Source organism: Peromyscus eremicus, chromosome 3, assembly GCF_949786415.1.
Source record: "Peromyscus eremicus chromosome 3, PerEre_H2_v1, whole genome shotgun sequence".
In the NCBI taxonomy this organism is placed as follows: domain Eukaryota; kingdom Metazoa; phylum Chordata; class Mammalia; order Rodentia; family Cricetidae; genus Peromyscus; species Peromyscus eremicus.
This window is the reverse complement of record NC_081418.1, coordinates 26,656,747-26,720,930: the sequence shown is the minus strand read 5'-3', so window position 1 is coordinate 26,720,930 and position 64,184 is coordinate 26,656,747. Positions and strand designations below refer to the sequence as shown.

The 64,184-nt window shown below is 38.3% G+C and overlaps 2 protein-coding genes and 1 long non-coding RNA gene across 3 annotated transcripts; 2 read left to right on the top strand and 1 right to left on the bottom strand.

The window, feature by feature from the left end:
• Nucleotides 1-11,200: 11,200 nt before the first annotated feature.
• Nucleotides 11,201-26,818, bottom strand: LOC131906683 (uncharacterized). Its single transcript, XR_009378177.1, has 3 exons — nucleotides 26,658-26,818; nucleotides 22,464-22,551; nucleotides 11,201-12,789 (listed from the first exon to the last, which is right to left on the bottom strand). It is a non-coding gene; the product is annotated as an uncharacterized LOC131906683 (long non-coding RNA).
• Nucleotides 26,819-27,780: 962 nt separating this feature from the next.
• Smim30 (small integral membrane protein 30) lies at nucleotides 27,781-28,908 on the top strand. Its single transcript, XM_059256519.1, has one exon. The coding sequence runs from the start codon at nucleotides 27,838-27,840 to the stop codon at nucleotides 28,015-28,017; it is 180 nt and encodes a 59-aa protein (XP_059112502.1). The 5' UTR covers nucleotides 27,781-27,837; the 3' UTR covers nucleotides 28,018-28,908.
• Nucleotides 28,909-55,506: 26,598 nt separating this feature from the next.
• Nucleotides 55,507-59,659, top strand: Gpr85 (G protein-coupled receptor 85). Its single transcript, XM_059256518.1, has 2 exons — nucleotides 55,507-55,609; nucleotides 57,047-59,659. Exon 2 carries the CDS (start codon nucleotides 57,217-57,219, stop codon nucleotides 58,327-58,329), a length of 1,113 nt encoding a protein of 370 aa, XP_059112501.1. The 5' UTR covers nucleotides 55,507-55,609; nucleotides 57,047-57,216; the 3' UTR covers nucleotides 58,330-59,659.
• The last annotated feature ends 4,525 nt before the right edge of the window (nucleotides 59,660-64,184 follow it).

Genomic DNA, 64,184 nt, shown 5'->3' with positions numbered 1-64,184 from the left:
CTGTTTCTGGGTGACGGAAGAATATGCACATCTGCTTACAAGAATAATGGGATTTCAATCCGGGTTTTGTGGCTTGGAGGGGCCTAAAGAAACTAATTTGCATTTTTAAAACAATAATGCTTAGGAAAAGGGAGAAGCATTCTGTATCTCTACGTACAGCACCTCTTTCATGGAAGAGATCAGATGGCAAAAGACCCAACAGGAAAGGTAGTGTGTTAACCTTTTGTGAAGGTTTGCAAGCCCTGTGGCCTTACCCTGTTTACAATGCTGAATTGCATATACACAGACACACATGATGGAAACAAAGAACATGTAACCTCTGGAGACTGCACGCACATGTGTGCTTAAAGAAGATCCTGTTCCAGTCAACAAGCCCCATTAGCTTCTCAGCACCCACTTAGGGTGGCACACAACCACCTGTGACTCCAACTCCACAGGATGCTATGTCCATATTTGGCCTTTGAGGCTGCCTTCACACTTGGCATAAACATGCAGAAACATGTACACACAAATAAAAAATAAAATTGAAATAAATCTTTAAAAGAAAGTGAAAAGCATTGATAGGAGTATTACAACTACCCCAAAACTTGCCCACTGTAAATGAAGGATGGCTGGATAACAAGAAGAATGAAGGTCTATTTGATTTAACATTAGGCTTCCTTGGTCTCTGTAATATTGACATTTAGGCCAGATAATTATTTGATGAGGAGGCTCCCATGAATCCTCAAATATTTAGTAACACCCCTAGCCTCTACTCATAGAAGAAACAACTTAACCATAGCCCTCTCATTCCTTATTCAGGCAAGCAAGATTGTCTTCAGACACTGTCATGTGTTCTAAATCGGGAAGGGCCCAAGTATATTGTACATAGCAAAGGACCTCAAAATTGTAGAAATGTAATATATTTAGTTGGCCATGAATCCTGACCAATGCTTCAGAAGTCAAGTGATATCCCAGATAGAACCAGATACTTAGAAATATTTCACTATGTGGTTTCCCATGCCTTTCGCAATTAATTCCAACTCAGCATCCAAATGGTGAGAACTAAAAAAAAATTTTTTTAAAGAATTTTCAGCTCTTGTTCAGCAGCAATAAAATGATTTCTGAATTTTACATACATGAAAATCAGACTTAACTTACTATGTATTCCACTGAACTCATAAGTTATTGTACATTATTGCTCATCCAGCTACTGGTGACCTACAGAGCCTTACCATACCTCAGCATCCCAGAACTGAGTTTCCTGTACTGGGTTGAACTTTTAAGTACTTGATCTCAAATTATTGTGCCAAGACCTATGTCTCTTTTTATTCTGATTTTACACAAACCTTGCTTGGCTCCCTTAGAGAGTTGTCTTGTTTTGTTTTGTTTTGTTTTTTGAGACAGAATTTCTCTGTGTAACAGCCTTGGCTGTCCTAGTGCTCTCTCTGTAGACCAGGCTGGCCTGGAAAGCACAGAGATCTACCTGCCTCTGCCTCTTCAGTGCTAGGATTAAATCTATGCATCACCACACCCAGCTTTAGAGAGATGACAACAGTTACTATAATCTTTTCCAGATCCCACTATGGAGTCCCACCACATGGTACACAATTCCCAGTGGACCATATCTACCTGGTGAGATCTCCCTGAGCTATCCATTGCCATTATCTTTTCCCTCTTATTCCTATGTGCAGAAGATCTTGAGTTCTAATTATCTCTGTCCTGTAGGGTATCCCTGTTGAATTTTTGTCCTACATCAATCATTTGAAATAGTAATCACAGGAGAGTGGGCATATCCTGCTGTGTGCTTACTTCAAAGGTATCCCTCCTTGAAAGCTTCTTAGTATAAAATGACAACTAAAATTCTGAAAAGAAATAAGTTATTCTGCTATGTATTTTTTCTCAGTTGTCACACATTCAGGGAAAGTTTACTGATATATGAGAGTAACTAGGAAATTTTCATTTAAATTCAGTAGTGACATGAGGTTAGGAAGAAAGTCTATTTGTTTGGCTTGTGTTCCATTCAATGAGCACCAGTGAAAAACACATGAATATATGCACCTCAACTATTGTACCATTAGCTATGAGACATGTGGGAACTCGAAAGGCTGGCAGAGGAAAGAGCGTGAGCTCTTTTAGATGTGGTCTAGAGTATTTGGGTTGTGCAGAAACAGAAGAATCTCACCTAGCTGAAGTAGAGTCCACGAGAAGCTGACTGTCATGAAAATCTTGAAGATAAAGTTACCTAAGCCCACTCTCAAGCTGCAGCTGCTTTTACTGGGATACACAGGTAGGAAACAGCCAATATCAGGAACAATGTTAATGCCATAGTTCAAGCATGGTCTCTTCGACTAGAAGTACATCCCTAGTCAACAGCTCAAGGAGTAAAGACAGGAAAAGGTGGGAGGTTGGCAAAATCTAAAATGATTTTCAGACACCAGTCAGATGTACTATACTAGATTTTAGATCTTCTCTGGTCTTAAATGAGAACATAAGGGGGAAAAAATCAAGAAAGATTGTAAGCATGGAACGTCAGTTTCTGAAATCTATTCACGGTAAAGAAGTTTGAACATTTCAAAGCCTCGCTTACTGATTCATTCATTTTCTTACCCAAGCCTTTTTGCACTAAACTCACACTAATCACTACTTGGCAGTATGAAATATTATTTCTGGCCTTGTAGATTCATTGGAAAAAATAAACATGGTCCCTGCTCCTATGAAGTGCCTTGTTGGAACTGCTTTGTGATCAAGTAGTATCCAGTATATAGGTCAAACAGCTTGGTCAGGACAGAGTTTATAAACAGGGGCAGCACTAGCAAGGCTCAGCAGTCCATTCATCTGAAAATTTGGCTAAAACCCACATGCAGCCAGACTGATAGCAAGGAAAGACAAATGGATGTAGACTCTATCCACATCCATAATGAAAAATGTGATTCTACACCTTACATGCAATTACTAAATAATACAGAGGCCACCCATGATGCCAATCATGATGAAGACTACAGGTAGGAAAGTTTCTATAGTTGTCTTAGAATCCAGACAAAAGACAAAAATAAAACTGATTAAATAGAACCACAGTTATGTGAATGTTTTTTAATTCAGTAAAATTCATTAATTGGGAACTAAAAAGACAAATACTAAACCATCACAGAGGTAACCTGCAGACACAGCTAACTAGGCTAGAGGAGGAGGCAGCCCAGAGTCTGTGTCTGCAACCTCTGAAGAAGAGATGCCAGCACCCTGTGCTGACACTGCCCAAGTGGGGGAAATAACCAAACTGGACGGCAGAGTATCAGAATAAACTGCTACAGGATGAAAGGGGCATCATTAGAGTGAGTCTCGTCAGAAACAGCAAGATAGATAGACAGACAGACAAGTAGTAACAAAGGCAGAAACAGCAGCAAAACCTAAGGAGCCTGTTCAGTTTCCCTCCCCTTGCTCACCACCCACCCCCCCCCCTAGTTTCTATGACTGGTGGTTTAATCTACTGAGTAAGTAGAATTCTAGCTTGCAGATGCCCAGCCTCAGGATCAAAAAGCAAAAGACAGTAAACGGCATTGCTGGAGAAAGACGGTTTAATGATCAACCCAGTAACCTATGGCAAGGTATTCCTGAGAAACTAAAATAAAGACAACAGTGCCTATCAGAAAGACATGTTTGGAGACTTACATAAAATATGCATGAAGCACCTATTCAGTGCTTGAAGAACAAAATGCAGGATTTCACATTTAGTGAATTCTTCTCCTGATTCATCCTTCTAAGTACATCTACCACCCCTACTGTCTTCTTCCTGAAACAACTGTATGAAAGATCTCCAAGTGCGCCTTAATTTACCAGATGCTGTCTTAACAGCAGAAGGTTATTTATACGGCTTCAGACAACACAAAGCTCTTTTAGGTTGGGGGCCATATTGGAAACATATTTCTGTCTCTATATGCCTTTGTCATCCTAACATAAAGAAAAATATCACCCAGATCTCTTTGCCCACGCAATTATCACCTCAATAAGTCAGGTCTCCTGGTTCATGAAGACATCCAAGGGCCTGCAAGATTGCTATGGAAGTACAGGTGTTTTCTTCCAAGCCTGAGTTTGATCCTCAGAACCTACATAGTAAAAGAAGAAAACTCACACCCACGAGTTGTCCTCTGGCCTCCACATACATGCCATGGCATACTCCCACCATGGACACATACACATGCATTTGTGCACATGCACACACATACACACACATCTGTACAGACACACAAATAAATGTTTTAAAACATGTTTTTAAAGACACCCAAGTTTCTTATATCCTCCTCATGAGCTATTTTAGCAAGGCTCAAACTTAATTCAACACCCTTCAACCTAGCATACAGGGGAGTATGACACTTTGTGATGTGTTCAAAAATGTGAATGCAGGAACTCAGTGTCACTTTTCTGGTGCTTGCAGTCTCACGGCTGTGTTTTCTTAGCATCATCCCAAACAGCAGGGATCTTAATACAAGAAAGAGATTAAAAGCGGAGGAGTATCAAGCACCATATGGAACCCCTTAGAGACAAGAGCCATTCTGTGCAGTCTAGTTGCTACTCAGCTGCTGGGATAAAATACTGACCAGAACCAACTTGTGGAGGGAAGAGTGTATTTCATCTTACAAGGTAAATAAAGTCCATCCTCAAAAGAGGCCAAGGCAAGAACTCAAGGCAGGAACCTAAAGGCAGAAACTGAAGCAGAGGCCATGGAGGAACATGACTTACTGGTTTTTCTCCCTCCCTCCCTCCCTTCCTCTTTCCCTTCCTTCCTTCCTTCCTTCCTCCCTCCTTCTCCTCCTTCCTAACTTCCTTCCTTCCCATCTTTCTTTTTTATTATCTCGGGTTTTTTTATTCAAGTAAATTTTTATACAGTATATTTTGATTATGGCTTTCCCTCCTTCGTGTCCTCTGAGATCTTCTCCATCTCCCCACCCATCCAACTCCTCTGCACCTTCTCTTAATTTCTCTTTAGAAACAAACAGCAGTTTTCTTAGAAAAGGGTCAGTGGGGGAGAAAGCATGAGAAACATTCACATAAACACAAAACCCATAAAAACACAATATTGGAACCATAATATGCAGGCAAAAGACCAGTAAGGTTTTTAAAAAATAAAATTAAAATAAACAGAAAACAATAAATAAAGCATTATGAGACAAAAGGCTCCAGAAATACCAGTGAGTTTGTTTTGTGTTGTTCCTCTACTACTGGGCTCTGGGTCCTGCTCTTAAGGGTGGTTCGTATACCCAGGGAAACTCCATTGAAGCAAGCTAGTTTTTCTTTTACAAGCCGTTGCTAACTGGAGATAACTTCTGGGCTAGGGATGGGAGCTCTTGTCCACGTCCCCCAGTACTGGGATGCTGTCTGGCTTGGACCTGTGCAGGCCTGGGCATCATAGCTTTCTTATACACCCTAATATATTCATTCTATCAATTCTATTCCATTAGTGAACCCTGATTAATACAGTCCATAAAAACAAACTCCTGCAAAAGTGGAAAATTTAATCTTCCACCATCTTGCCTGATGTTATTATAATTTTCTATTATCTCATTCCCTTGTTAATCCTGTTTTCCTTATTGTATATTGATTATAAGGCCTTGTGACATTGGAGAAATGGTTTGGTGACTAAGGATGCCCACTGCTTTCTAGAGAATGTTGGTTTTGTTCTCAGAACCCATATCAAATGTTTCATAATCACCAGTAACACCCGATCTGAGAAATCTGACACCTTCCTCTGGTCTTCATGTGTACCCACACATACCTGTGGACACACACACACATGCACAATAAAATAAATCTTATTTTTTTAAAGACCCTGGGAAATTTTAACTTCTACACCTCTGAAGTCTTTTTTAAATGACATACCAATACTCTCCTCTAAGTAGTTTAGATAAAGGATTGCTTTCATGGTGGAAGACCAAGGGGATTTCCTGTTTAATGTGTATAGAGTTTCAGTTTCAGGCGATGAGAAAGTGCCAAGCCTCTGTTATATAACAATATGAATGTTGAAAGTACTGACCACAGAACTGAGTCAAAGTGGTTAGGATAAATATTTTATGTTTTGTGTTTTCTATCTTAATAAAAACCAGCGTTTTGTTCCAAGAATGAAAGTCATCATAGACATGCATATGCGTAAATATACAGAACACACACATTGCTCATCACAATGGCTGACACATCAAAGCCTTCAAACATCTGTGGAGTTATGTCTTTGATCACATTTGAGTTTTGCAACAACTTCCTCACTTCAACCTCACCTATGAGAATTGCTAGTTTCTCTTCTTCAGAACACAGTGGGAACTTAATCACATTCTGTCCAGTTCTGCCCCTTAGCAGTTCAATGTGGGTGTGCTTTATCTTGCCAAATAGATTGTCGGTTCCTGTTGAGAAGTAGCCAAATCTTACATTTCTTTTATGCCCCCCTTCATGCTCAGTGCAATTTTGTCGTTATCTAATGGCTGGGATTCTACATCAAATGAGATGGGTCCTCCCAGAGCCAACACTTTCCAGTTGCCACCGAGTGCTCTTGGGCACAGCTCATCAACAATCAACATTTACGTATTGATCTGTTGCTTTATGGAGGAGTCTCATTTTGGAAGGGAAGCAACGAATGTGAGAGATAAAAGGAAAGTAAAAAGATAAATAATACATGATTAGTCTCAAAATGTACATGATTGTACATGCAAGGTAAGCACAAAAAAGTCAGTAAAACTATAAGGAAAAATGGTACTCTATCCCATGTTTGTTACAGTCAAAATATGATTTTAGGAATTCATATGTAACATAATGGAAATCCAACAAGAGATTAGCTTTAGAAAAACAGGAGCACTGCAGAACAGTTTTAATTGAAATGTTTTTCACAGGAAAACTGCACCTGTTCATTAACGCTTAACTTTGATCTAATACTATTATATAGTTTTCAAGATAATAATAATCACATTTCATGCACTGGAATCAATGCTAGAGCTTATGTGTAAAGGGAATTATCTCTATTCATTGGTACATAAACAGCCTCAGAGAAATTACTTACCTGTGAATACAAAATTAGCAAACATTCAATCTGAACATACCTATCTGGTCACAAAGCATAGATTCTTCCCACTATACAAGTCACTGATTCATCAGACATTTATTGAATGTTTACTATGAGCAAGTGTTGGGGAGAAGATATGAAGCTAAATAAAACATTATTTTTTCTTCATGGGGTTCTTATTCCCGTGAGGAAGCAGTTCTACACAAAAAATGAATTTTACAAAATGCAGAGAATCGAAGAATCAAGTCTGCAGTAGAAATAATGGTGCATGTAATAAGGAAACTTTACTTACACAAAAAAAAATTCTGAAAAGTATCTTAAAGTATATAATCAACAGTGGCTTCCATATACATACTTGCTAGGCAGATACCCTTTAGTTGTCTTGATTTACAGATGAGAACATTGAGGCCAAACACCACAAACAGTTTGTAAGTGGGAGAACCCAGCTATGAGCAAGTCTTCTCTCCATGGTATGCTGCATATGTATAGAAGTTTTTTTATCATAAAAAAGTAGACTGAAAAGAGACATTTTCTCACTGGAAAATTCAGAACACGGAACAAAATGAGTAATAATACCATATGAGACTGCAAGTCAAGTGTTTCTGGAGCAGGAAATAATAGATAATAAAACTGGACAATAGGGAACCATATTATTAAAATTCCATGTCATGCTAAGGACCTTGGAATTTATCCTTCATAGATTAGGGAGGAGAAGTGTTTTCTTACTTGTACACTAACAGATAATTATGCCAGCTATCTGGAGGGGAAGGGACTTCATCAGAAGAACTAAAAAACTTCAGAGAAAGCTATGGAGAGGTTGGAAATAACACATGTATAGATGAAAAAATGGGTAGAACTTGGTGATAAATTGAATATGACTACCTCTGCCCATCAACATTTCCTGCTTCAAATAACTTGTTCAGGAAAAGCGGAAGCATAAATATGATAAATATGTGAACTTGTCATTTTGGAAGTGACTAGGCATGGTGCCAGGCAGAGAAGCAATAAAGATAAATAAATCAGGGGCTGGAAAGATGGCTCAGCAGTTAAAAGCACTTGTTGCTTTTTCAGAAGATGGGAGTTCATTTCCAAGTACCCACATTGAGTGGCTCACAATCACCTGTAACTCTATCTTCAAGAGGCCTGATGACCTCTTCTGTTCTCAGGCACCCACATGTACATTTTCCATATATCCATATATAAATGATAAAATAGGAAATTAAAACATTTTAAAAGAAAAAATAAAAAGAGGGGACAGGAAATGTGGCTCAGTTAATAGAACACATGCCTAGCATGCAGAGAGTACTGAGTTCAATACCCAGCACCACACAAGCAGACATGGGACCATCACCTACCTGTAATCTCCAGCACTAGGAAGGTGAGGGCGGCAGGATCAGAAGTCCCAGTCCAGCCTGGAATACATAAGACCCTGTCGTAGTTAGCTTACCCTGTAAACTTGATACAGCCTAGTTACCTGAAAGGGAACTATCAGTTAAAGGACTATACTGACTAAAAGGGCTTTGTGAGGATGTATGTGGAGGATTTCTTCATCCTTAATTGATGTAGGAGGGCCTGGCCCACTGTGAGTGGCATCATCCCCTGAGAAGGCAGTGGATGGGCTACATAAGCAAGCTAGTTAAGCATGAGCCCATGAAGAAGCTAGAGTCTGCAAGAGGCATTCCTCTGTAGTTTATTTCAAGTTTCTGCTTGAATTCCTGTCTTGACTTTCCTTGATGATGGACTGTAACCTGTAAGAAGAAATGGACCATTTCCTCCTCTAAGTTGCTTTTGGTCATGGTATTTGTCACAGCAGCAGAGAATGACAGCAAAACAGCTTGTCTCAAAAACACTTTTTTCTTGTTTTGTTGAGGCAGGGTTTCTCTGTGTAGCCTTGACTGTCCTGGAACTAGGTCGGTAGACCAGGCTGGCTGGCCTCAAACTCACAGAGGTCCATCTGCCTCTGCCTTCCTACTACTGGGATTAAAGGTGTGCCCCACAACTGCTGGGGGGAAAATATAAAGTGTAAATAAAACCCAGTTTCTATCCTAGAAGCTTCTCTTGCCTGGAGTGACCTGAGCAAGCATAACAAGGTATTTTGTGATTAGAAAAGATGTAAGACACAAATACCAGGAGTCCAAGGCAAGGACAGTTTTCCCTAACTAAGGAGACCAGAGATGAGTTTAGAAAGGAGATCTTCCCATCTAAATGTGAAGAAATAAGCAGCCTGTCTCCAGTGGATCCTCCATTACTTGGTCTGAGTGCTTCTCCAGTGCAGAGTGGCAGGAATAGAGAACAGATAGCTTTGATGTGTTATGCAGAAGAGGAGGATCAAAAAGCATATACGGAATTTTTTAGATGCTACTTTCCCTATTAAAGTCCCTCATAAATTAGGAAAACTTAGGTCACAGAAGTATGAAATGGAGTCAAGATAGTAATCTGCAATAAAACTACCAGCCAAGTGGTTGTTTAACGATGCTTTGTGGCCATGCCTTTGCATGCCATCTACCCCAATTCAGAATTGGTGTTCGGTATGCCTGTAGAGGTGCATGAGTCTATTGGCTCTCCTAAACTGTAGAATGAATATTTCTTAAAGTTGTTTTCATCTTAAGACTCATAGTTGGGTGTCTATGCATTTGGCAGTTTCTACTGCCTTGCTAAGGAATTTTAACTTACCTTATAATAACTTAGGCCTCCCTGCATCAGTCACAAATATTGATCTTTGAGTAAAAATACCCTTTCTGATCAATGTGTTTATGCAAATATTTTCTAAATGCAAGACCAATGCAAAAAGGACAATATTGTTTACATGTGAGGCCCCATTCTTAATAAAAAGAACCTCTTTGTTTAGCCATTTTTTTAAATTTTTTGAGAATTTCATATATGATTACTATATTTACATAATTTTCATGCTTCATTCTTCTCCCTCAACTCTGCCCAGGTCCTCCTCATTCCTCTCAAAATCATGACTATTTCTCCTGCTCACAGCTACCTGTGGTTCTTGGTGTAGGGTTGAAGCCTTGTGGGCGTTTCTCCATCCACTTGGGTATGTCCATTGGTGTCATCCTTGTCCAGCTCATGTTTAGGCAGTCATGGTGGTAGAGACTTTATTAAGAAAGCTTATAAAATAATGTTACCCTATAATGTAACAAATATTATTAGTGTTATCTATCTTTCCTCCTTCTATTTCTCTGTATTAGCCTCCCTCATCCTTTCTCAGATAAAGTCTTATCCATTTTCCAATGCCCCTCTTATATAACCTGTGTCCAACTATTCCTATCTCTAGAGCTCCTTCAACCCCACCATAGGTCCTTTCTACTTTCCTGGCCTCTGCAGTTACTTCAGATTACATGCTCAAACCCAAGAATTTGGAATTAAGATCCACAAATAAGAGAGAATATGCAACGTTCATCTTCTTAGTATGAGCTACTTCATGAATATATCTTCCAGTTCCCTTTGTTCATCTGCAAATTTCGAGATTTCATTTTTCCTTACAGCTGAATAGAATCCCATTGTGTACATGTACCACATTTTCATTATCCTATCTCAGTTGAAGGTTATCTAGGTTGTTTCCATTTCCTAACTATTGTAAATAGATCTGCAATGAACATGGCTGAACAACTGTCTCTAGTGAAATATCAAGTCCTTACAATATATCAAGGATTGATATAGTTGGTCATATGGTTAGATCTACTTGTAGCCTTTTGAGATGTATACCATCTAGACAATTTCCAAATCTTGAGCATCTTCCTGGAAATGGTTATTTTGCTTTTAAATTTAAATTTATACCATTGTCACAAACAATCAAATATAAAAAAGGGGAAATTAGTCACAGAAATAGATAACAAATTTACTAGATTTTTGGGTGATTAGTTGTATCACTCATAACACAGCAATACAAAGCATGCAACCAGGTATTTTATTTTTAAAATTTTCAATATTCTTTATGGAGAGGCTTAAAAGTATTTTTCTACTATACATTTAAATTCCCAAATAAAATAAAATTAAGTAACACTTCAAAAAAGGAGTAAAATAATTTCTTTAGAAGGAAAATATTTAATAAAGTCATTTAATTAGTTCTCCAATATTAATCATGGATTTGAACAGAATTATTGTGACATTTCTTCATTTACCTTAATGAAACAGCCAGAAAAAAATAGTTATAATATTAATACTTATGAAGGTCAGTATTATTTGAGGTAATTGCAGCAACATTTAGTAAAAATTTAGTCTCATAATCAATGTTATAATCTATAAAACCAATTATTTTATTCTTGTTATATGGTGAGAGTCTAACATGTTTAGTGTTATCATAACCTTGGTTTATTGGTTTCTTTTCTGTTTTCCTTTAGATAAAGACTCACTATGTCACACAGACCAGGCTTGAATTAGCAATGCATCTGCCTTAGCTTCCCAAGTGAAGACGTTACAGGTATGGATTATCATGTCTGAATTTTCCTTTTCTGGATGATTAATCTAAAATAAATTCTATAACAATAGAATGTTTTGAGAAGCCATTTGTGGAAACCTAAGATTTAGGAGTTTGTAGTATTAAAGATTAATACTGGTATGAAACAAATGGCACCCATCTGAAGTATGTCTAAGTCAATTTGGAAGAATATTTTGAATCAATATCTAAGATTCAACTTTCCAAGAGATTTAAGCTTGGACTTTTTAAAGGGACAGGTGAGAAAGGGGTAATAGGCATACATTTTCTGTTTGCTCTGATGGTCCTAAAGTAACAAGAATGTGATTATAGTTCTAAGTTATTCTTGTCAATAGCAGAGACCCCAGTCTGTTTGGGCACTTCCTCATGTTTACCTTCAGTTCTGTGTCTTATATGACTGACTGTAAAATGTCACATTAGCAGACTGTGTCTTAGTTTTGTTCCTGTTGCTCACCAGTGACATTTAGGGGACAAAGTTTATGTGGACTCACAGTTCCAAGTTACTGTCCATCATTGTGGGGAAATGAAGGCATCAGAGACTTGAAACAGCTGATCAATCACATCCACAGTCAAAACTAGACAGAGAATATTCATGGAAGAGTGGTTGTTACCCTTCAGCTTACTTTCTCCACTTACATAGTCCAGGACCCCAATCCCAGGCAACCATGCCACCCCCAGTGGGTGGGTCCTCTCATATCAATGTAATTGGATAATCCCTTAGAGATATTCTCAGAGGCCCTTCTTCCAGATGATTCTAGATTATGTCAAGTTGACAATTAATTTGACACACAAACACAAAACTTTAAGCCATAACTTTTTACCTCTTGTGCCCAAAGTCTTGGGTTTAACTCATAACGTAAAATACAGTCCAACTTCAAAAATCTTCAGTCTTGAAAACTTCCAATACTAAAAGCCTAAGTTCTCTTTACTCTCTATAAAAAGCAAACTATATACTTTCAACATACAATGGCACAAAATAAACATTAATATAAAAATAAAGAGCCAAGGAATAAAATAATCACACCACTACAAAACCAAAATCCAGTGGGGAAAACACCAAGTTTTGGAGCTCCAAGTCTAGCACCTTGAGCTTACAATGTAATCAAGTGAGGGACAAAATGCTTGAGTAGCTTCACCCTGCCATCTCTGCCAACTGTAGCACAAACTTCTGTCCCTTGGGCTGTTTCTACAGCTGGTCTGCAGATCTCTTTGGCCAGTATCCCACAGCTCTGGCATCTCTAACATCTTGAGATCTCCAAAACAATCCAGGCTTCACCTTCACAGTTCACGTAAGGGGCTCGCTGGGCCTCCATGCGGTGACATCCTGTTGGGGGCACAAAGGTTCTTGTACAGTCAGAGCAACAGGGAAGCAGGAATGTTAGACACACAGGGCTTCTCCTCAATGGAGGAAATAAAATATCTGTTTTTCCACCCAGAATGCTGGGAGTTGATATTGTTAACAGATATTGTTAACTTGTTGACTGTTTGCTCTCTGTGGAGGCAGACCTCACCCAAACCACCCCCCCCCCCCAGAATGTTTATCCCAGATTCTCCCTCCCTAGACCTTTATCTTTAGCTATAGAATCCATCCTTGTTGTCACATGTACTTTGTAAAGGAGTTCTAAGTAGTCACATCTTAAGCTTTATTGTATACCTGGAATGGGAATGACTGTTGCCTGGAAACTTTTTCCTAAATTGTACTGTGTTTTAAATATGCTGACAACGAACTTTCTAGCATTAGATTCTCTGGTGTCTGATCCAAATTGATGAAGTCAAACGCAACCAAGTTTTCATTCTCATCTCTTCAAAGATCACTGCCTGCATGGACACCTGCAGTGTCCCCTCCACCCCTCCAAACAGGCCTGGCCTCAGCAGCTTTCCTTAGCCAAGGAGGGAGAATCCACAACCCCCTTTTTGTATCTTTGACTCTAAAATCAGAACCGCTTGGCTGAAGCTGACAAATTCTGCTGCTTGCTGTGGCTGGAACTTGATCTCCTTCAACTGCATTTGCATCAATATTCTATTGCTGATGGTTTCCTTCACTGATTAAGTTTTTCTTTAATTCATTTTCACAAGTTGGAATCTTAGCTGAATGGGATCTTATCCTAAGGTTTCTACTCCCTTTATTCCACTTAGTTTCAATATTTTCTTTAAACTTTTACCTCCTTGAGCACTGGACTTAGCACAGTTACACTTTCTGGTGTTCCTTTTCTCCTTTTCTTCTCAAACTGTACATTTTGTATTTCTTTTTGTCCAGCTTTCCATTACAGATCTACATAAGAGTAATTACTAATAGCCACGTGACATAGTCAATGTTAGGTTGTCTTGAAATCCCTGCCAATGTTGTTAATCAAAAACTCTTCAATTTAGCCTCAGGCAGATTTTCAGGACAAGGACAAAAAGCAGCCACAATCTTTGCCAAAATTTCTCAAGAATGGTTTCTAGGTTACTTACTATTATTCCTACCCCTGAAACTTATGCTGCTTTTCCCCTTGTCCACATTGCCTTCAGCACCACTGTCCTTGCTCCTACTAGAATGGCTCATTAAGCTCCACTTAGAGCATTCAACTGCTTTTCTAGTGCACAGTCTACATTCCACCAAATAGCAACATGGTCAGGTCTGTCACATCAATACACTCCTGGTACCCCATTCCTGGTACCAACTTCTGTCTTAGTCACTGCTTTATTGTTGTGAAGAGACATCATGGCCAAGACAATTCTAATAAAAGAAAGCATCTAATTGAGGACTTGTTTACAGTTCCAGAGGTGAGTCCATTATCATCATGGTGAGAAACATGGCAACAGGCAGTCAGGCTTGGTGCTAGAGAAGAAGCTGAGAGCTGCATCTTGATCCATAGGCAAGTGGCAGAAACACTGAACCTGGTTTGATCCTTTTCAAACCTCTAAGCCCACCTCTGTACAAGGCATAGAGTTCTTTGTGCTCACAGATAAGCACTAGGGGAACCAGGAATTTTAAACATGTAGGGGTGTTCCTTCAAAGAAGGGATGTATAACATGTAATCCACCCAGAAGCCTGGGAGCAGATGTGATCTATATGCTATTTGTGTAGGCAAGAGTACACCAGATCTTCCCCTAGATCCTGATCATGAGCTTGTTTCTCTCAATCTATAGAATCTAACTATTGAAGGCATCACATGTAGTTATCTATAGAATCCATCTTTAGGGAAGGTGTCACATGTACTTTACAGAGTTTCAATATGGTCACTTCCAATCTTTATGTAGCTTACTTTGTGCTTTATTGTGCACACAAGATTGAGTTAATTATCACCAGAAAAGTTTTCACTAAATTGTGACATGCTTACATATGCCTAAATTAAACTACTTGGAGTCAGATTCCCGAAGTTTAAACTAACACCAGCTACTACTTAGTCATGTTGAACAGAACTGAATGCTTGCCTTTCATGAATCATCACTCTGCTGGCTGTTGTGGTCACAGAGACACCCCTTACCCCACCCTGAACCCCTCTGGTGACACACTTCCTCCAACAATGCCACACCTCCCAATCCTTCTAATCCTTCTCAAATAGTGCCACTCTCTCTTGACTAAGCATTCAACTATGTGAGAGTAGGGGGGCCATTCTTATTCAAACCACCACAGCCGTATTGTGAATCATCTTTTCCTTCTAGCTGAGGTACCTTTGCTCATTTCCTTGAATATCAATTATAGAGAGCTCTTCACAAAAAGAAAAAAGGAAAGGAAAGGGGAAAAAAAACACCTTTTTACAAAACTCTTTATCTCAGAGTTTTATTTCTAATCTAAAGCCCAATTCAATAAATGTGAGAATTATTATAGTAGCTTTGCTGACTTCCCCTGTACTAATCCTGGTATAGCTTTCAGTCTCCCATAAAGACATCAAAGTATTTAGTGAGGATGACACAGCATAATACATCTCTAACTGGCTTCAGTTAAAGAAACTGTAATGTAAATGTAACTGTAAGAAACATTAGGAAATAATACATTAGAATTAAGTTTTATTTAATTTATACAATTTATCTTTATCAACTTTGAGTACTTAGCAAAAAAAAGTTAGATGATTTTAATCACCAATAAGAAGAGTAATTAGAATTTCTAGATGAAATTCTATTTGAAAGAGCATAAAAGCAAAAGGATAATAAAAGCAATTTGTCTACAATAGATCATCATGACTCAGAGATATGGGAAATGTATTTTGTTTGACTTGTAAAGATCTAGTACGGTCTTTCTGGTCAAAAGAAAAATGATGACTACAACAGTATCTGTGTTTCATGTTCTTAATCTCTCTGAAGCTCCTCTGAAAGTTAATGAAAGGTTGCCATGGAATCAGTCACTTATCCCATGTACTTCTCAATCCAGGGAGTGTAAAATGATCCTAGTTTGGGGTATTTTTTTTTTTTTGTCTTTTTGTGGTTGTGTGTTTGCTTTGCCTATTGTTTTAGTAATAGCATTTTAAGTAGATTTACCTTCCTGACTCAGGCCTTACCTGTCTTAGTTGATACATACCTAACTTTTCTTTTGAGAATACAGAAAACACAAGTAAAATTCCCAGATAAATCCAGACAAAATAGGAAAAGAAATGGTAAGACAATATAAATTTTACATATATTTAGAAATAGAGAGGAAAGGGAGGTTTACCAACAAAAATGAGTCATGTTTCCTTTAAGTCAAAATGTATCTTACATACAGATAAATCACTAACTTGACAGTCATTTCCCAGAACTAAGTGACAGCACTCTACCCTTTGGAGAAAATGGTAAGATACAAATGTTAAACAGACTCTTGTTTGGTTTCAGGCTCTAATGCTGAGTCAGAATTTACCTCTCAAGGAACTTGAACTCTAGCTTGATCTGGGTTTTGTGTTCCTTCAGATTTTGATTCCTTGAGTAGCTAAGCAAGCACTGGATTGCATGAAAAGCACTAGATATATTTTTGATATTCATAGGTTCAAAAGTTAAACATACTTTGGGGTATAAGGAATTTAATCATTCAGAAACTAAGCCAAAGCTCCCCACTTCCTAGAGAGGCACAATCTGAAATTTAGAAGATAGAAAATATGAAAATCTACAATGGTCTAAGATTTTATTATCTAGAAATGACTTGATATTCACAAGTCTGTTTAAGTTTTGTTTTGTTTTTTTATTTGTTTAACACAAAATTTTGTGGGTATTCACAAGATATACATTTTTAAGGCCTAGGGATATGGCTCAACACTTAGATGAACTTGCTCTTATAGAAAACTTGCATTAGATTCTCAGCATCCACATGACAGCTCATAACCATCTGTAACTCCAGTTCCAGGAAATCTGTAGCTAGAGTTTTTCTGGTCCTGCCTGGCGCACTGTCAGGACAAATCTCTCTCACCCGCCAGTCCTGCAGCTGCTCAAACCCAACCAAGTAAACACATAGAGACTTATATTTCTTATAAACTATATGGCCGTGGCAGGCTTCTTGTTAACTGTTCTTTTTTTTTTTTTTTTTTTTTTTTTTTTTTTTTTTGGTTTTTCGAGACAGGGTTTCTTTGTGTAGCTTTGCGCCTTTCCTGAAACTCACTTGGTAGCCCAGGCTGGCCTGGAACTTACAGAGATCCGCCAGCCTCTGCCTCCCGAGTGCTGGGATTAAAGGCGTGCACCACCACCGCCCGGCTTGTTAACTGTTCTTATAGCTTAACCCATTTCTATAAATCTATACCTTGCCATGTGCTCATGGCTTATTGGCATCTTCACATGCTGCTTGTCATGGTGGCGGCTGGCAGTGTCTCCCTCTGCCTTCCTGTTCTCTCAATTCTCCTCTCTGTTAGTCCCGCCTATACTTCCTGCCTGGCTACTGGCCATTCAGTTTTTTATTTATTGACCAATCAGAGCAACACATTTGACATTCAGCCCATCCCACAGCAGAGATCAGAAGCCCTCTTCTGACTTCTCAGGGTTCCTATAAGCAAGTGGTACATATATACACACCCAGGCACATACAAACATACACATAAAACAAATAAATATTTTCCAAAATCAATTTTTAGGATTTCTACATTCTAAAGCATAATCAAGCTTATGATTTGTTCCTCAGATTATAAGGTGTTCAGCAGTCTGAATGAAACACACAGGATATTTATCTATTCACCTTAGTCTCCATGCTAGTTTATGAAAGAAACAAACATACAGGCTGCGGATAAAATATGAATGATATTAACAATGTATATTTACATATCTAAAATATTAACAAAAATTTCTCTGCAAAGATAGAGAAAAAATTCAGTTTTCTTCATAATTTGAAATAAAGAAAGATCAGGCTATGGGTAGTTCAGTGGCATAGCTAAAGAGTATGTGAGGGTAAAACTTAGCATGTTCAAGGTCTTGGGTTGTTCCTCAAAACTGGAGAAAAAAAATTCTTCCTGCCTTAGTCTCCCCAGTTCCAGAAGTATAAACATACATCACCGTGCCAATAGAAGCAATTCCCTGTAATGAAACAACTAGCTCAGGACTTGAGGATGGGTGATAAGAAGTGTTAAGACAACCAGGGAACATCTGCTTCAGAGAAATCAGCAAGAATATCTATTTCAAATATTGTTTTAAGGTCTGAATCTTTTCACATCTCAGCCACAGCTTCATCAATCCAACCTTCTGATTGATCAATTCCCTGTGACTCACCATGACAATCAACTGTTAGAATTATCTATCCTTTTGTTGAATTAAAACACATGTTATTTTTACCAGTGGGTAAAAGTTATCTAGAATCAATCCAGTTTTACTCCTTTGGAACCATTATGCCTAGAGACACAGATGACCTTACCGAGTCTTCTCTTTTCTTTCTGGTCATTTTCCCAAATGTCTGCACTAAGACTTTGAGTTTCATCACATTCCTAGTTAGTATCTAGTTATTAATATTTGTATTAACATGGAGAACCTATAAAGGCACCATACTGTTAGGCAGAGTCCACTCTAGAAAAAAACAATCCAAACATTCTTTCTCTTTTCTAGTATTACACATGGATTTCAAAAGCCAGGAATCACACTCACTGCTTTTAAGGCTATGCCACACAGGTTAATTCAAATTGAGCCTTATAGTGACTAAAATTTTAACGTCTTAGAAGTTAAAGATAGTCAGTAACTATTTAGTAAGCATGTATGGACGCAAGCACTACTTTATCTGCCACTAGCTGTGTGACAAGAACACTTGTTAGAGCTACTTGATTTTCATAATAGGATAACTATCTTGCTACTTGCTGATCTCAGTTTCAAAGCATATGGATGGGCCCTCAGCCAGTAGTTTAGAATGCCAACACTCCAGGTTATCCAGCTCCTTCCAAAATCCTACTGAGAGGGAAATGTTTACCGAAGCTAGGCCCAAGGCCTTCTAAATTCAGTGTTTGATTAACACTCTCACAAGAAAGGTATCCATTTGGACACTACATGACACCTCTCCATTACCTCTTCTGAGTTGCAGTTAATGTACCATATTAAGTCTGATAAGAGATTATTATAAATAACCATACAAAATTTAAAATGGTATAGCTACTTTGTTTTTATCTTTTGTTTCTGTGAGGGAAGGTCTTGTTATGTTACCTAGACTGATCTCAGTCTCCTAAGTGCTAGGATTATAGGCATGAACCACCACACCCAGGCAATCACAGTTCCTTCTGACAGCAGAAGATGTTGCCCATTTGTTCAGAGTCCATTTCAGTGCTAAGGTCTTGGTTTCCCTGAAGAGTCAGCTCTTGCTATGTCTCTAATGATGGAAAGCATCAGAATGGCTTCAGACTTCTAAAAGGCAAAAATTACAGAAAGAAGTCTAAGAATGAAAAGAAACCAGGAAAGTGCCATTTGATACCTGTACAAATGAGGATGAAGCACTTGTATTTGCTACTTTATCAACTAAAAAAGTGTTCCTCGGAGTAAGGTGGTTAATGTCTACTAGGGCCTTATCAAAAATGTATGGTTAGTTAAGCTAATCAACATTATTCAGTTGTTTCTAGGTATCTACTTCCTAAATATTCACCCTGAATAAATTAGTTTTCCCCAATGACAAATTTCAAATATCACATGGATGTAAAAACTCCTTAGAGAATTTGTTATAAAGTTCTATATCTTAAAAAATGAGATTCCCTTATAACTAGGATGCAAATGATCCCAAAACACACTAATTGTGGATACCTTGAATAGACTCTGTCATTCTTCCCTGTGGCCCATGCTATCTCTATAAATTTTTTTAATGCCTGGTGAATAAAAGTAGATAGAATATCCTACCAAAGGTCTTACTGAACAGATGAAAGGATCTTGTCCCTGTTCTTACTTTGCACACCACATTCTCTTTACACTCCCTAGTGTCCACAGGTAGGATCACAAAGGCAGGGCCTTATGCAGACTGCCAGATGGAAGGCAACTACTCCTTTTAACTCTCCGGAGCAGTGAGAGCTTAAAATGCATTCAAATGAGTCCAAATCACAAACATATCAGCTGCCATCATTTTTACAGATATCACCTAGTCCACCCTTAAAATAGAGAAATTTACTAACAGAAAATCTGACAACTTCCTTGAGTAAAACTGTTTTTCAAAAAAGTAAGTTTTCAATGATAGTTGTTGCTATTCATAAACATTTAAATTCACATAACATGATCTTAGCACATCTAACATCAAGCTCATTGTCATAATGCATTTCATCACCTGAACCCCAGTTGAAACACCTATCAGGTGAGTGACAGGAGATAACCAAAGAGAAAAGAACTAAAGTGGTATTTCAAAACTGAGTAATTTTCCCCACAAAATGGCCCGTCAGAAATTTCACAGGTCTTCAGAGTTCAGGAAACCAAGCTAAGACCATTTGGTCATGATTCACTCTCCTATGCTATTTGCATTCTCTATCTTGTATGTTTTTAATTTTATAAATTTCATGCTGTCTGTCTCCATGGTTACCAGCTCTTAATCATAATGAGCACCTGGTCTATAGTGAAGAATTAATATTTCTTTATGAACTGCATGCACTAAATTGTTCACAGCCTCCTATTTTTGCAGAGACTAGCTGTAGGTCCAGTCCTCCAGCCAAGCTTTCCACAGGGTCTTTATGCCTTTGTGAATTCTGTATAGTACATAAACATAGCAATTTTTATGATAGTTAAGAATTGGAAACCCCTCACAATCCATGCTTATTGTATTTATTTATGTCCAATTTAGACATACTTAATTTTTAATGCATTTTATACATATTTATTAAATTTTATTCAAAATAAATTAGGTGAATGCTAACATTGACTCACTCACCACTCATAAAAAGAAAATCTAAATTTAGAAATATAAATCTATGAAATATAAATCTATCACCAAATAACACGGAGATGAAGCCCTATATCTTGCCACTAAATGAAACTTCCAGTGCCAGGATGGGTTATATCTAATTGAATTCTTGGCCAAAGGGGCCCCACATTTACCCTTAGCCAACCCAGGCTATTGTAGAGGTTAGTGGTGCTTTTCTTTTCCACAAACTGATTGTAAAGCCTGTTGCTGAAGAAAACCTACATAACTCATTGGACACAGAGAAGTTGAATTTCACCACTGACTAGTGTTCATGGTATTGGAAGGCAATCAGCATATTACTAAAGGAGAAAGGTTAACACCAACCCAGCTACAAACTCTTCAGTCTACAATGGCAACCTGCTTGTGTAATACACTGGCAAAATAGTGGCAGGTTGTGGAAGTAAACAATTAGTATCTGAGAATGGATTTGAAGCCCACTCTATGAGATGGAACCCATGCCTGACACTGCTTGGGTGGCCAAGAACCTGAAAATACATAAGCCAGGAACCTAGTGGAAAAAAAGATACTACTGTTTTTCTAAAGGAGGAGAGCAATCAAATAACTCCTAATGACGTTCTGCTATACTCATAGATCAGCATCTTGCCCAGTCATCATCACAGAAGCTTCCTCCTCGAGGAGATGGGAACAAATTCAAAGACCCATAACTGGACAATGTGCAGAGAGTAAGAAACCTTGGACACTCAGTCCTAAATTTTATGTTTCCATCAAATCCCTCCCCTCCGAGCACAGGAAACTTTGCAGAAGAGGAGGTGGAAAGATTGTAAGAGTACCAAGGAAACAGGGAGGACAGCAAGGAAACAAGGATTTCTGGACACAACAGGGCAGACACACATCTGAACTCACAGAGACTATAGCAGCATGCACAGGGCCCACATAGATCTAAGACAGATGAGGTCCCATTGCTAAGTGATCACAAGCCCCGATCCTTAACCCAGACACTATCTCCAATTGACAACCGCTCACAAAGGAGAAAGTAGTTCTCTTCAAGGGTCTCACTGGGTATACAAATCACTCTTAAGGACAGGCCCCATGCCTAGCAGTATATGGCCAACACAAAATGAACTCAATAGTATTTTTAGAGGGTTTTATTGGCTCAAAATGCTTTATCTAGGCACTGTTCTACCCTATGGGTCTTATGCTTGTATCTTATGGTTTAAAATTTTGTTTTTATGGGATTTCTGTATGTGTGAATGTGTCTCTGCATCTGTATGCTTTTTGTGCTTTATCTTTGGTCCTTTTTTTCTGTTAAGTTTGTTTTGTCCTATTCTGCTTTGTTTCTTTCTCTTTCATTTTTTATTTTTGTTGTTGTTGCTGCATATTTGATTCCTAATGAAAGAGAAGAGAGAAACGGTGGATTTGTGTGGCTGGGGAGGTAGAGAGGATCTGGGGCGAGCTGGGAGAGGGGAAACCATGATCAGAGTATGTTCTATGAAAACATCAATATATTTCCTTGCCAAGCAGTAGTGGTGCAATGTCTTTAATCCCTGCACTTGGGAGGCAGAGGAAGGTGGATCTCTATGAGTTTGAGGCCAGCCTGGACTACAAAATGAGTTCCAGGATAGCTAAGGCTATTACACAGAGAAACACACCATCTCAAAAAATAAACAAAAATATACATTTCTAATTTTAAAAAAGAAAAAAATAAATTAAATAAAATAAGTCTGCACATGTAGCTCAGTTGATTGAGTACTTACCTATCATTCACAAAGCTGGGGATTTAATTCTCAGTACCCAAACCTCAGAGAAAAACAGACAGGGTGGCATAGCTGTAATCCCAACAATCTGGAATTGGAGACAGGAGGATTAGGAGAAGTTCAAGGTCATCATTGGCTACATAGAGAGTTGGTCACCTGTGGCTATACGAGACACTGTCTCCAAAGAAAAATATTTTGTCAGGTTTCCTGAATTCATGAAGATCTGATCACTATTGTTCACAGATTGTATGACCTTAAAATTGCTTAGCATTCCTCAATTCTCTCATCTGAAACAGCATGAGATGTTCACTGGATTATCTAAAAAAGAGTAAAGGGGTTAATATTTGTTAATGTGTGAAAATTGTTTCTGGTATATATTAGTCACCGTTTTAAGAGTTTGTTAAGGATAAATGTCAAAAAAATCTTACCACATGCTACAGTTTAAATATAGTTTATGCCTGTGGAGAAATCATTGAAAATAAAGAGCTCATTCCAGGTTGTGCTCTTGGAGGATGCTGGAACCTTTGGACCTTTTTTGGGTCAACGGGGATATCTCCTTGGAAGATGTCTTAGTAAGGGTTATTACTGTTCTGATGAAATGTCATAGCCAAAAGAAACGTGGGGAGGAAAGGGTTTATTTCACTAATAGTTCTATATAACAGTTCATCATCAAAAGCAGTGAGAGCAGAAACTCACACAGGGCAGGAACCTGGAGGCAGGAACTGAAGCAGAGGCCATGGAGGAGTACTGCTTACTGGCTTGTTCCCCATATCTTGCTCAGCCTGCTCTTATAAAACCCAGGGATGGCACCATCCACAATGGGCTCCAACATCAGTTACTAGTTAATAAAATGCCCTATGGACTTGCCTACAACCAGGTCTTATGGAGGCATTCTCTCTACTCTGATCACTTGACTATGCATAATGCTGATATAAAACTATCCAGCACAATGAAGGGAATATGGGACTCCAGTCTCTCTGACTTCCCATTGAGCAGGACCAGCTCATCCACAGTTGTTCTCCTCTGCTCTCACATGATACAGCCAAGAGAGAGGGCCCTCATCAGAACTGAGATTCCAGCTCTATGTCCCTAAACCTAAAAAATTGTGATACAAATAAACATTTTCTCTTTATAAAGTTAGCTGTCTTAAATACTTCATTATAGCAACTAAAAGCTGATTGATAAATCCCAGATAATATAAAACCATTCTACTAAGCAAACCTCAAACAGTTCCGTCCTGTTGTTAATAATAATACTTAAGCACTGACTACATGAAGGCATTTTATATGCCACTTCCTTTAATCTGCATTGCCATTCCCATGAAGATTGGTTATATCCTCATTATCAATAAGATGAGTATTCTCAACTCTAACCCAGTTAAGAATATCTTTCAGAGGTAAGCTCATAGACAACCTAATCTGTAGAATTCCTCATTGGACATCCCTTCCTAAACTGCTAGTACAAGAGGAATTGAGATTCGGCAAGTCCTGCAGTTGGTTCATTGCATTTTGTTTTATTTTGACAAACTTCATAGCTTTAGAAAATGTAACTTATCCCTGGTTACTCTAATGATTAATTATCCCAACACAATGTTCTCAGTGACAAATATCCATTATTGATGAGAAATACTGACTACCTCTGGGTTAGTCCTTTTTAATTGTGAAATTTCACTAACATGTTTCCACTCACTTGGTTTGGCTCAACTGCTAATGAGGAAGTCTGGGTTTTATGAATTCCCTGACGCCCACGATTCACTGCAAAATGCTCATGTAGGCACATTCTGCCTCCTCTGATGCATCCCAGAGGCTCCTTCCCTTCAGGGCCTATCAGTGACTCATTTCTAATGGTTATAAAATAAGCAGAAACCACTTCTCCTTTCTTCTTTAATATTGTTTCTTAGTAACGGCTGATTGGGAAATTTACTTTCCACTGCTGAGCTAAGTGGCTTATGCAGTGTTCTTTATCCCTATCACTGGCTACCAATGTTCTTTATTTTAGCGGGAATGGTATTAGCTTAGATTTCTTGAACTAAAAGACTAAATTTTGGATTCTGTCATTCTAAATGTTTAATGAAGTGATCTAGGTGGCCTCAATGAATATATTTTAAGAATTTGGGCAGAGAAAGTAAGTATAGAACATTATATTTAGGATCCTGTTTTAGATTCTACTGTGTCTTATACTCACACAGAAGTCTTGTTATTAATCAGGCTATATAGAAAAGATATAAAATAACCAACTTTGAATGAAGATTCAAAATAACATCAGACTAAGCATCTTCATAGATTAGTTCAAAAGCAAACTTCTTTCTTGTAAGATACAGAAAAGGTGACTAAATATCAATAGTATTCTGGTATTATACTATCCTTATTCATTTATTCACAATACCTACTAAGTGTCTACTACACAGGGCACTATGCTAATTGCTAAGAACTTAATCATGAACAAGATGAAAATACTTCTACTTTTCGTGGAATTTTCACTTGGGTGTAGTTGTTTACCTGCATAACATAATGGGAGATTTTGTTTGGTTTTGTGTTTTATTTTCAGTGAGGTAATTAGAGATGGAAGTGAAGCTTGAACAAAGCTCTGGACTTTGAGTGATGTTAAGAATACCTTTGATGACAAATCTGTCGGAAAGTGTTATTTCAGAGAAAACAGAAAGAGTAAAATGTCAATAGAGGAAAAGAAATCAGCTTCTTTACAAAACAGAGAAACCTTAAATGGAGGAGGAATGGAAAGAGGACGTGTGTGAGAGGTGTCAGGGCATCAGAGGCAGGAAGAGTGGTGCTGATGTTTGTGTCTTGACAAGTAACTTGGGCTTTTGTCTAACACAATGGAACTGGAAATTTTCAGTAAAAGAGTAAATTACCCTTAAAAAAATACACTAGTTAGAGTGGAAAGAAGAAAAAATAGAATTAAAACTGCATCTAATCTGAAAGTGATGCATTAAAAATTGCCTTAAATTTCCTGCTAAGGTTGAGAACTAATTAGCAAATATTAAGCAACTTCACTTTAAAACTATATTTGAACCTAAAACATCCCTACATAAATCTGTGCCATTCTTTTACAGACAGACCAAATCATTATTCTGACTACAATCACTTAATTCACAGATTCTTCAAACTTAAAACTTAACCAAGAAAGATTAACAAACTCAGGAACAATGTGTGTACCAGCACTAACTTTAGTCTGCAGAAATAAACACATAAGGAAAAATAAAATCTCCCAAATAAAAACATTGGTATATAGGAGGATATTTTGAAAGCCAATATTTGGAGTAGGTTCTATTCCAAAACTAATTGATAAGAAAGATACATAGCCAAATGCAGCATAAGACAAACACAATTAGAAAGAACTTGTTAATCAACTTTAGAGAAACAGCACCGTCAGCTTGTCAGACACCTTGCTTTTAGTGTGCTTGCCACTTCTGGGTCTCCTGGAAAATCTTGACATATTTATTTAACCAAATGATGGTTGTTGACTAATGTTACTAAAGCAACTGCCAGATGTGTATCAGGACCCACAAGTATAAATCTCTGCCTTCTAAAGAAAGATACAACTGTGTTTGAAAGGGGATATCATAACACAAGAATACATGCTTGATTATCAACACTGAACTGAATGTATGCCCAGTATCTGCGTGGTTTTTATCACGGCAAGTTCAATCACCTTTAGAGGTGAACTCTGTATCGTCAGTGACTTAAAATTAGAAGGTGACAAGTTGTCAATAAGTATGAAAGCGTTCAGGCCAGAAGACTAGAAATATTTGGTAAGAATATCACAGATAATAGACTTCAAGAACCTTTCAAAGGTAATGCTTACAGATGCAAATGAGTAATTCCTGTAATAGTTTAGAGTGCTAATTTGATATCTTAAAATATTGGGGGGCTTTTGAGGGTGAGCATTCTGAGAGGCCTGAAAAAGATCTGGTTATAGGGCTGAAACCATATTTGCTAAACTTGTTTTGCACCACAAATGATTCAATATTTTCCAAAGTTTCTGATCAAATGTGCTTATTTTCCCCACTGGTTTAAAAAAAATAGCAAATGTCGTTAGGCACATTTGGAATATGAGGATAGGGATTTTTCTGCTGCAGAAATGTTGGAAGGTCCCTGGTTTGAAAGCATCCCAAACAGATGGCTACCTCTCCCACAGTTACCTCTTTACTTCAGAGTACCCAACAGACATATTTACCCGTCTAGGAATCCTGTAAAGGGCAGAAAACACGTGCTTCTGTTTCATTAGACTCATCACGAATTCACTAAACCTTATCTTGGACAAGCATCCAACCCCTCATTAGCAGTAAAACAGAAGGGCGATGTGGGAAAGCCGCACAGTCGACCGCTTTTCCTCCCCGGGAGCTCAGCCAGTGATCAGAGAGCCATGCATGCCGGGAGTAGGCGGCCGCGGGGATTGTGGGAAATGTAGTCTAGCGACGCCGCCCTGCTCGCCATTCCTGTAATGGCTGCTTCCCGGTCAGGTAGGGTGCAAACTCCGCTCCCGGGGATTCCCTGTCTGATTACCCGAGTGGAGTTGTAAAACGCTGCAGATTTGAACCCTCCCAGGGCGAATGAACAGTTCTTTTCCAGATCTTTGTGTCAAATACTGGGACGAATTTGCTTCTCGGCTCGGTTTCGTTTAGCTTTCTCTGTGTGAGAACTAACTTTACATTTAGTAGTCTCTTTTTGAACGAACTGTTGGGAGTGTTTTCTGGACTCCTTGTCCGTTTCTGTCCTTGCGCCCGTTCCTCATTGACTTTAGCTTCCTCTCCAAAATAATGTTTAAATTTTATCCCCCACCCTAATAGGGTTGTCACGGGTGACCTCTTAGCCTCAGCAACCGGAGCTCCAAAGAGGGACTGTTTCACATTGGATAGAATTTTACGTATACTCTGGTTTGGGTAAGTCTTGTTATTCCTTGCAACTTCACAGAGTTACATGTTGTGTTGTGTAACTTTTATCAGATTTGTCTAAATAGGAGACATACTAAAAAATGTGATTTTTTTTTTTTTTTTTTTTTTTTTTTTTTTTTTACTTGTTAGGGTATTTTACATTTACAAGTGCCACGTGTGTTTTTTCTCTCCCTTTTCTTAATGAGGTCCAGTTTCCGTTTGGTCGATGCATATCCTGTTGGAATTACTGGAATTTCGGAACTCGGGTGTTGTCATGAGATTAACCTAAAATGACTGTCTTGAAGTACAACTTCCTTAGTTTTGTCATGTGTAAAATGACAAACTCTGAAGTGACTCACCAACTCCAGCTTAAAATATTGCTGTATGTTTATATTGTCATTCAAAAAAGGAGAACTTTTTGACCGTTTCCTTTGTTTCCGTGTTTAATTTCTAGGGAAGTTCAGCCCTCCAGACCCCAACATCATGAATTCGGTGTCAACAAAGTTGATCTTAGTGCTCACTTCACTGCTGTTGATTCTGCCTGTTGTTGAAGCTGTAGAAGCTGGAGATGCGATTGCACTCTTACTGGGAGTGGTTCTCAGCATTACAGGCATTTGTGCTTGCTTGGGGATATACGCCAGAAAGCGAAATGGACAGATGTGACTCTGGAGGACTCTTCTGAATTAGACTTCACCCTGGCCAGACTGAAAACCATTGTGCTATTGAGGCCAAACCCAAGGTTTGATCTCTCCTGTTCCCAGCAAGAGGGTTACAGTTAAGAGGATGATTTCACATTTACTTGGTTGTTTTTCCTAAGATGGGAGTAGATGGGGTGGGGTGGGAGTGGGGACTCTTTACAACAAAGAGTGCACTAAGAAAATGGCCTATGGTTTGTATTTGCTGCTTAGGAAGGGGGTCAAGGAGGGCTTAAATTTGCATAAGCATTATTTCATGCTTTCTAGATTGTTAAAGCACATGACATTGGAGGAAAGAAGTATTTGCTCAGAATCTAGTAAATCAACATTGTTGCTGTATTAATCACTGCCTCTTGAATTCTGGGGGAATCTTTTTCTCTGTATTTTTTGTTGTTGTTCTATCTCCCTAGTTGATATTGTACTTAGATATTAAATAGCCAAAAATTGAAACTTTTATGTCTGAGAAAAAGATTAACTAAAATGTACTCAACATGTCTAATTCTAAAATGGAGAAAAGATTTGTTAAAAAAATAACTTTATATTAATTGAGTAACATCTCCTTTGTGAGGAGTACTGTATCAAATACATATCCATTATGCCATAAGTGAATCTGGTTATTTTGGTCTGTTTGTATCTATGTGTGGACTAGTTATTTTTAAATGAATAGAGAGAGCCTGGTTACCTTACCTTAACAGATCACAGTGGATGAGAAATGAGCGTCTTTGGGATAGGAGAGGCCTTTGGTAGAAAATCCACAAGTACAGAAAGAAATGTATTGGCCGCATTGATTTGTACACCAGCTAAATAAATGGGCACACCTTCTTTGCCACAGTAAATAAAGAGTCCCCAAACCAACAGATTACAGAGGTTCTAAATGCACATTGTTGGGCCCTGGACAAACTTTTCGGTTAAAATCTGTATTTTGAATGTTACTATAAGTTCAAGAAAAACTACTCAAACCTGTTAGAACTCAAGAATAACTTCAGATCCTTATGTTCCACCAGAATTTCAGTTCCTAAGTCTCTGTCTGTATTGTATAGCAGAAGGGAAAGTGGGGCCTGAAGCTCATGCTTGGCAAGGGTCGTCAGGCCTTTGTTTGAGTCAGAAGATTCGGCTGGAATGAAATAGTCTAGGTAAATTAGACTATGTTTTCAATGAAAGTGGATAATGAAGTTGTTCCCAAAACTGTGTTGTCCAATCTCTAGCTCCCCAGATAGCCTTAAGTGCTTTGACTTCTGTCAGGAAGCAGGCTGTGGCAAATAAAATCCAGTATGTAGAGCCTTTCCCCAAGTGAAGGGCTGTGGCGTGCCCCAGAGTTTTGATGGACAGTCAAAGGTGGTGGGGAGTGCTTACATTACAGAGGCATGGGAACCAGATAGGTTTACTGGTTTGGGAGGTATTTTATCTTTCACCAGAGAAGACACCAACAGTCTTTATTGGGGTCAGTTGGCAGTTACTAAAACATGTTTGAACATGCTCAGGAAACAAGGAATGATACCAGAGGCGGGACAGTTGTCATCTCTATACACTGGCTCGCTGCCGCTGATTCAGAGGAAGGATGCTTTCTCAGCCCTGCATGTCTCAGCTTTTCCACTAGGATGGAACAAATCTAATGTAAAGTGTATTTTAAATCACAGTCATTTAGTTACCTCCAGGTACTATTTTTAGAATATTCAAAATGAGACTACAGGAAAACAGTTTTTACTAAGGGTATGATTTCAGAAGTACTCCAAAGAATGTTTTCAAAAACTGCCATTTCCTATTTTATCCTTAAAAGCAGAAGTGGGGGTGGGGGGGAGGGACGCTTTCTAAAAATAGCTTCGCTGGGCCACGGAGATGACTCTGGATAAAGGTGCTTGCATTTACTGATGACCCGAGCTGGATCCTCAGTATCCACATAGTGGAAGGAGAGAACCAGTTCCCACAAGTGATAACATTTGTCTCCATACTATTCCATTATACATGGGCATACTCCCAACCCCTGACTTATCACTAAATAATTATTGTTTAATGTACTTAAAAAAAAAAAAAAGAAAGAAAAGAAAACCTTCATTGCCTAAAAACAGAAACCTGGGCTGGGGAGATGGCTTCCTTGATAACAGTGATTGCTGTTCAAGCATGAAGTCCTAATACTCACATGAAAATCTGGTGCACATGCTGAATATTCCAACCCTAAGGATGCAGAGAGGGGCAGATCCCTAGGGCTTGCTGGGTAGCCCTGTTAGCCAATTCATTGAGTTCTATGTGCAGTAAGAGGCCCAACCTCCAAACATAAGAACAACTGAGGAAAACCCGGTGCTCGGCCCTCCATATGTGCACACTCATACATACCACACACAAAATAACGAAGAAAGCCTTATGACAGATCTTAGTCATCTGCTCCTTTGAGATTCTGATAAATGCTTTTGATTTTTTTCCTAAATAATACCTGTACACGCTAACATTTCCACATTAGTTTCACAAAATTTGCAGCGATAAAGCCCATCTAGGAATCAACAATTACAATTTTCTGGTCTGTCTGTTCATTTGTTCTCAAGTTAGGATTCTTTCCAATTGTGCCAGTCATTCCATGGCTCGGAGAGAGCATACCTGTTGCGCTGCAGTTAGGGTAGTAGGGTTGACAGGTGTCCCTCGGGTGCCTGGCGCAGAGTTTTATGTCTAGTGCTCTAGTTAGATGGGCTGAGTTCAGTTAAAAAGCAGAAACAGTAAATAAAAACTGTAAGGTCCTTGCCAATATGTTTTATTTCTGTCTCACTGCTTTCAAGATTTTGTTTTTGTTTTTCAGAGGGTAGGTTATAGTGTATCTGGGCCTGGGGATCTTCCGTTTACTCTAGATGGGACTTTCTGAGTTCTTAAATTTAGAAGTTCCAGGGTAGTTTTTTTCCCCCAAATTTAGGAAAGTTTACTCCATTATTTCTTCAAATACTTCCTCAGCCTAATCATTTCTCCTTTCACTGTAGGACTCCAGTGGCCCACTGGTAGATGGTTTGTTGTAGAACTAACAATTTATTAACTTTTTTTTTCCCCTGTTATTCAGATTGTATAATTTAGTGATCTGGTCTCAGATTCACCAATCATACAACTGAATTTTTTCAATTCAAAATGCATCATTTGCATTTTCTTTGTATCTTCTATTGCACTGCTAAGAGTTTATACATTTTCAGTTGTTTCAAGCTTGGCTTGGAGTGTTCATTGAAGTGCCCTCCTAGTGACAGCTTCAGTGTCCATGTTACATGATGCTAACATATGTGTCATGAGTGATGATAAGCATTGAATGTACTCAGTGGTAACATGACACATGTTTAGCTGTAACTGCTTAGATCATTTAGGATTTTACATGGAATTTGGATTTGCCTGTTCAGAAGAAGAACAGATCTGGTCCATGGCTCACCAGGAAAAATACTTGGTTCTCAATTCATTGAAAGCCATAAAGATATAAGAAAATTGGGGCTGGAGAGAGGGCTCACCAGTTAAGAGCACTTGCTGCCCTTCAAAGGACCTAGGTTTGATTCCCATCACCTACATCATGACTCACAGCCATCTAGAAGGACCCAGTGCCATCTTCCGGCCTCTAAGGTACTATGAGGCACACAGATATACATGCATGCAAAACACCTATACATGTAAAATAATTTAAAAAAAATATATAAGCAAACTAAAAGTTGATGTGTGTTTTCCATGATAGTGAGTAGAAAAGAAGCCCCTAGTTTGATTGACTAGCCCTGAACATGATTTTTATACCTAGATGATAACAGAATCAAACTTATAAAAATCTGCAGGATAGCATATTTAGGTTTTCTAGTTTTTAATAACTTCATTTAAATATTTTTTGGAAAAAGTATAATTGCTATAAAATGTTCTACAAATATGTTTTAATTTCTCACTGGCAAAGTACAAAGTCATATTTCTGCTCAGTATTATTTATGAATGATTAAATTGAAAATATTAGTTGATCCTTCATAGTCTGAAATGATATTGTGAAATGTTATAAATAAGAAGGTTAAATATTTGGAAAGGGCTAATCATGAAGCACTTTGTTAAACACTGGGTTTATAAATACCCTATTTCACAATATTAGTCAAGATAATTATGCTCTAGTTAAATGTTCATAAATCACTTAAAGGGATTTAGAAGACGTGTTCACTAAGAATGGAAACCATACCATATTTTATTTCAGACGATTTGTAGGAATAAGCATTTTATTTCAGAGCATTGACACCAATGTAAAACAATTTTATGAGTCTTGGTATGTTATGTGCTAGCTTCCACTTGTTTGTGAAACACTTTGGCAGACAACACCTCTCAAGCCTCTACAGTTGGGTGTTTTGTTTGTTTGCTTGGTTTGGTTTGGTTTTGGCCTAAATTATGTCATAAGTCTCTATGTCGTAAGGCTTCCTTGTGATAGGATTTTGTGACTCCATGAAGTTATTTTTCTTATTCCTAAAAATAGTAAGCATTACTAATGTGTTGATAGTATTGCAGTTACCCATTTCAGTGAGAAGTAATGAGTCTTCCAACTCCTCACTGACAATGGCAGTTTAGTCCTTTTCTACATTTTTGTATTCAGTGCAGTGGTGTGGGAGCAGTTCCTTTTCTGATCTGAATGAAAATGATCAGGGATTACCTCAAGAAGGAAGAATGAAAACAAAGCCTTGCCCTGCCACTCCCACTCAAAGCCACCAGCCCACAAGCTGACTAACTAAAATAGGCCTAGCAGCATTGGGGAATAAGGGGTCTTGCAGTTTTTAGTTTCACGCAGTCACTGCAAGTGAGACTTGGCTAACACACCTTCCCAGTGGCTGAGACAGTTGATGGGATATGAGACACCTTTCTCTCCTCCATTCCAAACTTGATCCATTGCTAAATCCTATTCATTCACCTTCAAATTTTACCCAGTATCCATCCATTTTCATCTCTATGGTTCTACCAAGTTCAATACCAAGCATTGTGCTGATGTAAATAAGATCGACAACATCAACACCACCTCCTAGCTGGTCTCTGACTTCCCATCTTATTCCTCTGCAGTGTTTCCCAAGTCCAGCTGTAGAGAACTTCTAAGAAATGTGTTCTCTGGTTTGGAAGGAGGAAGGAGATCATTAGGAATGAAAATAAGAGAAGAGAGAATAATCGGGGGCGGGGGAGCAGGGGTTTACGGCTCTAGTTTGCATTGTGAACCTGGGAAAATGGAGGCTAAAAATGAATGAGACTAAAGTCTCATGCAATAGGCAACTTTATTCAGAGCATCAGACAATTTATACTCTGAGGATTAAGAAGTGTCACATGAGTTAAGTGTACAATCACAAGGGCAAGCTACACGTGGCCGAAAAGCCACACATGGCTAAAGCATGTTTTTCCATAGGGACATATAAGCGAACAACAATAGCAACTTGTAATGAATAATCTAAACCCCTATCCGCTGTACCTGGATGTAGCACAAGAGCACATTCCAAGAACAATTCTGTTTTTGAAAAAACTGAGGTCACAAGATTCTTGTTTTTCTTAGAGTTTTCTCACAAGTACTCAGAATTCTCGCCATGACCCCATTCTTGGACTGTGTTCTGAGAGAGGTGTGTGAAAATTATATATATATATATATATATATATATATATATATATATATATATATATATTGCATGAAAATGCCCTAAGAAAGCCCATTATGTGGAATTAATATAGATTTTTTTTTAAAAGAAGACAGTCTTCCTCTGTTGTCAACTAGCCTTGAACTCTTGGGCTCAAGCTTTCCTTCTCTTTAGCCCCTGAGCAGCAGTGTCCACAGGAGCAACCCACCCTTGGCTGTAGCAAAAAACTACAAACACAAAGCTGGTCCTATTATTATACATGCCAGCCCCAAATCCTTTGTCAGGCTTCCTGTTTCTGTGAAGTCCTTAGAATGAAATCTTAGAAGGATGTACTTTCTTATCACCCTTTATTTTTGCAGTCTCACTTATATCCACAATCTCCAACGTCACTTCCTAGGAATAGCCAGGTATATTCTCTTCTCTTTCTTCCCTGTCTTACACTTGCAGACACATGCTCACTTGCTTCTTGCTCTTCCTAGGGTAGTTTACACCAGAATATCTGGCTGATTCCCATACATTCAAACATAAACAGCTCATCTTTAGAACATTTACCCCATTTCTCTCTGCTCACAAGGCTTTTTGATATCTACCAAGCACAGACCACACTGAGCTGGCATCTGTGTATACTTATCTTGATTTCAAACACCCTAGCCCCCATTTCAGAATGATACACTCTGTGGGAGAAAGAACCATGTCTAAAATGTACACTTTCAGGATTTTCCAGCATAAAAGTTAGTGCATGGTAACTCAATAAAAGATAATACAACACAGAGATACATGGTAGAATCTATGTCTACTTATCTTCATTTCAAGCACTCTCACCTCTGTTATAGAATCCTAAACTCTGGGAGGAAGACTATGTTTCTAATGTACACAGTCAGGGTGTTGCAGCATAAAAGTTAGTGTATGCTTAATCAAAGATAATACAACACAGGGATACATGGTGGAATCTATGTCTTATCTTCATTTCAAACATCCTCACCTCCATTTCAGAATGGTACACTCTGTGGGAGGAAGACTATGTTTCTAATGTACACAGTCAGGGTTTTGCAACATAAAAGTTAGTGCATGCTTACTCAATCGAAGATAATACAACACAGGGATACATGGTAGATCTCCATGTTCCCTTGCTGAAATGTACTGTGATTGTCTCAGTGTGGCTCTGCTAACCATTGAAAGCTTGCATAGGATAGGCTAAGATTCACTTATTTTACCACATTCTTTAGCATTTATAATTGGAGAACATGATTTTAATAATTTTCAATAGTCTACTGGATTTGACAGTTAATTATTAAAATTTTGTTATATTTTCTGAATTATTTAATGCTTTGTGTACCATGTAATTGAAAAAAATTAAATGGTAAACCATTGGGCAAGCTCTTCTGCACTACTCCTGTTTCCCTATTCATACCATTCACCAATAAACCAAGCTGCCAGAGACACCAAAGTCAAATGCTTCCCTGGACCTCCAGACCCAACTTTAGTATACTTTGCAAGTTCTATTTCCCTCCCTGAAGCTTTCCCTAAAATGAGTTAATGATAGCCATCCTTCAGAATCCATGATGCATTTGTTCTGTATGTTGTATATATTACATTAAACCTTTATTTTTTACAAGTTATTTATTGACTTTTTTGGTCACCAGCCCTGCTGCTCCCATCCCTTATGACCTACCATCAAATCTGTCACTTACACTCTAAACTTATTAAAATAAAGATTGTCTTTTTATCATTGCAAGCACTAACAAACCTAATCTGCCCTGTAAGGAATCCCAGTATGTATTTACTTCGATATTTAATTTAGTTCCTCAAAAATCTTAAAGAAGTACAACAACCTTGTTAAATAAGTCTCCATGTTGACAGAGTACAAGATCAAAACTGATGCTAATGCTCTTCAATAACATTACATATTGAGAGTTTTCCATTTATAGACAAATGTTTATAGACCTCTCTTTTCTTGATAACAATTGTATATTAGTATTTTCTCTTTCTCTATTATGTGTTCAAAAGACAGTTGGCAACACATGGTAGTTTTTAGATAACATTACCACAGCAGAAGCCAAATTTCACATTTCATGTAAGCAAGAAGGCTGTGTCAAACAAAAGCGAAGAGAAGCTACCAAGGGCCGAAGTCCTATATTTCCAAAGGTCTCTGAAATGAATGGTCTTAAATTGCATTCCACTGCTTGCCTTCAGTCACAATGAATGGATTTCCAAAGAGCTACTTTCTTGGTTCATCTGCTGTTGTGCTGGACTCTCACCCAGGTACTATGACTCTCTGAGCCAATGTCTAGGCATAATTAACATACAAAAAACACCAAAATTCACCTTTGAAATATCTTGTTTGTACACGTCCTCAGGTCGCTCTATAACCGTTCTCTTATGGAAGCAGGACCGTTAGTGATGGTGCCAGCACTCAAACAATGTTTATTATTTATATGTAAGCTAGGACATGCTTTTTCAAGTAACCACAAATGAAGAGATCTCTTTAAGCATTTAGCTTTTAGGAAGAGCCAAAAATAAACCAATACTGGGTCCTGTAGTGTTGGCAGGGGAACAGAAACAGAAGCAACACCACTTGGTGAGTTTGCCAATTGAGGAAGAGCACAGAGCTCATTCCTTATCTACAGATGATGACACTTAGACTCGGATATGGTAAGTTACTTAGAGCAGTACATTTACACAGAATGACTGAATGAATGGAATGTCACAGTAATGCAATTTTTCTCTAATTTATAAACCATGCTAGCTGATTAATACATATGTTGGCTATATTTCTTGTTTTGGTTCCTGGTGAAGACACAGTCCATCATCATGACTGGGAAGTGTGCAGCATGGTGGGAGTGTGAGGCAGGTCTTCACTATTAGTCTATAGACAAGAAGCAGAAAGATGAATTCTGGTAGTAAGCTTGCATTCTCCTTTTTCCTTTTCATTCAGTCCAGGATGCCAGCCCATGGGATGACAATGAAAACATTAAGAGTGTGTCTTTCTTCCACTGTTAAATCTCTCTGGAAACACCCTCACAAACATGCCTGTTGCTGTATCTCCTAGGCCCAGCTCCAGTCAACATCGAGGATTAACCATAACACTACATTATATGATATATTCTTTTACAGCTAAGAAAATTATGCCAACAATATTAAGAAATGATATGGTATAATGAAATGAGCAAGGCATAGAGTTGCACACCTGCTATTTTAGAACTCAGGAGACCAAGTCTGGAGGATTAGTAAGTTCCAAGCCATAATGGGCTAAAGAGGTGACCTGTCATTAAAAAACAAACAAAATAAACCTGTATCTTACCTGCATCCCCAAGAAACAACAATTTTGCACACCACCTTTCATGTGTATAAAGTTAATTAAACCATGTTACAACATTCACATTAGTTTTTTTATCCTTTTTATTTTCAAGTGTGTCATGGATAACTTAACTCAAGCACTATTCCAGGCCATGTGTTTCCATTTCCTATTGCTCCTTCAAAAGCTATTTCTTTAACAGTGTCAGAGATGTTACCATCGTGCCATTATTGACAACACTATAATAAGAAAAACAGACAATTCTCACTAAATGTAAAAAAAAAAAAAAAAAGTCAGACATATGGTTTGAGCCTTTTGATCCAGCCTAGAAATTGTCTTTTAAATATTGCTTTTTAGGTTATCATTCAATAGATGCAAATGTGTGCATAAGCGTCTGTCTAAACAGTCTGTCCAACTGATTTTCTCCCAAAGTGGAACGTAATTGAGGGGACTACAAACCACTGAATCAGAAACGCTACCAGTCTGGATTTAGAAATGGAAGTCTGAATTTCTAGGTGTAGAAAGAGAGGTTTTTATCCAGAGAGAAGATAAGAAATCTCTTATTATAAGAAAGGACCAGAATGAATCTTTGTGTGCTTTTATAATAGGCAGTTTGTAAGAGGGGTCAAAAAACACTCAATACAGAAGTGAAGCAGGAATCATCACATGCTCTTGAACTGTCATTTTAAGATTGTTCTTATTGTTTTCATAATTGAAATAAGCATTAGTTGTCCAATGATCTCTAATTTTTTATTGTGAGAGGTCAACAGTAATGATAGCTGTCCAGAAATACTATTAATGTGGTCATTGTTACAATAATATGCCCCATGCTACACAGTGAGGAATTTCTTTTCCAGGTGCTGTTGCTAAGGGACAGGAGTCTATGGTTAAGGAAGGCTGTATCTTGTAATGAAAAGAGCCCTAGAGGGAGAGTCAAGGAGTCAAAACTTTCAAAAAGCATTACTGCATATGTGTCTATGTCTTTGTGTTGATATTTACTCATCCTGGTTCTGACTACACTGCAAATAGGCTGCAAGCCAATGGGCACCCAACAAGTTGCTATGAACTTTATTTTATTAAAGAAAACTATAAATAAATAGAAATACTCTAGCCACAACAGGAAGTCTCCTGTCAGGCCCAGAACACAACGATGACTGTTTGAAAGAACAATGGAAAGTGAAGAAGGGTTCAACAAACAACTCACTTAGAAATGGACAGGAAAAGAAATCTGGCAGATGTAATTACTTGAGAGATGATGTGATTTAAAGAAAACTAATAGGAACCACCCATGTCAGGTATTTACATGCTGCATACCCATTAGGGCTGTTGAGGTTCCCATAGTTCTAACATAGTGCCCCTCCTGGGACACCATACCTCAGTGTTCTGGTTCCTCCATTGTGAGTGCTAGTATGCCCTTGGGGTCTTTACCTTAAACTGGAAACAATACCCTCAAGTGGGACTCCCAGTTGGGATTGTGTTCCTAAAATTGGGACTGCAAGAAGCACAATAATGGAGAACACAGGAGCCTTATGTGGTTATTGCACTAAACGCATACAATTGTACTATGTGACTGAAGGCTGGCTGGCTTAAAAGAGGGTTCGATTTTTATTTTATTGTCCATTAAATTGATTGCGTCTGCCTCATAGCAATAAACAAGGCTCTCTACTTGTCAATTTGTAGGCAGTCTCATGAAGCCGAGTCTGACCTCTAATTTCTTATGAGCCTAGCCTTGAACTCTGATGCTCTGTCTCCTCCTCAGGATAACAATGGCTTTGATGCCAGAGTTCTCTCCACTTTCTTTTTTTTTGTTGTTGTAGAAAAAAAAATTAAGAAAACGTTATTTTCTTTGGTGCTCATATTGGAAATTCTTATTAATTATTTGATAAGAAAAATTTGCTGCTTGGTTAATCAAAAATTTTTTAAAGTCCACTACTTAATATTTTTATTTTATTTTAAATATGTTTTCATTGAAATAGAATTGCAACATTTTCCCAATCTCTTTCTTCCCTTCAGCCTTTCCCAACTATTTTCTCTCTCAAATCCATTCATTACTCTCTTTTCCTTTGAATAATAATTGTTGCATATGTATTTATATATATATATATATATCTGCATACATATGTGTGTATGCATGTATGCACTAATTTATACAAATACAGTATCCCGAATGAATCCATTTTTGTTGGTGGTGTATGCATGCTTTCAAGGCTGACCTATCCACAGTGGACAACCAATAAAGGGGCCCATTCTCCACACACCTTGCTTAACATCCTTGTTGTCCGACCTACCCCAGCAGTCTGAGCTCCTTTCATATCTTTGGTGCTTGCTCTGGACAGTTTTCTCCCAAATGATATATTGTGGGAAGTGATTAGATCATAAGGGTTTATCCCCCCGTGAATTTAATTAGCAACCTTATGTGAAAAGGAAATACAGTGTTGCTTTCACTTCCCTCTAGTTCCTCTCTATTTCTTCCATTCTCTTCTCTTCGTCACCTACCCTGCCTACACTTCTCTTCTCTCTGCCATGTAAGAATACCCACAAGAAGGTCTCTCCAAACCTGGAAGAGGGCTCTCAACAGACACCAGATTGGCTGGCATGTTGATCAATTTCTAGGCTAGAGAACTATAAGAAATAAACTTCCATTGTTTAAGCTACCCAATCTATAGTATTCTGTTATAGCAGCCCAAACTGAATAATACATCCCTGTCTTATAGCATTCAGAAGTTTGCTCCATCCAACTGTTCTGACTGCACCATGCCAACACATATGCACACACATGGACACATGTATACTTTTTTCTCCTGTGTGACCATAACCATACCTAACCTTTATTGAGCACTTACCATCTGCAATATTATGTTGAATGTTTTATAAATAAAATTGTCTCTTGTAATTTCAACACAAATTCATCAGTTAGTCACTACTACTTTACCTCCTTAATACCCATCAAAAACTACAAAAGAGGGTCTAATTTTCTTAATATCACAAAGCTAGTAAGCAGTAGAGAAAGAGTCAAAGCCACACCCCAGGAATCTTTCTCACAGGATTCAGCCTAGAGGAAGGGAAGGAAATCCATGCCGCTTCTACTATCCAGCTGAGCCATTTTCTATTTTTTTTTTTCCTTTATCTGGTCCAGACCCACTCAATGTTAGTTCACTTGCCAGTATTGCCAGTTAGTTCTCTCCCAGTATTCATGCATTCTGCTCTTCATTAATTTAGCTGTGTTAAAGAACTAATGGTAGAATACCATGATTTTAAACACATCAAAAGCCAAGCTTTCCAGGTACTTATTGCATGGAGGTTGACAATGATAGCCATAGCTACTACATGGTACATTTATGCCACCAAAAGTACAAGAGCACTTTTGAAGTACTGATAAGCAAGTGGTTATAAAAAAGTGAGTAAAATCAGTTTCTTCATTTTTCTATTACAAGGAACAAGTAACCTAAAAGTCATTCAGATGGGCTTTATCTAATTAATTTCTTTATGGGCTTTCTCATGTAGTTTACTCTGTTGATTACCTTCTTGGAGCATTATGTTCTTTTTGTCTTTTTTAGAACAACATTCTCTTATTCATTTATATAATGAATATCTACTAAAAAACTGTGCAGTGCCAGATAAGCACACACTTGGGCAAGACTGATATTAAACAAACAGATAAACACATATTAGTTGGTGATAGTGTTGCTAATAAAACAATATAACTAAACAGAAAGGGATTGGTGAGCAGTGATAGTGTTTTACAGAGAGTGCTCAGGGAGGGCATCTGATTAGGAGATACTTAAGCAGACATATAAACGAAGTAAAGATCTGAGTTACATGGTCTGCTGAAGGATGAGTATGCACAAGCACCCCAATCTCCTTTTCTTACACTGTCTCCCTTGTAGATAATTTCTCATTATCACCTCTCTGACAGCATGGTCCTAAGGGTCCCCTATGAGCAGACAACACATAGCCAACCCTGGCTCTCCAAGTTCAAGTTTTATACTAGCTGCTATTTATAGATTACTTCATGTGACTGGGTGATTGTTAATTCATGCTCAATTGCTAAAATTAAACTCATCTGTCAACACCGAATGTCTTTTCTGATTTCCTCATGTGGGTGTGTGTGACCATCAATCTCCTAGCTAACCAACCTTGAACTTATTCTAATCCCATATCCAGGCTATGATTCTGACCTACATTGATCCTTTCTCTCTATAGTTCTTTCCATTGGTTCCTTGTTCTATCATTGTAGTAGAGCTCATCCCTGGACATCTGTTCATAAGCTCCAACAGTTTAAAATGATAAAAGTCTCTGGCTTTGATCTAGCAAGGGGGAAAGGGTGAGCCCTAAGTCAGTGCATCGTGACTGCGTCAATCTACACCCAGGCTCTACAGAAGGCCTTGTGAGCTGCCAGGTTAAACAAAAGAAGATGAACAGAGAGTGGTGTCAGCCCCTAGCTCCAGTCTGACTGCACACACAGCTCCTCTACTCCCACTTGTTTTTTTATTGGATTTCTAAGCATAATAAGTATAAATTAAAAAATGTGCAGCCACCTAAAAAAATTCAAAACCATGACAGTGAAGCCTGTCAGGTACTTCTTCCTTCAAAATTAAAGCCTTGTGAACTAAGGAAATATAATTATGAAAATAGTACTAGAGAGAATTACTAGTTTAGGCTTCCACTTATATGCATCTTTAGTAGATTCTGGTTCTGGCAACCTGAAGGTTTGAAATGAATTTGGCTTAACAATGAAAAGTCAGTTCAAGCTTCAGGTTTTCCAGAAGGTAATAGGAATCTGTAAGAGTTCAGGGTCTCAGAAAGAAAATCAAAAATTGTCTCTAAGTTAGAGGACCTCAGCTTTTCCCCAAACTGAAGCCATCATGTTAATGAGCTTTCCACAGCCCATATATATTTAAAAAGAGAATTGTGAATAGGGGGAGTTTCTAGGCTCCTGTATCCCATGAAATTTAATTATTATTATTTTTATTTATATTTTATCCAACTTTTCAAAAGTAAATAAGTAATGGTGTTTATTTACTTTTGAAAAGCAGGCAGTGTGGGCTTCTTGGTGTGGAAAGTGCAAGACTGAGTTGTGGTTGCTCAGGTCTCTCAGCTGCTGAGAGAGTGATACAGGAAGATGGTCTCAGAGCCAGCAGGCTAGCTGAAACCTCACCTATGGCTCAGGTCTTGGCAACTGATTTTTTTTTTCTTTAACTCTGTTCAGCTGCTTGACTTTGATGCACCTAATTAACTCTAAGACAATAGAAATTTGTTTCTAGAAGCCTCATTATTCTCATATGTGCACTTGATGGTGTAGAGCTGTCTTGAACATTGGGAATACTGAAATGATCCATGTTAGATGGTTACCAACAACCATGCTGATGAAGCCAATGAAAAGTTTTTAAGAGTGCGTTCGTGATTCTGAAAAGTCTCTTGATGGCCAAGATCAGAGGTATGGACTTTTTAAAGGCAAAAATCACAAAGGCCATGATGTACATCAAAGTTAGATGAGGTCAGAGTAACCTTGAGATGTTCTTTCCTGGAAGCTTATAATAATCATTTTAGACATAGCATGCCAATCATGTTTTATTATATCTTTTCTAGTTATTTTAGTTTACTTTAATTATTTTGGTTAATACATCCGAATCATAGTTGAGTCCCTGGAAATCTCAAATGTATTGCCAAGGCTGACATGACCATTGTGGGGAGAAGGGAGTGAACTGTGTAAGCAACACAAAATGCAGTAAGAACAGGACAGCATTAACTTAGTCATTGCAATATGAATTAAGATGAGTTATACATGTTGTAAAAGCCATGCTAACCCAGGAGGTGGTGGTGCACACATTTAATTCCAGCACTCTGGAGGCAGAGGCTGGTGGATCTCTGTGAGTTTGAGGTCAGCGTGGGCTACAGAGTGAGTTCCAGGAAAGGTGCAAAGCTACACAAAGATACCCTGTCAAGAAAAAAAAAAAACAGAAAAGAAAAAGAAAAAAAAAGCCATGCTGAATTTTGAAGACTTAATGAAAAAAAATATCTCTAATACTTTTGTATTAATTATAAATTGGCATGCTAACACTTTGGATATAATTGTTTAAATAAAATATATTATTAAAATTGGTTTTACCTGTTTATTCTAATATTTTTTTTTATTTTAGCTGTTAGAAAAGTTTAAATTACACATATGCTTCACGTTGAGTATCCAGGGTCATTACTGGTTGACTATCAAGTCAATATGGCATACTTGCAGTACATAAGATGTAGTGGGAGAAAAAAACAAACTCAAATCAAATTTCTGGTTCTTACCACTTCTCTAGATAAATAATTCAGCACAATGGAAACTTTTTCTACTGTCTTTGAAAACTTCTGTGAGCATCAGCTAAAATGGGTTTTCTCATAATAAAATGGAATTATGAAAAGAACAAAACATGTTAGATTAAAAACGATCCTTAACTACAGATGTTCCTGAATGCTACTAAGTCCACTATAATCTGAACATATTGTAAGTACAAACGTGCGTGCAGCTGACATTACAATAGCAACACCGTACATCATTGAGTGTCTGTTCTTTGCTCTCCCGCTCAATGACTGATGCAGCTGTGACTCTCTGGTGCTTCCCAGCGTGTCCAGAGAGATGCCCAGGAAAAGACCACACTTCGAAGTATGATTTCCAATGAATGTACAGATCTTTCCCACCATATTTACAAATGAATGACAAGTCAACCAACGTAAGTCAGACTCTTATGTACTCACTACTCATCCCTCTCAACTTGTTTTTTATTATAATGAATGGAGAATGATAATCATAAGGTTAGAATACAATGAAATGGTGCATTTAAAATTAATTTACAAGTCGCAAAATTAGGCAATTAATAAGTGTCAATAACAACGATAAAGTCAGACCAGAATAAACATGAGTTCAATTTTCCCACCTCTTAACCCTGAACATGAGTAGGCATGTCTGTTGGTACATGTTTCTTTTTATCCCATTATAAACTGTGCTCAAAGTGAAGGTTTAGAAAAATGTCAAAGCAGCTCATGTTAATGCCAGCCTCACTCTTAAACCTCTGTCTGTTCACTCACTAAGCATTTAGCTTGGGTTCTCAACATTCTGGACACCACATAGTTCTAGTTTTAACTTACAACACTCTGTAATGTACTTTAGAAATATCTGGACATACTATAAGAAAAAGAATTTAGCCATGATATCTAATATAAGTACTGAGTAAAAATAGGCTATTATTTTTTTAAAGTTAGTTTTATTTTAAAATGGCTGAAGATTATGAAAAATGGGTGAGAAAGAAAGTAATTTAATTAGTTTGTATTAATTAATTTTTTGCATTTATTTTACATCCTAACTACAGTTTCCCTTCCCTCCTCTCCTCCTCTTCTCTCTCCCCGACTTCCTTTATTCCCCTTCCCATCCACTCCTCTTCCATCTCTATTCAGAAAGGGCCAGGCCTCCCATGGGCTGGAAGAAAGCATGGCACATCAAGTTGAGGCAGAACCAAGCTCCTTCCTTTGCATCAAGTTTGGGTGAGGCAACATGGGGATTAGGTTCCCAAAAGCCAGTTCAAGTGACAGGCACAGGCCCTGGTCCCACTGCTAGGAGCTCCACAAACAGACTAAGCCACACAACTGTCACACACATGCAGAGGGCCTACGTCAGTCCTATGCAGTCTCCCTAGTTGTCTGGTCAGTGTCTGTGAGCTCCCATGAGCCCAGTTCAGCTGTCTCTGTGGGTTCTCCGGTCATGACCTTGAGTCCTTGGGCTCATACAATCTCTCCTTCCTCTCTTCAAGCTCAGCTCAGTGCTTGGCTGTGGATCTCTGCATCTGCTTCCATCAGTTACTAAATGAAGGCTCTCTGATGACAATTAGGATAGTCACCAATCTGATTACAGGGGACAGCCAGTTCAGACACCCTCTCCACCCTTGTAAAACACTAATGTTGGAGAGGGTGTGGAGTAAGAGGAACACTCCTCCACTGCTGGTGAGAGTGCAAACTTGTACAGCCACTTTGGAAATTGAAATGGAGGTTTCTCAGAAAGTTAGGAATCAATCTACCTCGGGACCCAGCTATAACAATCTTGGTAATATACCCAAAGGATGCTTAATCATACCATGAGGATATTTTCTCAACTTTGTTTATAGCAGCTTATAATCCGAACCTGGAACTAGTCTAGATGCCCCTCAACCAAAGAGTGGATAAAGAAAATGTGGTACATTTATTCAGTAGATTATTACTCGGCTGCTTCAAACAATGGCAATGTGAAATTCACAGGCAAATGGATGGAACTAGAAAAAAAAATCATCCTCAGTGAGGTAACCCAAACCCAGAAAGACAAACATGGTATGTACTCACTTAGAAGTGGATATTAGGTGTAAAGTAAAGGATAACCAGGCTATAATCCACAGCCCCAGAGAGCCTAGGTGACAAGGAGGACCCAAAGAGGGATGCATGGATTTCTCTGGGAAGGGAAAATAGAAGGGATCTCCTGGATAAACTAGGGTCAGGGGCTGGGAGGGTATGGAAAGATACAGGATCAGATTGGATAGTCTGGGGGCAGGACAGAGGGGGAGAGTAATGAAAGAGAGGTCTTGATGTGAGGGGGGTGGTGTTTTGGGGCTAGGGAGAAACATGATGCCAGGGAAACTCCCAGGATTCCATAAGCATGACCCCAGCTAAGTAATTTAATTCTTAATTTTGATGAATTTTTAAAAAAATGGAAGCATTGCATCATTTATGGCACTAATCATTTCTTAATGACTACCTATCATATGGCAGGTACTATTCTAGGCACCAAGGAAATAAAGACAATCAGCACAGAGATCTTACTCTTGGGAACTATACTGTACCAAAATTTTTCAAAAAACAACTTAAATGCCCAGTATATGTATTCTTACATACATTTCAGGGTGATCTTGTGATGCATCTTTACAGGTTGATATTTTATAAAACATCATTTTGAATATATCTTTGTGATAAAACACTCAATCCTTCTATCCATCAAATGCCAATTTATCCGTGTTCTTTTGCAGTACAGTAATAAGACTCATCATGAAACCCCAGCAAGCACCTCTCACCTATGTGGTGCCAGATGGCAGGAAAACCAAACCATTTATAGAGTGGATTATAAGCAGGCTACACACAAAAGTGCTGTCTCTGCAGGATTCCTGGTCTCTCAAACCAAGTGCCAAGGATTTATGTTCTTAATTCCCATTAGAATTTACAGGAATTAACAGTGCATGAATGTGAAGAAACACATCCTTAACTGGAAACTAAAGTCTCATGCTCCAAGGTTTTGCTTGAATTTTACAGATATTTTTCATAAGAGTGCTATATAATAAAACTTTAGAATTGTTTAAATTGCAAGAATGGAGCAGATTAGGCAATTTGATAATTTAGTTTAAGGGCAACTGAGCGTTGTAAAAGCTTAACAAACAAATGCTTCCTGGACTAAGTCAATATGTGAACAAGTCCCTAAATGAAGCACTAGTCAATGTTTTGGGTGCAAAAGAAGTCACTGTGTTTAGAGGGCTTTATGTAATGCTAAGCAATATATACATGTTGCTTGAATTCTAAATTGGTCTTGTAATAAAAACCCAGAGCCAAAATATTGGGGTAAATGCTGAATGATCAGAGAAACAAAGGGACAAGCCACAGCCACCACCTCTTACCTCATAAACTCTCAGCCTGAAAAGGCTTTCTAGCCAAAAGGTCTCTAGCCAAAAGGAGTTCCTCAGCTGAAAAGCCTTTAATTCCTGTCTCCTCATGCCTTATATACCTTACTCCACCCAGCCATCACTTCCTAGGATTAAAAGCGTGTGTGCTTCCCAGTACTAGGATTAAATGTGTGTGCCACCACTGCCTGGCTCTGTTTTCTCTCCTAGATTGAGTCAATCTCATGTAGTCCAGAGTGGCTTTGAACTCGCAGAGACCCAGATGGATCTCTGCCTCCCAAGTGCTAGGATTAAAGATGAGTGCCACCACTGTCTAACCTCTATGTTTAATCTAGTGACTTGTTCTGTTCTCTGATCTTCAGGTAAATTTTATTAGGGTACACAATATTGCTGTGGGATGGTCTGTATGTCAAATGTGTTGCTTTGATTGGTCAATAAATAAAACACTGATTGGCCAGTGGCCAGGCAGGAAGTATAAGCGGGACTAACAGAGAGGAGAATTGAGAGAACAGGAAGGCGGAGGGAGACACTGCCAGCCACTGCCATGACAAGCAGCATGTGAAGATGCTGGTAAGCCATGAGCCACGTGGCAAGGTATAGATTTATAGAAATGGATTAATTTAAGATGTAAGAATTAGATAGCTAGAAGCCTGAGCCATTAGGCCAAACAGTTTAAATAATATAAGCATCTGTGTGTTTATTTTATAAGTGGGCTGTCGGATTGCCAGGACTTGGCTGGACCCGGAGAGAAAACTCTCCAGCTACACTATAGATCACCACACATACACCTACATCTAATGCAGTATGTACTTGGATTAGTGAATGCCTAGTTGAAAGGGAATTTTATACGCTGGGGTTGTTATTAGTTCAATAATCTGTTACCTACTATAAATAAAATGGAAAAGCCTAATGTTCTCTCAAAAATAATATGCTTATTACAGCAAATTGATCCTTACAAAGACCCATGTCTGTATACCAGTGGAACAAAATGACAGTGATCCTGGATCTATACTACACAATCCCACAGTTGCTGGAGAAAATACCACCTAACTAGAACAGCCAGAATGTCCACATTCAGAATTCTCACAGGAGTACAAACTGTTTACCTGGATGTCTTACATTGATCCAGTCCTCTAGCTGTCCTAGATAACTGTTCAGACATCTAAATCCAAACTAGTTCTGAAATTGAGACAAGCAGAGCTCTGTTCTACTGTCATAATTGACACTGAAGTATATGAAGTCCATAGTTATATATATATATATATATATATATATATATATATATATTATTAATGATATATATGTCATTCCCACCTCCATATTTTTTTTATTTTACACCTTTTGTTAAAATATTCTTTTACCACATAATATATCCTGATTACAGTTTCCCCTCCCTCTACGCCTCCCAATTCCTCTCTACCTCTCCTTCCATCCAGATCCACTCCCTTTCTGTCCCTATAGAAACAAACATGCTTCTAAGAGATAAAAACAAAATGTAACAAAACAATAAGATAAAACAAAAACCATCACATTGAAGTTGGACAAGGCAAACCCACAGAAGGAAAAGAGCCCAAGAGAAGGCACAAGAATAAGAGATACACTCATCCACACACTTGGGAATTTCATAGTAAATATTAAACTGAAAGCTATAAAATATATGCAGATGCTCTGCCCACCTCCCTCTTCTAAGCCTGGTTCAGTGACCCACCCCTCTACAGCACAGACATCAAAGAGACAATGACTAACTGTAGAAGTACAGATTCTAGAGTTCATGAACACAACACATAATGCATTTCAAATCTGTACATACAAGGCACATATTGTTTCATAATTTTCATGCATGTAACAAAATTCCTTAAACCCCATGGGAATGATTAACAATCCTTTGGCTACAGCCATGCCAGCAAACAGCTGTTGTAAATCACATACCAGCTGCCAATACAGGATGCTGTGATTCTAGACTAGATAAAGGAAAAAGGCAATCCCAAATAATACTATGCAGGGAAATTTATGTACCACACTTTTAGTCATTAGGGCCTTTACAAAGTGACCTGCTGCCCTGTTTTTAGTTGGGAACACTGCTCTACACTCCCTTGTTACAAAGATTATAAACTATCATTTGCCTTGGCCTTTGTTCGAACTAAGATGACTTAAAGAATGATTTGGCTGGCAACTTCTTAATACTATATTTAATTAATAAAATGAATCAGCATTATTTTATATAAGAGTTTTTGTTTGGCACTAATTTATGCCTGGTAAAGAAAGGAGAATACTTTCAAAAAGGAAAACAAAACACAGAAAATATTATCCTGCCATTTATCTAAGAGTCACATCATCCTTATAAAGTCTTTATCCAAGTAGCTAAATAAGCAATTTCTATTTTAACCTCTTTTCCTTCTCATTCTGTGGATAATTATGAGAAATTCACCAACAAAACCCATATAAGAAGTTATTATTAAAAGGAAGCCATTACAAAGTTAAGTTAGCAAAGTTTGTCTACAGAGAAAAAGCAAATCATGAACTGGGCAGTGTTCAGAACAAGAGGAATTTCAGTAAAATCTACAGTAGGTGCCCTATTTTATTTATAGACAGAAAAAAAAATAAAAAGAAGCATGGCAAGCAAATTTTTTGACTGTCTATGGATTAGGCACTTGCATGGTGTATTGTGGCATTTACCTATTTGGATGTGGTCTGAGCAGCTGGCAGCCTTGGCTAAATCTCAGCTTCTGACCTTGGGTGAGACTTGACATCTCCTTAGAATAATATAGGCTTAGGTTTGCTTACATATTAAGGCAGGTTGCAGTTTGCTGTACTACAGAGATAGCATCATGTCACATTTAGTTAAACCGTGATGATCATTTAAATGTTTTATATTATCAAGTTTTTCACTTCTGTGCTGATTTATCAGATTGGATTTTTTATGTGTCCTCATTTGTTTGCTTGCTTTTTGTGATTCACTGTCATTAAAAGATTAATGATTATATATATAAAGGCAGAGTGAGACTATAAATATATATTTTTATAAAGACTATAAATATATTTATTACATATTAATATATATATTTATAAGACTATATATTTCTATATTTGATTACCAGTTTAGTGATTAAGGAACAAAGTATCTGCTCTTGTCTTATAATCTACATTAGACATTAGAAAATGGTATGAAATTACTAAGTTCCAATGCAAATAAGAAATCATGTAGATGCTTATGTAATGCTTATGTTAAAAAGCAAAGTGAACTCCAAAGCCAGAGTAAATCCTTGGCGAAGACAACTGTCTATTCAAAATACAAATAAGTATCCCAATTCCATTCAATTAAGAAAAATGTGCAGCCTCCTTGGAGCTTATGTAGTTATCCATTTCCTCCTTCCATATCCCTACGTACAGGACCTGAAAGCATCTTTTGTGTAGCAGGTTTATAAGCATCCATTCAATAAATGTGTACCACTTGCCTTCCCTGGGCCAGGTTCTTTTTGGGCACTGGGGAAGCAAAATGCCAACACATCAGAGTTTATAATTCCAGTGAAGCCTTGAGTGTTTGATGAATGAATGAAATTGTGTGCCCCTGAGACTTAGTCTCAATGAAGTCATTTTGATGCAAAATTAAGTAGATAATGTTAGTGAAATTAAATACAACCAATATTATAATATTTATAAATGGCTCTCATACATTTTCAATCCAAAAGAGAAAACTGACCTTGTATTATGAAGTTATAATTCTGTAAAGAGAAAACATAAATTTTAAAAATTTAAGAGAAATATAAAAGAAAGGGTAATCAGAAACTCAGAATGCAGGTCTGGGCAGTCAGTATGGAGTTCTTAGATCTGAAGGCACTATTCTTTACTTTCAGAACATTTTAATTATGCCCATTTGTCAAAAAGCTAAACACCACAGAAGCTCAAGCAATCATCACCTGCTTACATTACACTGAACTGGTACTCATAATAATGTCCTTAATGTACTACGAGATTGAAGTAACCTCTGAAAAATGAAACCAAAAAATCCTTATACTTCTAGAGATTTTAAATCTACATTTCATTTTTATTCCCTCAGAATTTGTAATCCATCTAAGATGTGTATGACTCTCCATTAACTTGACTATTAAATTGGCTTCTCATTCCCTAGTCGCTTTACCAACATGTGGGTTCCTCTTCCTGTCTTTCCTCTAGGCACCTGCCTCTTTCTCTCTCTCTCTCTCTCTCTCTCTCTCTCTCTCTCTCTCTCTCTCTCTCTCTCTCTTCTCTCTCTCTCTCCTCTTTCTTCTTTTCTCTTTCTCCATTTTTGTTTTCCTAGATAAGATTAACTGCATCTAAAAAAGGAGGTGGGGTTGGAATATATAAATTAATGGGACAATTTTGAGTATAATAGTAGAACAAGGGCTTTTTCTTTAAGCTCTGAAGTTGTCCCAGGCATTAGTAAGAAACTTGGAACTTTCGTTTGCTCTTCTCGGTCACATACTTTAAATAATGTACAGTTTAAAAGTTTTCAAGACTTCTTGAAGAAGACATGCTGTATTCATTTAAATAACCGCCACTTTGTTCATAAAGTATCAGCAGAATTCATTAAAACGGATGTCACCAAGACAGTGCTGTGATTAACAGTACAATCATTTCTGAGTCTAACCTTAGCCACCTTTAAGACTGTGTCCTTGCCTGTCAGTACATACAAACTTGTCTCTCATAAGTTGCTAACCTTACTACCAGACCCAATGGTATCTTCTCATTCACCATTGGTCTAAAGTTTTGAGTCACAATTTGTGTGGATGATGGCCACTCCTCATTGACAGTCTTTATCCCAAGGTACCCCTGACATAAATGTTGCTCCTGTTTTTCCATTTCTCCAGCACCCCCCCCCCTTTATGAACTAAGTGGAATGGGAATAAGAGACTCTCTTGACTATTTCTAACTGGCAATGGCATCCATTGGTTTATGCTACTCTGCCATCACCCCTGGTACTTCCTAAATTAGGCCTTCACTTTTGACCACATAAAAGACTTCAATATTTGAAATACCCACCAGCATTTCACATTCCATACGTCTAAAATAACTCATTATTTTCATTATTGGATGAACTCCTTCTTTCCATTTTTATCTTTGCCACCCTCCGTGAACAGTTCTTTGGTCTTGCAGTTATTCAACATGAGAATTCACTCTTACTTTTCAAACTCCTTTTGCTTCCCTCTAAGCACTGGACAAGCACTGTGGTTCCTCAGATCTTGCCAACCCACCCCTTTGCTTCTAATTACTCCACTTCCTCTTCTGGTTTTCTTGAGAATGATGCAGCTGCCTGTAAACTACTCCCACCACCTGATCGTTGGTTTTATTCAAGGTCTATCCTTGTATCTCATACAGAATCAGTCTGACAAAGGGTTTACTAGATGAATTAAATACGAGAATAAATCTTAAAGTTTTTCAGAGATGGAAATTTTCTACATAAAGGTCACAGAAAGTAAATTGCTGAGCTTTCAAAAGCCTGTGTCTTAACTGAGAAAGAGGATGCTTGCTCCACAATTAAAAGTGAGTTATAGTAGCACTTTGGACCCTGTTTTGTGGCAGAACAGAAAGGAAAATCTGACAAATGAACTTCTTAGCGGTGTGGAAAGAAATATGCCAGAGTCTTAATCTTTTTAAAACCTATTAAAATTCTGAAGAAATCTCATTCCTCATTTGAGATGTTCACAATTATGGTTATTCCAAACTCCTGAGGCACAATTTTAAAATCTGATGGTCATTTTTTAGGTCTAAAGTCCACCATTTTACACTTCAAGTACACAAGTACAATGCCCTAAAAACTTTCCACTACTTACATCACTCTGGAAAAGTTTGCTTCTTTGAAAAACATTATTAAAATATAGATGTATAATTTCTCTATCTATTAATTACTTACAACCGTTTAGCTCTTATTTCTCAATAGTCTATCAGAAAACATTTCTATGCAAAAGTGATCAATGGGAACCTTTCTTATCAATAAAGTTTTCAGAAATTGCTCATTCAGAACTCCAAATTTACATGTTTTCTAAAGCTTTAATGACAAGTTATAAGCAGAAAAGATGACATTTTAAATGAATAACTAGATATCATTTTTAGAATATTTTACTGCAGTCTATTGTTTTGTGAGTTCAAATCTTGATAGACTTGCACATAAGCAATGCATAGAATAAAACCACTGCACCCATAATGAAGCTGAGCATCACAGAACAAAAACCTAAAATAGGTTAACTCCAAAAAGAAGTTAGTTTCCTTTTAAAATAAAATTGTCTGTATTGAGTATAATGACCAAATTGAGCAAATCGCCCCAGTCTTCCTAAACACAAATCAATATACGAAATGTAACATGTCAAATGCTGGGAACCTTTCAAGTCCTTCAAACCCAACGGTTAGGGCAGAAAACACTTCGCTGCATGTGCTTTGTCCTTTATTCTTAATCTGCAAATCAATTTTTCTAGGTTTGGTGATACAAGGAATCAGAAAAGAAATTAGCTGAGATCAAGTCACCCTACAATGCAAACGTAAATCTGCGGCAATAGCCATATGTTTAAGAACTTGTTGATAATGTGAACTTTGTTCGTATTTGTTCAGCTTTTAAACTTTGTCCAGCTGTTAAACATATCTTTAAAATCCTTGTCTTTTGTTCCAAGATGCAAAACCCAGTGTTTTCTCCAGTAGTGTTAATGAACTAAATTGAAAATTATCTCATTAGTTCTTGAGCCCTCTTTTGAGGTAAGAAAATGGCGTTCTCGTCTAACAGGCGGGGGTGGGGGGACTGAAGTAAGTATAACTGTACTCAATTGCAAATGAAAAATAGCTCTACTATACCTGGACATCACTATGAAAGACTATTGTATATACATATCCTTTTCTATTATCTAGTTCAACCCTTGGGTCATAGTCCTGAACTTTTTGCCAGAGTGAATTATTGCTTTGTGCTCTGGCAGCGTGCCCTTCCCTTTCATTGACTTTTAAACTTTTTAATCTGGACAGCCTAACATCTGGTCAACAGTGGGTGTTCAGCAAACTTACTTGAATCACTTATTCCATTCAGTAATTTTTAATCTAAAAAGTTCAATAAATCATCATTCTGTGCAAAGTGCATTGAGATATAATTTAAGAAGTAGAAAATTATTTTGTAGTTTCATAAAAACAGTTTGAGATTTCATTTAAAAGTTTTCCCCCATTATATAGTTTCAAGTTCTGCAGAATTGTGTTGTGTTTTACAAAAACTGGGATGTCTTACTTGGGTGGAAATATCTTCAAGTTACTTCCAGTATTGTTACAGGATTGACTCTCCTAAGTAAAGGAAATGCCTAAAGCAAGTACCTTATGGATATCCAAAAGAGCACACACACACACACACACACACACAGAGAGAGAGAGAGAGAGAGAGAGAGAGAGAGAGAGAGAGAGAGAGAGAGAGAGAGAGAATCATTTTTTTAATTGGCTAAGAAAATCTCCAATCAAATCAGGGCAATTTAACATTATTTCAGCATTACTAACATTGGTCTTTGTGTAACGACTGTGACATCATGACAGTGAAGTATTCATTTTTAAGCCTTAAACATTTTACCTCTATGTGTCCAATAGAAATACAATATGTAAATTAACCTATATTATCTGTATGCTGATTGGCTTGACTTCCCCTGAATGTCACAATCTCACCACCCAGCGATGAGGTATTTTACTGCTGTCTCGAGATCAAATTATTACTGTAGAGAGGGTTTTTTTTTTCTGTTTCATTAACAGATTATTATAAAGCAATAAGCTTGCAGCAAGACAAGCAGACGTTTTACCTTGGGAATTAATGAAAGCGTGCCTGCTAGCTTTTAAGGGGTGGAGAGTGGGTAGTTGTTTAAAATCTTACCCCACCCTCACAAAAACTCTTTGGAAATGGGAGAATCGGGACGTGGATGATTCTAGAGGCGTTCCTAATCACCAGGTGTCAGACAATGTGGTGTTTGTGGACTGGTGTAAGTTTTCGGTATTCATCATATTCCTGGTAATTTTTTTTTTTAATGTCTAATAACAAAGGAGAGGAAAGGGGGAACTCATACACACCACCGCTTTGACATCAGCAACCTATTGGTCAGCCCAGCTTGGAAGAGAAAGGAGAGGCTTGTAGCTTGATGGGGTGGGATGTGAGGAACAGCCATGTAAAATCTCTGTTCTCCTGATCCGTTAGTCACGTTCGAGAAGGTAGAATGAGTGTAGATCGTTTTTGCACTTGTCGTCTGAACTTAGCTTCTCCTTCCTTAAACGCAGATCTGCGTGCCTTCGCGAACAGATGACGACTAACAAAGACAGGGCTGCCCTAACCTGCTTTCCTTCTTCCCCCATTGACAAGATTTTTGACTGTGCCTAATTTTTTTTCTTTCTTTTTTTCATTCTTTCTTTTTCTTTCCCCAGCTAACGTGCCAAACCAAAGACCAGCAGGGAAAATCATTGGAGAAGAATTCTGCAAGGCGCATCCAATGCTTAACAGGACCACCCTGACAGAGAAAGGAAGACGATGTTTCGGGAAGGCGAGGGTTCGGGGCAGCTGGGGCGGAGGCGGCCGTCCGCGGCACGGTGGCTTCGTGCGCTGCCCTAGGGGAAGAGGATGGGCCTGAGGTCCGGGAAGAGCCTTCCCCAGCCCCCCACTTCCAATGCGGGGAGGGAAAAGTTCCGAAGCAGCCTCGAGGGAACAAAAGCCTGATTCGGGGCCGGCTGAACTGGACAGGACATTGAAGCAAGCCAGCCTGCTCCGGAGACAGGCAGGGGCTCCCGCTGGCTCAGCGGCGGAGGAGCAACCCTCGCCGCCGCCCTCGCCACCGCGCCGCCGCCGCCGCCGCGGCCCCTGCGTTACTGGGGGAGACGGTGCCGCTGCGACAGGGGAGGACGCGGCTGGAGCTGAAGGAGGCTCCAACGCGCAGGCGCCGCCGAGCCCTGCCTGGATGCTCAGTCAAGGCACTCAGGAAAAAAAAAATCAGCAATTTATAGAAAGAAGAAGCTATAGTCTGTCGGGATATCCAACACCAACAGGTAGGAGGATATACTCTCGGTTAAGTTTGGGGGAGGGGGTTTGCACCGTGTTGATGAAACCTGCAGGTTCACCAGGATACAGCCCTCCCAGAGGGTTTTTTTTTTTTCCTCTGACAATAAACTGCATAATGGAAGTACATTCAGACAATGCATCTTCTGTAAGGCTTATTGAGAGTTCGGTTTCTGGAAAGCTTTGCAAAACTGAGGAATACCAGACTGCGAATCACCGGGAATCCTTCCCTTGCAGCACAGAAGCAATTTCTCCCCATCTTCGAGTATGTAATGCATCTCTCTCTCTCTCTCTCTCTCTCTCTCTCTCTCTCTCTCTCTCTCTCTCTCTCTCTCTCTCTCCCTCCCCCTCCCCCATCCCCGTTATAAATCTAGGGGTGGTGGATTTCAGGTTTCGTAATGTTGCATGATGTGATCGGTATTTACCCGGGGATGCACCGGTTGGGAAATTAGCATCATCGGATGCAGTTCTGCTTGGGCTTCCATCAGCATATTCCAGGCAAGTGAGAAGTGGCAAAGGAAACTCGTTTCGTGGGAATAACAGAGGAAGCTGATTTCCCTGGTGTGGCTCCCAGGCACCCAGGAGACAATGTGCATTTTGTTTGAAAATAAAGCCACTTGTGATTTGCAACAAAGATTATCAGTGTAAATGAGAAAGGCTTAATTGCCTAAGAAATACCGGTTCATGTTATATTCATTTGAATCCAGGCAGCCAAGGTTTACAAATGGAAGTGCATTTATCCCTCTGGGTGTGTTTCCCTGGCCAGTATTTACATTAACCATTTTTAATAATCATGTTGGCTTAAAAGCTACAAGATTTGCCAAAAAGGGGGGTGGGTGGGGTAGGGAGAGAAAGACAAAAGGTTAAACCACATCAAATCCTGGGACAGATTTCTATTCATTTTGAAGTCTGGTGTCGAAATCATGCCTCAAGATGAATCAACAAATACTCTCCTGCAGCATGAGCTGGGGCACTTGACTTAAAAGGTATATTTTGCAGAGGTTCTCTGGATGCAAATGAGCAGAGAAGCTTCCTTTAAAATACTGATGGTACTAAAAGAGCTCTAATAATTGTGGGTAGCCTCCTCTCTGTCTCCTATCGGTAACCTTGCAGATTCCATTGCAAAGCTAGTTACTAATTCTTGGGCTGGCGTATCCTACAACTGTGGGACAATTTATTCCCTTCCCTCATGAAGGTGCCCACATCTAACTAGATGGGGTCTAGAATAAGGACATCGTTAAGTTCACCTAGCTTAGGACACTAAAACAGCCAGTACCCTGACATCTCAAGCAAAGGACTGCTGGAGCAAACAGTAGTGTTTAAAATGGAAACTTTATTTGCTTCCTCATAAAGGGCCAGCTTTCTGCTTGCTTTGACATCATGGCTTGTTAACTTAAGAGCTGATAGTTCTCTTTTTTCTCCTTCAGATATTCTGATGGCAAATCACACGGAAGGAAAGAGGAAGCATGAGCACAGATTGGATCAGATCTCTTTGTGGATTACATTTTCAGTAAAATGCATGGATCTAGCTTTTCCCTGTTCTTGTATCTAGATCATGAGACTTGACTGAGGCTGTTTTTTTATCCTCCATCCATCTATGGCGAACTATAGCCATGCAGCTGACAACATTTTGCAAAATCTTTCGCCTCTAACAGCCTTTCTGAAACTGACTTCCTTGGGTTTCATAATAGGAGTCAGCGTGGTGGGCAACCTCCTGATCTCCATTTTGCTAGTGAAAGATAAGACCTTGCACAGAGCTCCCTACTACTTCCTGCTGGATCTGTGCTGTTCAGACATCCTCAGATCTGCAATTTGTTTTCCATTTGTATTCAACTCTGTCAAAAATGGCTCTACCTGGACTTATGGGACTCTGACTTGCAAAGTGATTGCCTTTCTGGGGGTTTTGTCCTGTTTCCACACAGCTTTCATGCTCTTCTGCATCAGCGTCACCAGATACTTAGCTATCGCCCATCACCGCTTCTATACAAAGAGGCTGACCTTTTGGACGTGTTTGGCTGTGATCTGCATGGTCTGGACTCTGTCTGTGGCCATGGCCTTCCCCCCAGTTTTAGACGTGGGCACCTACTCGTTCATTAGGGAGGAGGATCAGTGCACCTTCCAACACCGCTCGTTCAGGGCTAACGACTCCCTTGGATTTATGCTGCTCCTCGCTCTCATCCTCCTAGCCACACAGCTTGTCTACCTCAAGCTGATATTTTTTGTCCACGATCGAAGGAAAATGAAGCCAGTCCAGTTTGTAGCAGCAGTCAGCCAGAACTGGACCTTTCATGGCCCTGGAGCCAGTGGCCAGGCAGCTGCCAATTGGCTAGCGGGATTTGGAAGGGGTCCCACACCACCCACCTTGCTGGGCATCAGGCAAAATGCAAATACCACAGGCAGAAGACGGCTGTTGGTCTTAGATGAGTTCAAAATGGAGAAACGAATCAGCAGAATGTTCTATATAATGACTTTTCTCTTCCTAACCTTGTGGGGCCCCTACCTGGTGGCCTGCTATTGGAGAGTTTTTGCAAGAGGGCCTGTAGTACCAGGGGGATTTCTAACGGCCGCTGTCTGGATGAGTTTTGCTCAAGCAGGAATCAATCCCTTTGTCTGCATTTTCTCCAACAGGGAGCTGAGGCGCTGTTTCAGCACAACCCTTCTTTACTGCAGAAAATCCAGGTTACCAAGGGAACCTTACTGTGTTATATGAGGGAGCATCTGTAAATCTTTAGCCTTGTGAAACACTAACCCTCTCTGCTAAGCAATTGTGGCCTGTAGCCATGTCTTGAGAAGAAAAGCAAGGATGGGATCAGCAGTTGTAAGGATTTGGGCAACATTCTGCAGTCTTTGCAATAGTTCACCTATAATCCTATTTTCAGTCTCAGAGTGATCCTGCTGACGGCCGTCGAAGGTTTGTAATTAAGAAAGGACAGAGAACCACTGCCCTACGTTTCTTTCTGTGGTTGAACACTAGATAATGAGAGTAGCAGGTGCTAAGTGTCAGTGCTAAATGCTGTGTATATCATTACATATGAAAAAACTTAAAAAACAATTAGCATTGGACATTTGAATAAATTAAGTTGACATGAGGTAAATGTGTTGATAAAAGCTAATTTTAGAAGTTTGAAGACTTTAAAACATTTCATACTATTTTTGTTTTGCAAAGACTTCACTACTGGGGGACTTAACAGTACTGTAATCCTCTAAAGATGTGCCATGAATTATTGGGGTACAACACTTTAAACACGCCTTGTAAGTTTGGGGGAGCATTCCAAAGCAGTATATCAGTTCCAATTAGAGTTTACCTTTTTGTATTAATATATTGCTATTTCTAAATGCCACTTTCCTTCCTTACCAGTGAAATTGCTAGCATTGAACTACTGTATTATGTGTTTTCTGTTCATTCAGTAAAAAAGTTTCCAGTTCGTTTCTATTTTACAAATGCTAGATATCTGTCTGGGAGGCAACATGAATGGTATCAACTGACCACAGATGAGCAGTTCTAATGATGCAGAATAAACACGTGTTGCCTTAAAGGGTTATCTAGTATCCTTCATATTCTTTAGCAGTGGAGAAAATAGTCAAGAGAAATTGAATCAGTGACTGGCCCTGGCTGTTCATCAGGAAGTGCATGGAAGAGCATTGAGTACTTTTCCGTTTTTCCTCACATGGTTTGGAAATTAAGGTGCACATCACTTGGATAAAGAGCTTTTCTTCTGAGGTGTGCTGCCCATTCTAGGGTGTTCTAAGAAGCAGACAGTTGCTGTATGTTTATATTGTAAGTCAGCTGTCAAGTGGAACCCACAGCCTTAGGATGACACCCGGCACAATTTGTGAAGTGTTTATTCTGTGGAAGGCACAGTCTTGTTTATACTTTCTGCACATTCAGTGTATTGGTCGTTTAAATTATTTCAGTTTTAACTTGTGAAAGCTTATAATATGATTTCTGGTATTTTAGAAATACATTAGATTCTGTGAGTCTCATTCTTTAAGATACAGATGTGTGAACTTCAATATAAAGTTGCATTTGCCAAAATTTATCTGTGTAGCCTGTTAATTTTCGTGGAATAAATTTTACATTTTTGGCATATAATTTTCTTTAATATTGCAAACAAGCACAAACTAGAAAAATTAGCTTTATTATGGATTTTTTTATTTTTTTGTAGCTACCATATTCTGAAACTGGAAATATATGACTGACAGCATAAAGCTGACTTAATATTTCTAAAGCATTTTTTGGGTAACTTTTCAAATCCATCCCTTTATTTATTCTTATATGGCAGTAGTATTTACAAACAAATACATGCCTAATTGTTTGGTTTGGAATTTTAATATAATTATTACACTTTAGTGTCCAGTAGAATTTGAGTTCTAAATCTATTACTTGCCAAATGGTTTGCAGAAATAGTACGACAAAGCCAGAGAAAGCTGTTATTAATTCTATTGGCTTTCCATTGTTTTCTTTCTGGAGGTATTTTCATTTGTTTGTTTTGCATTTGTATTTGTATTTGAAAAATAAGGTTAAGAGTTGAGTGAAACAATTTCTTATTGATATAATACTTCTATAAACAGAATTTTTAATGTAAATAGAAAAAACAAAAAACTGAAATTTTTAATGGTCTATGCAACTCTTCAGTTTTGCTCAAGCCATGATTAGTGAGCATTCTAACCTCATTTCTACACCAAAGCTAATTTGATCTGAGACAAAGTTTAATGCACAGCAGTGAGGCGGATCTAGCAATAAAAGCTCCTTGTTCATACTAAAACCATTACCTAAAACACAATAAAGACAGTGTTACCAAAACATGGTCTCCTAACATGTTTCCATCTCAAAATTTACAGGAAAGACATGACGTTGGTTATTTTCATGGGAAACTTTGCTGCAAGTTTCAAATATCAATCAGAAATTTCAGCAATGGTCTTGAGGCCAGAGAACATAGGTTTCACTAATCCATACTTTTATTGTTTAGATAAGTAAATAGATGTGGATTAAGAGTGGGGGGGGGTTAGGAATGAGTTTGCCTGACTCCACCTAGCTACTTGGACTAACAACTCAGTTTGTATAAATGACTGGTCCCAGGGGGCTAGTGAACACAGCTAACTCTAGTGACTGTCACTGTTGGTCAGCTTGGCATTTGCAAGTGAAGGCTGAAGCGGTGAATCAGACACAGCCTTGGTTATCAACCGGGTTTGTAAGTGAATACATTATAGTAGTAATCACACAAAATAAAAGTCATTTCCATTGTCTTTATGACCAAAACACATTATCTATTTTGGCAACCATTTCAATAGTCAGTAAAAAACAGTTGGTAATTAATTCCACTTGAAATTTTTACTAATCTTCATTCCATAAAAATACACCCTCAATGGGGAGTCCAGTTTCCCATTGAGAAAGACTCACCATCAATAAATAATGGGTTCCTCTTGGACTAATTACACTATAGAGCTGAACAGTCTTTACATTGTTTTCCATCATAGTGGTAGTTATTTTCAGTGGATATGCCTGTACTCGTCATCTGGTTCCTTTTATACACAGTGGATTTATATGTTTGTGACTGTGGAATGTCATGCAGATATTAACTAAGGCAGACTGAGGTGAGTAGCTTGCCTGGTTTTCTACATGGGCTTGATTTGAATAACAAAATTGATTACAGTTGAAAAACATTAATTGTAAATAAGAAAATCAATTGACTATCTTCTTCAGATGTTGGCTAATTGAATTTCAATACCATCATGCTCTATAGAATTAACTGATTGTTGTTGTTAACTCTTGGATGTGGCCACTTTCCCAATCATCAACATTTCTATGGATGCTTACCTGAGTAGCTTGCTCATTTATTTGTTTGTTCAGTAAATTCATCCTAGGCTCTGGCTTCACGCTGTGAGGACTGAAGAACAAACACATGACAGAAGGAGCTCCTCTTGAGCTTAGTCAAGTGAGAAAGAATCAACAGATATGGAATAACGGCGAGTTGTGGGTGCTAAGACAATAAATACTCCTAGGGTGAGGTCGGAATTAATGATTACAAATTAAGTTTGCTTCTACCTTCTCTCTAATGCCTTATCTCCTGGTTTGCCTTGGAATCTTTTATATATCATACACCCTCAACTATGGGGCAGTTTTTGCTACATTCTAAGGAAAGTGTCAGGACCCTGCCACTTATGCTTAGATGAGTCACCATGCTGTGTTTTCAAAACAGTTCCCATGTTATAAACAGTTTGTATAAAGTCACAGAGAAACCTACATGTCAAGTGTCTCCTCACCCCCACTGTGTCCTAATTGTTTACTTCCACAAGAGGTAATTCAATTCCTTCAAGAGACTTGGAGGTGAGTCTCTTCTGCTAGAGTCATACTTCTCTCAAAGTATCATGAAAATGTCTTGGTAAGGTGCAATCAAATGACAGACTTGTCCCTGTGCATCTTAGTGATTATTGTCAGGGGCTCTTTCCTGGTGCCAGCAAAAGTAGAAATAATATATGAAATGAGGTGCATCTTTATTATTAAAGTGATCCACCCCTTTAAGATGTCTACTGCTCCTTATTGGGGTAAAAATACAACTCCTGAGTGCTCTATAGCTGAAAAGTATGTTTGGCCTCCAGCAGTTGTTTCTATTAAAAGCACAATGAAATATATTCATAATTATGCATACATACACCTTTCAGCTAAGTCATATTTAACTGCTGAACTGTGCTGTACCTGGAATTACTGCTGGGAAGTGGTAGGTAAGAACCCAAACTCCTCACTTCTCCACACTCACCATTAGACAAATTTGAGTTTTTATTCTATCTTATCCCATGGGTAGCATAGACTATAACTTGTTTACACTCAAACTTCCAACTTACACCAGTTCCATACTCGGAAGAAAAATGGGTGCTAAATAATGACATGTTTCAAACACTGGCTAGTGATACTAAGGTCAAGATAAATTCTCTGAGTGTGTGAATTATTTAATATTCCCAAGTTTTGTGATTTTGATTTTTCATGACAAAAAATACATTACTTTTTTGTTTGGTGATAGAGTTTATGAATATTTTGAATAGAAATTATAAGTTATTATCTGTTCACTAATGAAATTTTATTGTCCTGTTCAATTATAGACATGCCATTGATTTTGTGACTTTTCTAGATCTTCAGAAACTTTATTTACCTCGCATTAAAGAATTGCTCAATATTGAGATGAAATTAAGCCTGCATGGTGCTTAAAATGAAGATACCATTTGTAAATGGCAAGTAAGTTAAAAGAGTAGTTTTTTTTTAAAAAAAAAAAAAAAAAAAAAGAGGAGAAACATAGAGGAGATTTGGGGTTAGCCAGACTGACAAATAGTTTGCCTTATGATGCAATGTGACAGATTCCAAAAATAACTAGTAAAACCAAAAGCCTTTAACTTTATAAAAACGTTACATAAGTAAAGCTTTGTTTTTAAACGAGGGAAGGAGCTTTTGCATCATCTCCTTTTGCCAAGAGGATGTTGTCCATTAGCTGTCCAAACCCTTTGGGTTAAAAGGCTTTTAAAGCCAGTTTCCTCTCCCCAAGTCAGGAAGTTGATCAAGCAGCAGATCCTCTAATGCTCCAGAGGAAACCCTGGAGAATGTGTTTCCCTAAAGTGGCTGTACAAACAGACCTCTAGGAAGCCACAGGTCAGTTGGAGGTTGAAGGGTTCACACCTGGCCTTCACAGCCAGCTCCCAGCTCCTTCTCATGCCTAAGGACACATCATCCTCTGAGTGTGGAAAATATTAGATTCTTGTCACTAATATTAAAGCTGATATTGTCATTCAGGACATGTTTTATGAGATTTTTGGATAGATAGTAAAATACTGAAACATTTAACTTACATGGGTACTCAAGATCACAGGACGAGGAAGTAAGGTATCCATTATACCTTGGGCAAAGGGATTGTACTACCAAAAATGTTAAAGATGGATTAAGAACTGGGCTTGAACTAGCCACAGCTAATCATTTGCTTCTTTTTACAGACTTAAGAAAAGAAAAAACACTTAGATAGATGAAGTAGAGTTTGTTCTTTTGTCTTCCATCAAAAAAAAAAAAATGCTGAACTTAATGTTGATTTTCTCCCATGAAAATGACTTTCCTATTCTTTTTACTAAACATTTGTTTACTGAAACCTAACTTTAATGTGATAACAATTCATTATGCCTGCATTTAAGGTTAGATTCTGCCTTAACAACAGAAATAGGATTACAGTAGTGTACGAATTCTAGAGCTGTTGAGAAGTTTCAGTGAGCACATCCCTGTGAGGCCCTGGCAGAGAGTCTAACATTTTCAATAAACTTTACTCTGTGCTGCAAAGAAGTTCATCATCTCGCACTGAAGACATCCACAGGGTATGAGACAATGTGATAAATGCTGTAAGGGAGACAGGTGAGCTAAGTGTGAAAACAACACAGACGAGCAATTAGCTCCGTGAAGGTGGAGAAGGGGGTGAGAGAGAAGTGGCAAGTGAGCAGGCCCTGCAGGGTAATTTTGATGTCATTGGCTTGACAAAGCTAATAAAGCTATTCAGATAGAGGCGTAACAAGATGGGCAAAAGAAAAAGACATGTG

Excerpts from the sequence above, each read along its gene's own strand:
- Smim30 (XM_059256519.1), top strand. The coding sequence starts at position 27,838 with ATGAATTCGGTGTCAACAAAGTTGATCTTAGTGCTCACTTCACTGCTG.
- Gpr85 (XM_059256518.1), top strand. The coding sequence starts at position 57,217 with ATGGCGAACTATAGCCATGCAGCTGACAACATTTTGCAAAATCTTTCG.